Here is a 72,089-nt window from a genome sequence, read left to right on the forward strand (position 1 = left end):
CTTACTCCGAATTCCTTCTGATCGATCTCTTGGTTAGTGATGGGCGAATTTGCGCCGTTTCGCCGAAAAATTCGCGAATTTTGCGCGAAATTCGCGAAACGGCGAAAAATTCGCGAAATGGCGCCGGCGTCTCGTTTTTGACACCGGCGCCGGTTTTTGACGCCGGCGCCCGTTTTTTCGACGCCGGCATCCGTTTTTGACGCCGGCGTCCGTTTTTCGGAAAAAAAATTTGACGCCGGCGAATTTTTACCGCGAATTTTCGCGGGCGTTCCGCGAATTTATTCACTCGGCGCGAATCGCGCAAATTCGCCGCAAATTCGCGCCTGGCGAATAAATTCGCCCATCACTACTCCTGGTTTGACCCTTGCCTGCCTGACTCCGTTTGTACTCTGCCTGCCCCGACCCGGCCTGATCTGACTACTCTTTCTGTCTACACCTTGTACTGCGACCTTCTGCCCAAAGACTTTGCTTTACCGTCGTGCCTCTTTGCTCGTCCAGAACCCTTCGCTTGGCACCTCTCTTATTAAGCCCTGGCGGCATCTGATTAGCCAAGGGCTCCTCCTGAGGTGAAAGGCGGCTGCTAAAGGCTGAAGCAAGAGCCGAGACCAGGGAGCTTCGCATCGGTTCCGTATTAGGGTGCCGACCGTGACACAATTCTCCCATTTCACACTTCTTTCAGTATCAGCTCACACCTACATGTATTGTGATTCAGATGTAATGTATGTATTAGACAATCATCACATACAAGCAGGTAGAGCAGGAGGGCCCATACTTTACTAATACGAGGTCTACTTGTAGTGATGTGGTCCCATTATGATTCACATGCATAAAAGCATTGTTACCATTCTGTTCCATCGGGGAAATATAATTAAATTGATTTGCGGGAAAATATATATTGTTATATTTAACAAACAACTATTTCTTATTATTTATGCATGAAATAATAGGGTGATATAGACAAGCTGTTTGTTGACAGTGTCCTGAGATCTAATGTTCAACAGATAAATAAACTTACTTTTGCTTTTTCATTCCAGACACTCCCAGTGTTCTTATCTAGACTCCGCACCAGTATGAATGTTACTTTACAGCGTTGGCTGTGGGACAGACATGGGAGAGGAGGACAGTGAAATAGAAATTACTCCGCTTGCAGAGAAGATGGATGTAGAAAAAGCAGAGGGATTAGATCTTGTGTTCTCATTGCTCAAAGGTGATTTCTCCAGAGCTGCGGGTAAGAGACGTTGTCTGAGTGTGAGGGGAATATGAAGAGGTGGGAGGTGCAGAGACTGTCCAATAGTTCTGCCCTGAATTGGGGCCTAATTGTGTCAGTTTAACTGTAAAAGGCGCAGTACAGTATCGGGGGTAAAACCCAGCTGTATAACAGTAATTCCCTCGTTCTCCCCTGTGCCGTCCTGGGACCCCCAAACTGCTTTTTGGGGGGGAACTGAACAGCACAGGCTGAGGCCTGAGGATGATAATAAACTGCGTATTGGTGGCGCCCTCTGGTGATCTTTTCTGGTACTGAACTCTTAACCCTGTAATTACTGACAGTCTGTACCTGCCGGAGACTCTTGACTTCCAGTTGGCACCAATGAGTCAGAAACAGCTGCACAGAGGGGAGGATTGAATGAAGGGGAGGGGGGGTAAGTTCCTGGTGGGGGATCTAGTGCTTAAAAAACAACTGAGGGGTTTAGTTTCACTTTAACTGCAACCAGACAATATTCTGGGCTGTAGTTGCCCTTTAACCGTTTCTGTGCCGGCTGATACACTGGTTGGCTGCAGATGCAACTGGCGCTATTGCAGGTGACAGTTGGGCAGACAGGCCATGCTTGTAGGGACAGGTCATACGGGGAAGGATTGGGTACAATTCAATGAGGGTATCAACACAGGATGCCCTACAGGACTACCATTAAGCAATTTTGTGTCTGTGAGCTACAGTTTATCTTATACGTTCACTGTGTTGAGATCTGTGGCTATAGCTACTTACTCCATTGATATGTCCCAGTTGGGGAATGGAGAAAAAGGAATTACTTTGTCTTTTGCATCCAGCAACCAAGAAAGGGAGAGCGCATACTCTAAGAAGGGGAAAATATTACCCTGGATCTTGAGATCCTGGCGAAAAAGGAACCTATAGAGGAGTTATTAATCCTCGAGAAGCGACTCCTGAACCTAAGACTTCACCGTTCAACATTAACAGAGTATGTACACGCTAATAAAATACCACGTGGCTTAAGAGTTAATAACAAGCCCAATGTAAGTACCGCAATTCCACTGATAAGTACTCGCTGGCAAGAAATAAGCAACAAGTGTTCTATTGACTTTATGATTCTAACGATCGAATGCCTAAATACTGACATTAAAGAACAATCTGAAACAGTTGAAACAGTACGGGCGGAAGTAACCAGGGTATTAGGCGCATTGAGGGCTGAAGCGGCACTCGCAGAACACGAGGACATCCTCACTAAACTACAGGCTGAAATCATTGAGCGGAAGAAACGTAAGTTCCTGCGCGACTGCAGAGACTACAAAGCCAGGCAGGTCTATATGTGCAGCGCCAGAGACGGAACTAGGTGGGGGCGGGCCGTGCAGCCGGCTACGCCCCCCCACCCTCCTCCGTGCGGCCCTGCAGCCACTGCAATGGGTGCGTGACTGCCGGGGGGCCCTGGCCAAATTGCACCCCCTGCTCCCCCGGTAGTTACGCCACTGTGCAGCGCAGTTTCTGTGTACATTGCCACCTGAGGTGGCTCCAGTAATGCTGCCCCCCCAGCCCGATTCCATTTCTGGGGGAGGCAGCAACGCTAGTGCGTAGAGCGCATTTGTGCTCTCTCGCCATAGTAAAGCAGAATTTCCGGTTTAAAAATGGGAAATTCGGCTCTTAAAGGCACCAGGAGCGGCTTTTTGCCGCCCCTGGAAACCTAGCTGGTGATGCTGCCTGAGGCGAGCACCTCAGCTCGCCTCATTGGGAGATCGGCACTTTATACGTGGAGGGACGAGCGCAACAGGCAGTGATCCAAACCAAAGATGGACGGACTATACGCTTACCCCAGCACCAGCACGGAATCCGGGAACCACTTAAAGGAGAAGGAAAGGTTAAAACGAAGTAAGCCTTATCAGAAAGGTCCATCTAAATATACCAGTAAACCCCCAAAGTAGTGCTGCTCTGAGTCCCCTGTCAAAAGATACACTGCATTTCTTTCCTTCTATTGTGTACACATGGGCTTCTGTATCAGACTTCCTGTTTTCAGCTTAAACCTCATTGCCCTGGGCAAGAGCATGCTCAGTTTGCTCCTCTTCCCCACCCCCTCCCTTCTCTACTGTAATCTGAGCCCAGAGCAGGGAGAGACTCAGGCAGGAAATGATGTCACAACACATTCATACTGCAGCTCCTATCCTAAACAAACAGAGAGTTTCTAGTGCTTTTTACTCAGGTATGGTAAAACATTCTACAGAATAAATATAGCATTCTAGCTTGCACTATTGCAGCTAATCTATTGGCAATAAAATGCCTCCGTAGCTTTCCTTCTCCTTTAAACCTCAAGATAAGAGAGATTATTACTACAGAGGAGACCGCAGACCCCCGTGCTAAGCTTACAAACATCCCCACAACGTGGATTCCTCCCCTTACACCAGCACAGAGGAAGAGGGAGCAGGATCAGATAGAGAAGCACACCCTTCTTTTATAGGTGTGGGTTCCAGCAACACATCAGCTATAAGTATAACAAGAAAAAAAAATCCCAGGTTTCCCATCGCCAGAGAAGCTTATCCACAGCGACAAAAGAACAGTGGCACCCAGGGGCGTAGCTATAGAGGAAGCAGACCCTGCGCCTGCAGGGGGGCCCAGGAGGTATAGGGGCCCCACGAGGCCCTAATTCATAATACAGTTTCAATAAATATTGGTAAAACAAGTCAACTGCTAAAAATTTTGGGGGCCTGAAAAATAATTTGCTGTGGGGCCCAGTAATATCTACCGTATATACTCGAGTATAAGCCGACCCGAGTATAAGCCGAGGTACCTAATTTTACCTACGAAAACTGGGAAAATGTATTGACTCGAGTATAAGCCGAGGGTGAGTGGGTTAAAGAAAACTGGTACATTTCACAAGTCTAAGCCAAGGCAGTTTGTCAGCAATGGAGAATGGGTTGAAGTCTCTTGTACACACACATAACACATATTTATGGTGCCTCAGTCTAGCTATGTATATCCATCAGTGAAGAGATAGTGTGTGCCATACAGGGGCAGCAGTAATTAGGCATGGTACATGGCTCCTAACAAAAAATGGAGGCTTTCAAGGAGAAAGAAAGGCTGGAAACACTTGGGGGTGCCAAACGTTAGGCATCCCCAAGTGATTGTAGCGACATACAGGAGCAGCAGTCATTACTGTAGGCATGGTACACAGCTCCTAACACAAAATGGAGGCTTTAAATGAGAAGGAACGGCTGGAGACACTTGGGGGTGCCAAACGTTAGGCACCCCCAAGTGATTGTAGCGACTTACCAAAACCCCAGGACCTATAGGAGTGAGCACCACGGAGAAAGCTACGGTACTTCTGTCTTCGCGCAGCTGCGCATTTCCCTGTACTGGCGCATGCGCATTTGAACAAAAAAGCCGACTTTACAGTTAAAGTTCGGCTTTTCGTTCTAATGCGCATGCGCAGCTGCGTGAAGACGGAAGTACCGGTAACTTTCTCCGTGCTGCTCACTCCTATAGTAAATCGCTACAATCACTTGGGGGTGCCTAATGTTTGGCACCCCCAAGTGTCTCCAGCCTTTCCGTCTCATTTAAAGCCTCCATATTGCTCCATTCACACACCATTTGTTCGCCTGAAGCGCAGCCTTTCGGTTTTGCGTACTGACCCGAGTATAAGCCGAGGTACAGTTTTTCAGCACATTTTTGGTGCTGAAAAACTCGGCTTATACTCGAGTATATACTGGTGGCACCAGCAACAAGAGATAAATGATTTGGCAAATTTATTCGCCAGACGAATTTGCGCGTTTCGCCGGCGGCAAATAAATTCGCAATTTTTTTTCCCCCGTTGTCGAAAAACTTTAGACACTGGCAATATGACACTAGCGTCCCATTTTGACACTGGCAAATTCGCCCATCACTGTTTGGTGGTTAATTTATCCTCGTTTGCTTTAACTAAGACTGAACTGCGTGTGTTAAATAAGGGCTTAGGATTTGTACCAAGCTACAGTACTGAATTTTTTGATTGGGAAGTCGAATTCTTTTAGTTTATTCGAACTGCTAAATTAAAAATGTGTTGTTCTGAATCACAGCCATCTGTAAGACCAATAGGTCTCGGGAAAAAAAGGACCTATCTCCCTGATATAACATGTGATGCATTCGAATTTTTTGTGCAGGTGGTAACGGAAGAAGTTAAAAAGTATTGGGAGAAATGGTGATTAACACATATACTGTATGTAACATAGTAGCATAGTAAGTTAGGTTGAAAAAAGACACGCGTCCATCAAGTTCAACCTTTTCACTCTATTTAAACCTGCCAGTTGGGCAATAGACATGGAAGCACAAATGCTCTATATCTGGGGATCACAGAACAACAATTAAAACCGTGAATAGAAAGTGAATGTTGATAAACCCAGTTCTACCAGTGTCAGACTGGCCCGGTGGGACCCCGGGAAAAAACCTGGTGGATCCCGACCCTTATGGGTTTCCCAATGCTGGATTTTTAAAAATAAATAAATAATTTGGAGCCGCGCATGGACGCTGATCAGCGCCGTTCGTCCCCTTCATGCAGCTCACCTAGTGGCGCATCACAGGAGGGGGGCCCTGGACAGCAGTGTCGTGGGCCCCGGGCCCCCCAGTCCGACCCTGCTGAGAACATAAGAGATGGGGCGACTCCATGTTGTTACTGTACAATAATAACATTATACTCACTATCTTGATGGACTTGACCTGCTTTCTAATTGGTCGAAATCAATTATAATCTTCAGAGTTAAAGTCCCTGTTATATTTTAAATGAGGGGTGGGCGTGTCCTAACGGTCCCTGCCAGACGCACAAATCACCCGCCAAAATGAATGAATTTGAATTCAGTGTCGATATCCGCTGTGTGTGTCTGATCCCAACACTTACATGAGTCATTGGCTGCACATTGTCCTACACGTCTCACAACTTACTGATATTTCTATTTATGTTACAGCTTTATGGGAAAACGTAACCTCCCGGCATGTTCCTTTGGCGCCAGTGATCTGTATCGTTACAGTTTTATTCCTTAGTGTGATTGTGCCTTTGATTGTCCTTTTATACATCAGAGGTGAGTCTGTACCTTCTGTTTGTGCAAGTGAGGGGGAGGGGCACAACACTGTCGATCATATGTAGAAGCCAAATACTTTGGTGGGATTTATCATTTCTGTTTGTGGCTGATCATCATAACCTGTGTTACTGCAAGCAGACTGGCAGTTTTACATGCACTACAGCAAATGCTCTCAGACTGGCAGTTTTACATGCACTACAGCAAATGCTCTCAGACTGGCAGTTTTACATGCACTACAGCAAATGCTCTCAGACTGGCAGTTTTACATGCGCTACAGCAAATGCTCTCAGACTGGCAGTTTTACATGCACTACAGCAAATGCTCTAAGACTGGCAGTTTTACATGCACTACAGCAAATGCTCTAAGACTGGCAGTTTTACATGCACTACAGCAAATGCTCTCAGACTGGCAGTTTTACATGCACTACAGCAAATGCTCTCAAACTGGCAGTTTTACATGCACTACAGCAAATGCTCTCAGACTGGCAGTTTTACATGCACTACAGCAAATGCTCTCAGACTGGCAGTTTTACATGCACTACAGCAAATGCTCTCAGACTGGCAGTTTTACATGCACTACAGCAAATGCTCTAAGACTGGCAGTTTTACATGCACTACAGCAAATGCTCTAAGACTGGCAGTTTTACATGCACTACAGCAAATGCTCTCAGACTGGCAGTTTTACATGCACTTCAGCAATTGCTCTCAGACTGGCAGTTTTACATGCACTACAGCAAATGCTCTCAGACTGGCAGTTTTACATGCACTACAGCAAATGCTCTCAGACTGGCAGTTTTACATGCACTACAGCAAATGCTCTCAGACTGGCAGTTTTACATGCACTACAGCAATTGCTCTCAGACTGGCAGTTTTACATGCACTACAGCAAATGCTCTCAGACTGGCAGTTTTACATGCACTACAGCAAATGCTCTCAGACTGGCAGCGCTTTATTCCTGCAACATAATCATAAACCTGTAAAAGTAGCGATTGTGTCAATGGCAGGGTGGTATTTCCCCTAAGGTTGGCAGAGGATTACAAGGAACCCCCATCAGTCAGTTAGTGTCATTTGGGGGAAAATATACCTGATTTTAATTCTGAAGAAGTTCCAGGTAATTCTGCTCCTGCACAGAGAAATGCAATGGGCAGTGCACCTTCAGTTGATTGGGCGCCTGAGTGATTCCAGGAGTAGTTGCTCTGCAGTTAGAGTACAAGTATACAGACGATTCCTGTGCGTTTGTGCCGGTTCCGAAGCTCTGCGCCCAAACGCAGGCGTCAAATTGGACGCGACAGAAAACAAGGTAAGCAACCGGAACGTCGGATGGTGTCGCAGCTGTCGGACGCAGATGTTGCATGTTGCGTCTGCATCTGACAGTCGTGTCGCGTCTGATGAACTTTGCGGCACAATCCGACATTTGGATTTCTTACCTTGTTTTCCGTCGCTTCTGATTTGACACCTGCATTTAGGCGCAGAACGTCGGATCCGGCACAAACGTACCGTGTAGTGAATTTAATGTGCAAAGTTTAAAAGGGGAGCCCCCTTCAGTTAATTTGCTGGTTTCTCAGCCCCAGCTCCTACTATTGAGTGTCACCCAATGCCCGACTGCAGAGGAATGTGCTCAAGTGCTGGGCACTCACACCTGGTATTCTCATGCCAACACTTAACCCCAGGCATCAGGTCCGGACTGAGAATTCAAATAGGCCCTGGCATTTTGGTACACAGAGGCCCAAACAGCCCCCACCAGCCCACTGAATAGTGACTATCTATGGGACCTTATAGCAGCCCCTCTGGCATTTGCCAGAACCCACAGATTGCCAGTCCGGACCTGCCAGGCATAAAGAGCTGCATTGGTGAAATCTGGGAGGTGAGTGAAATGTTGATAAAAAGCTGTAACTGAAGAGCCACTGGGCTGATGGAAGAGACACAACTATGATGGAAATACTTCTTATCCAGAAAACCCCAGGTCCCGAGTATTTAGGATAATAGATCTAAGTTAATCAAACAAGCCCACAGTTATATAAGATTCTAGTTTTCCTTACAAGTTAATATTCTTATAAAAATACAGCCCTTATGGGATTTACTAAACTTTAACCCTTTCTTTTCAGGTGCCACAGAACCCATGCCAGCATGTGAACCGTGTCATTGTCCTGCCCCCTGCGAGGAGGACTGGATCTGGTACCGGGGGAAATGTTACTACAGTCATTTGAAAAAGTTTAGGAACATCTTTTAATTCTTTGTTTATCATTGGCTGAGCTTTTAAAGTAGCCACTTCCTTTTAATATATAACTTGCCTAATGGAAACAGGAGTATTTCAGCAGTGTCATCAAGTTTATTGGATTAACAGAAAATATACATCATAACAAAATTATAGAGGTGCATAAATTTGGGCACCCCAACAGAGATATGACATCAATACTTAGTTACAAATGTAACAGCCTCTAGACGCCTCCTATAGCCTTTGATGAGTGTCTGGATTCTGGATGTGGCTATTTCTGACCATTGGTCCATATAAAATCTCTCCAGTTCAGTTCAATTTGATGTCTGCCGAGCATGGACAGTCTGCTTCAAATCATCCCATGCGGGAGGTTCCTGGCTCTTTAAATCTCCCATGCGCCAATGCCTGAGCCCCAACTTGACAAGGTGAGATTTGCTCATCACACATATGAGGGGGGAGACGGAAAGGGGGTGACAATTGATTCCCGGTTTAGGGGTGCCCTGTGTATAAATCCAGCCCTGACAAAAAAAGCTTATAACGCTGGGATTCATTTTCTTTGCCTGAGGCTTCCCCTGCTACATTAATGGGCCAATTCACCAAGCTCAAGTGAAGGATTCGAAGTAAAAAAACTTCGAATTTCGAAGTGTTTTTTTGGCTACTTCGACCATCGAATGGGCTACTTCGACCTTCGACTACGACTTCGAATCGAAGGATTCAAACTAAAAATCGTTCGACCATTCGATAGTCGAAGTACTGTCTCTTTAAGAAAAAACTTCGACCCCCTAGTTCGCCACCTAAAGCTAACGAACCCAATGTTAGCCTATGGGGAAGGATAATCCTTCGATCGTTGGATTAAAATCCTTCGACTCGTTCGATTCGAAGGATTTAATCGTTCGATTCCTTCGATTGTTCGATCGCAGTTTTTGCGCAAAATCCTTCGACTTCGATATTCGAAGTCGAAGGATTTTCATTCCCCAGTCGAATATCGAGGGTTAATTAACCTCTCGATATTCGACCCTTGATGAATTTGCCCCGAGGTTCCCTCTATTCAACAGCCTCTGTGCTATAGTGACACTGAGTATGTTCCCTTTATACCCCATTAAAAGTGGAGTCAGAAACGTTACCTCTGTCCAGTCCTTAAAGGGGAGGTTCACCTTTAAGTTAACCGTTAGTAACATGGCCAATTCTAAACTACTTTTCAGTTGGTCTGCATTATTTATTTTATATAGTTTTCTAATTATTTGCCTTCTTCTGACTCTTTCCAGCTTTCAATGGAGGCCACTAACCCCATCTAAGAACAAATGCTCTGTAATACTATACATTTATTGTTATTGCTTCTTTTTATTACTCATTCAAATCAGTGCATGGTTGCTAGAGTCATTTGGACCCTAGCAACCGAATTGCCTGAAACTGCAAACCGGAGAGCTGCTGAATAAAAAGCCAAATAACTCAAAACCACAAATAATAATAAATGAAAACCAATTGCAAATTGTCTTAGAAAATCCGTCTCTACGTCATACTAACAGTTAATTTAAAGGTGAACAACCCCTTTAATCCACAGATACAGACAGAGGGATAATTCCGTGAGTTCAGGAACAGTAATACGTTTTAACTAATGAGCTGAATGAGAACCAGAAACATTTAAGGCATTTAGGACAATTACTATAATTTTTAGTTGGACACATTAGGATTTGGTTGGGTATTTGCTCAGTTGTTCTGTAAGAAACTCAATGTATCCCAAAGCTGAAATGAATATTTTACTGTATGAGATGAGACTGATGTTGCAGTTGCCCCATACAGTATAATGTTCATTTATGGGACTGTGTGTAGCATCTCATATTGTTTCCTATGTATATCTTTATATTGGAGATTTTTTTGTTGTTTTTAAAACTTTATTGTTCTGTTGTGTGATTCAGTGTATGACAAAGGCAAACGTGACTTTTATGTTTATATATATGTATTTATAAAGCATTACTTGAATACAGAGAGCTGTACAATGTTACAGTTTGAATTTTATATCTAAGATAACTTTGTATTTTATTATATCAATTTTTGTATTTTGTTACGAGGAAAGAATAAAACACATAGAAATCCTGTTGCCATGTTGTCACTATACAAGAGATGCTGCTGAGGGATAAACTGTCAGCCAGACCTTATGTGGCAGAAACAACAGAAGAAGGACAAAGAGTAAATAAATAAAATTGGGGGGAGCCGAATGAGTTCTGGGGCCACAGTGACTAAGGCTGAGTGTCTGGCACATATAATATTATGTATATTCACTGCACAACAACATATTTATCAGCTGCTTTTATCCTGCCCTGTGATCTTGAGCGGGGGGTACAGAGCCGGGGGGCAACAGCAAATGAGCATCTGGGTTCCAGCGAGTTTGAACAATTAAAAGAACATTGTGTGACACTTGCAAGTTGAAACTCACTGCACTCATATTGTATTTGGCAAGTTACACACATACACAGATATGGTCGGGCAACTTGAAGTCGTGAAACAGTTGTGGCATATTTCCGGCATGCCCTGTAGATAAACCAATAACAGGTAAAAAACATTTATTAAGAAACTGCCTGCAGACACCTTCCCTTCATCACTGCAGCTCCTGCTTCTGTTGAGGTAGGAATTTAAAATCCAGGAGTAAAGAAAATAAATGTACCTTGGTGCCGGCCTTGTCCTGCTGCAAATAACCTGGGACTGGGAGCAGTAACTACTTGCACTTTTTTCCTACAGAGTGTAAAGTCCATGCCCTGCCACTAGGGGGATCTTCAATTGTCTTCCTCCAAGTCCAGCCAATCACCTTGTGGCAGCACCGGGACTTACACGTTCAGGGGGAAAATACAAGCAATAAAGCTTTTTCTTTTTTGGTCAATTAGGTTTGGATTTAGGCTTCTCTGGCCTTAGTGAAAATTCCCCCATGATTTAGGGGTGTAATCATTTACATAGTAACATATTAAGTTTGGTTGAAAAAAGACACACGTCCATCAAGTTCAACCTTAAGTCTATATATAACCTGCCTAACTGCCAGTTGATTCAGAGGAAGGTGAAAATCCCCATCTGAAGCCTCTCCAATTTGCCTCAGAGGGGGAAAAATTCCTTCCTGACTCCAAAATGGGACCAGTCCCTGGATCAACTTGTACTATGAGCTCTCTCCCATATCCCTGTATTCCCTCACTTGCTAAACACCATCCAACCCCTTCTTATACCTATCTAATGTATCAGCCTGTACCCCTGATTCACTTCCCAGTGAATTCACTTCATTGGCTCCCTTCTGTCTGCTGGGAGGAGCTACTGGTGAATAAAGCATCCGACCCTTCCTTATACCTATCTAATGTATCAGCCTGTACCACTGATTCACTTCCCAGCTCTCCCTGTAACACCCCTTTCCCTCCTCCAATCTCATTGGCTCCCTCCTGTCTGCTGGGAGGAGCTACTGGTGAATAAAGCATCCGACCCTTCCTTATACCTATCTAATGTATCAGCCTGTACCACTGATTCACTTCCCAGCTCTCCCTGTAACACCCCTTTCCCTCCTCTAATCTCATTGGCTCCCTCCTGTCTGCTGGGAGGAGCTACTGGTGAATAAAGCATCCGACCCTTCCTTGTACCTAACTAATGTATCAGCCTGTACCACTGATTCACTTCCCAGCTCTCCCTGTAACACCCCTTTCCCTCCTCTAATCTCATTGGCTCCCTCCTGTCTGCTGGGAGGAGCTACTGGTGAATAAAGCATCCGACCCTTCCTTGTACCTATCTAATGTATCAGCCTGTACCACTGATTCAGGGAGACAATTCCACATCTTCACAGCTCTCACTGTAACAAACCCCTTCCCAATATTTAGCTGGAACCTCTTTTCTTCTAATCGGAATGGGTGACCTCGTGTCAGCTGGAAAGACCTACTGGTGAATAAATCATAGAGAGATTATTATATGATCCCCTTATATATTTATACATAGTTATCATATCTCCCCTTAAGCGCCTCTTCTCTAGAGTGAACATCCCCAATTTGGCCAGTCTTTCCTCATAGCTAAGATTTTCCCTTTACCAGTTTAGTTGCCCTTCTCTGTACCCTCTCTAATATATGTGTTCCAGTCTCTTATTCAAATCAATGTATGGTTGCTAGGGGATTTTGCACCCTAGCAACCAGACTGGCTGAAATTGCCAACTGGAGACCTGCTAAATAAAAAGCTAAATAACTCAAAAACCACAAATAATAATAGAATGAAAACTAATTGTAAATTGTCTCAGAATATCCCTCTCTACATCATATTAAAACTTAATTTAACACTTTGCCTGCATGTATTCTCTATATGCTGGCAGGTAAAGGCTGTAAATGCCAAGAATGAGTCAAAGCATTTGTGCTGTCAGCCATGGGTGGATTATAATGAAGGCTTGGGGAGGCTTAGCCTTCCCAAACCAGCAGGGTCAGGTTTCCAACACTAAAAATAGGGGTATCTGCATTGTCGCATGGTGTCGCAGCGTTGATCCGTCAGTCGTGTTGCATCAGATCAACGCTGCGGCACCATCTGACAATGCATTCACTTACCTTATTTCTGTTGCATGCGATTTGACGCCTGCATTTTTGCGCAATGCGTCAGATCGCACAGAAAACGCCCGTGTAGTCCTACCCTTAAACAAAATCCAAACAATAATCATTAGCCTGCAACAGAAACATCTGTACCTTATCGAACCAAGAGTTAGGGCTCTTACAGACAAGCGTTTGAAGCTGCGCTCCCCTGCGTTCTGTTTTTATGCGTTCAGCCGCAGGGGAGCGCAGGAGTAGACGCATTCAGTTTTTTTCAATGGGGCTGTACTCACACAGGCGCATGTAGGCGCCGAATGCAGGTTGAGACACAACATGCTGCTTTGTTCCTGCGTTCAGCGCCTACATGCGCCCGTGTGAGTACAGCCCCATTGGAAAAAACTGAATACGTCTACACCTGCGCTCCCCTGCGGCTGAACGCATAAAAACAGAACGCAGGGGAGCGCAGCTTCAAACACTCGTCTGTAAGAGCCCTTAAGCAGTCCCACAGGGGTGTGTATTCTGGCAGGATGAAGCGGATTGGAGAGTGTTACTGCCAATCTCTAATAGTGGAGGGAGGAGGAAGCAGGAGCAGAGAGAGAAAGGAGGAAGTGGGAATTCCAGGGAGATACAGATAATTGTGCCAGTGATGGGTCCAAGTTCAGATGAAATGAGAAGTGAGTGAATTGCTGCTGCAGCCCATGTGTCTGTATGTATATTACCATACCCAAGTGTATATAAATTGCAGCACTCCAGGTTTTTTCATTAAAACCGCTTTTGTAGGATGTGCACGGATCAGGTGAATGTATACACACGTTCACAGTACTTATCCAGCACACTTCTGTATGTATGTATACCATACCCCCCAACATTTTGGAAATAAAAAGAGGGACAAAAAAGTTGCCGCGCACAGTGCGGCGCATTGTTTTTGACCAAGCCCATTTTTGTGGCCACACCCCCTAATTACCATGTTCATTTTACAAAATTTAGCAGGTTATGAAAGTTTGAACATATTTCTGTGGGGTTTTTTTTCCCAGTTATTTTAGTTTTGCTAATGAAGATGAATTGCCCTTTAAGCTGTGAGTCTAACTTCTCCCAAGGGACCGGTTATCTTACATTGTTACAATTACTTATTTGCTAATCTCAAAATTGTCACACAAGTATCTTATTTACAGCTGTGGCCGTTCTGTGCTCTCTGCCAAAAGCCAATTAAGTTAGAAACGTTGTTTCTTTTTCTGGATGTTCAGTGCAGAGAAAATCCGGACTTTCCCGTACAAGCGAGGGACTGTGGATTGAGCTGTCAAAAGAGGGACTGTCCCTCTTAAAATGAGACAGTTGGGAGGTATGATTTATGTATGATAATTAATGTGAGCTGTTTGCTATACATTCATGAGGTTGAACAGTTATTCATAAGTCAAAACACGTTAGTTGCCTGATAAAAAACTCAGTTATTTTTCAACATAATGTTTGGTATGTTTTAGTAAATATAAATATTTATATTCATTTGTGTGAAATCTAATTATATAAGTGCTTAGTGCTATTATAAACATATGCTTAGTTCTCAATCAATTAAGCACCAACATACAATTAATGGGATTTCAATCGATTGTGTTAATACAAATAATTATGATTAAAGTGCTTAAGTGCTATAAATTAGGCGCTGTGACCCTCTCTGGTAAAGAGAGATCACTTTGCTATAAAACCAACAAATCCTCAGTGCCTTAGAGATAAAAGAGAATAAAAGGAATGAATGCTGCGCTAATAGCGCTACCTTTTGCCTTGATAAAGCGTAAGCGAAACGTACGTCGGCGAGCCTTCAAACCCTTTTTTTAAAAAAAGCTCATCATTGAAATCTTACCTTTTTAAACCTTAAAGGGATCCTGTCATCGGAAAACATGTTTTTTTTAAAACACATCAGTTAATAGTGCTACTCCAGCAGAATTTTGCACTGAAATCCATTTCTCAAAAGAGCAAACAGATTTTTTTATATTCAATTTTGAAATCTGACATGGGGCTAGACATTTTGTCAATTTCCCAGCTGCCCCTGATCATGTGACTTGTGCCTGCACTTGAGGAGAGAAATGCTTTCTGGTAGGCTGCTGTTTTTCCTTCTCAATGTAACTGAATGTGTCTCAGTGGGACCAGGATTTTACTATTGAGTGCTGTTCTTAGATCTACCAGGCAGCTGTTATCTTGTGTTAGGGAGCTGCTATCTGGTTACCTTCCCATTGTTCTTTTGTTTGGCTGCTGAGGGGAAAAAGGGAGGGGGGTGATATCACTCCAACTTGCAGTACAGCAGTAAAGAGTGATTGAAGTTTATCAGAGCACAAGTCACATGACTGGGGGCAGCTGGGAAATTGACAATATGTCTAGCCCCATGTCAGATTTCAAAATTGAATATAAAAAAATCTGTTTGCTCTTTTGAGAAATGGATTTCAGTGCAGAATTCTGCTGGAGCAGCACTATTAACTGATTCATTTTGAAAAAAAGTTTTTTTTCCCATGACAGTATCCCTTTAATTGAATCTCGGATCCAGAGAAATTTAATGGAATTGTAGCGCTATTAGCATTCATTCCTTTTATTCTCTTTTATCTCTAAGGCACTGAGAATTTGTTGGTTTTATAGCAAAGTGATCTCTCTTTACCAGACAGTTAAACGTAGTAACGAGACCCCAGTCCTCAGTGTTCTGCCTTCCTCCCACGTGTGATGTCCCAGGGCTCAGAACAACGCAGCCAGTATCTTCGGGACAACTCCACCTCTAGACTACTTTCTCATTTCTAACTTTTATTCATGAATTGCTGACGCTTTATTTTTAATTGTTTGATACCATGAACTCACTTTAAAATGATAACTACAGCACCAGCACCTTATTTAATTCATATAAGAACCATGAACTTTTAGATTATTCGGCAATTGTGTGTAGAGACATTTTGTTGAGGGTCACAGCGCCTAATTTATAGCACTTAAGCACTTTAATCATAATTATTTGTATTAACACAATCGATTGAAATACCATTAATTGTATGTTGGTGCTAAATTGATTGAGAGCTAAGCATATGTTTATAATAGCACTAAGCACCTATATAATTAGATCTCAATTAATTTTAGTAAGGTAGTGTGGGGTTTTACTGCTTTCTCTTGTTTTTAGTATAACTTCATGTTCTTAGGAAGGAGCAGAGCACTGGGGGGGCAGAAAAGCTGCCCCTGAGGAAACTTGCGGCATCGAGTGTGTTACTAACGGGCGCTGGTGGAAATTCACTAGTAAAGTGGACCTACTCTAGCGCTACTTCGCACCCTTACGCCAGGCCAAGTTGCGCTCTGGCAAAGGGACGTAACTACATTAATTCACTAACTTGCGCATTTTACTGAACGTTACCTCTTGCGCCAGACTTTACTTCGCCACCTCAGACCAGGCGAAGTGCAATAGAGTAGATAGGGGTTGCTTCAAAAAAAGTTGGAATTTCTTCTATGTCCCAAAAACCGCTGGCGTCTTTTTCTTTTTTAAGGGTGATAGGCTGAAAAAGATTGTAAATTTTTTTGGGGTACCCTCCTTCCCCCCTACATTTTCTAACATATGGCACCTAAACTATACAATGGCCACATGTATAGGGCAATATAAGAACTTTATTTTATGTTATAAAGCTTTCCCAGGCTTTTGTAGTGTAATGTATTTGCTGCAACATATACGTCCATTGTACTTGGCGCCGTATGCAAATTAGGCATGACTAGCGTAACTTCGCTTTGCTTGACGAATTAACGATAGCGCAACTTCGCTACCTTTCGCTCCCAGAGCGCAACTTCGGATTTTAGTGAATTAGCGGCACCCTGGCGAAACTTTGCCTGTCCAAGTGCGCCGAAGGCGTATTTTCGGCGCTTAGTGAATTTGCCCCATAGACCTAAATCAGCTGTGTTCTTGTACATAAAATAAATGATGTTTCTGATATATGTGATTGTACTATGTGAAACATTATTTTTTTCATTTTATTAGACACTTAGAAGCCTATATCTTTTTACAGAAGTGGAAATACACCAAAATTCTAGCATATTTGAAAGCTTAGGTTGTCCTGAAAAAAAACCCCTTAGTATAATGTTTTTTTGGGTAAACTAAAAGACCCCCCCACAGGAAAGGCCCTTAAAGTGAAAGTAAAAAATGTTCAAAAATGGTCTGGCAATAAAAGTACCAAATCAGCTGGCAGTGAAAGGGTTAAAGCTGAACCTTTTTACTCACTTGTTTGTTTGGAGGTCAAATCACCTTTGAACATAAAGTTTATGGTTATTGTTCTGTATTGTGCAAAGGGCACAGGATAGGAGGCCAATAAAGACTGAATTATAATATAATATAATATATCTGGTATCACTGTGGTATATGATACATTTAGATAATAGTAATAAAGAGATCAAGTTCCTTATATACACAGTATAAAATGCAGTTCCAGTAACTTCAGCTTCCTGGTAATGAATTTATGTACAATATACAAATGTTACTCCACTGACAAGTCTCTTACACTAAGGGGCATATTCATCAAGGGTCGAATTTCGAATTGAAAAAACTTTGAAATTCGAATTCAAAAAGACCAACCGAAAGTAAGTTGAAGTTTTTTTTTTTTTGGTCGAATAGGTCCGTTTTCGATCGAATAGGTCCATATTCAGCCGAATTCGAATCGTGTGATTCGAAAGGAATAGCGCATTTAATTGAATTCGATTCAAAGTTTTCCCCCCCAAAAAACTTAGATTTTTCAAAGTCCACCGATTGACCTCAAACAGGTTCTAGGAGGTCCCCCATAGGCTAAAACAGTAATTTGGCAGGTTTTAGATGGCGAATGGTCGAAACCAAATTTTTAAAGAGACAGTACATGATAAATTTGGATATTTGGATTTTTTTTACATTTTTCAAATTCAAATAGAATTTGGACTATTTTCTAGTCGAAGTACACAAAAAATAGCTAGAGATTTCAATTTTTTTCATTCGAAAATTCACTTAGACCTTTGATAAATCTGCCCCTAAAAGATCACATTTCAGAATTAGAAATTCCACATAAAGTTACCTTTGCTGCTGGGGAACCAAGACTGTTGCAACATTGTTTAAAAATAACAATTGTGAATTAAGCCAATGCTGCTTTCAATATCAATTGTATTTACAAATAACTTTAAGAGCACTGAAACATTGTAATGGATGCATATTGGAAAGTTGCTTAGAATTATGTTTTCTTTTATTAGGCAGATATATATTTTGGGGTTGACTTGCCCTTTAAACTTCATTGTTACGTATATTTGACATTCTTTCTGTTATACTTCTGTTTCTGTCATTTATAGCCAGCAACACTCCCCATATTACATACATACAGAATATTCAACAGTAGCAGTAAAGACATTGGGGCAAATTCCCTAACCGGCGAAAATTTTACCAGCGACGGCTTTGCAGCCATCGTAACCCTTCGCCAGGCGTAAATTTGCCAGGACAACACTAATTCACTAAAGTGCAAAGTTGTGTCCAGGGCGCCGATTGCTGGCGCATTTTCACTAGCGTTACTTCGGCAATCAAAGCGAAGACGCGCTAGCGTTGCCTAATTGTGGAATGACGTGGGTTATAAAGATACAGTAAGTGGTACATGTTCTGTCTCACTGACCTCTCTCTCTTCTTTTCCCCAGATTCACGATTGAAGGATATTCCGAGTGTCCTGCTGCTTCTCCATCATAAATGAGCCCAAGGAATGGATTGCAAAGACCTTACTGTTATATTACAGAAATCCTTCCCTGTATTGCCCAGCACAGGCCCCACTCTCACTCCCAGTTTATATTGCAGCTCTGGCCCCTTTGTTCCTGGAATTTCCCTCTAAAGGAGAACCACACGTGAGCTGAACAAAAGTCTTACACCCTCACTTATCTCCTGTGTGTTCTGGGTCATTAGAGATCACTAGATCCAGAATAGCATTTTTTCTGGTTGGCTCCTCAACAACCTGTGCCATAAAATTGTCATGTAACAAGTTTAAAAATTTGTTCCCATTAACTGATCTGGCAGTACTGTTGCCCTAGTCAATATCTGGGTAATTAAAACCCCCCATTATCATTACTTTACCCAAATTAGCAGCCTTTTCTATTTGCATCAGGAGCTTCGCCTCCTCCTCGTCACTTACATTAGGGGGTCTATAGCGACGCCTACAATTAATTTGCTGGATTCTTTACAATTGATGAAGAACTCCACCCATACGACTTCTGGCCCCTCATTTTCTAACATAACCTCCTCCTTTATATGAGCTTTTAAATCCTGCCTAACATACAGACATACCACTCCTTTTCCTTTTATATTGTCTCTGTCCCTCCGAAACAAAGTATAGCCACTGATATTTACTGCCCAGTCATGTGACTCATTCAGCCATGTTTCAGCCAATCACATCATATTTTCCCTCCAGCACCAGCAGCTCCCATTCTCCCATTCTCCCATTCTCCCATTCTCCCATTTTACCAGTCAGACTTCTTGCATTTGCAAACATACATTTAATACTGGCACCATATTGAACATATGTCATGTGCTCCTCCCTATCCTTAACAGTATCCCCAGCCAAATCTCCTCCTCCATTTTCCCTTTCTTTCCCACTATCTCATCTAACCTGTCTACCACTGAATCTTTTACTGAAACCCCCCCCCATGCCCAGTTTAAAATCTCCTCCAACCCATCTTCTCCCCCAAAACAGCTGCCCCATCATCATTGAGGTGCCCCCGTCCCTAGCAAAGAGCCTGTAGCCGACTGAGAAATCAGCCCAGTTCTCCAAAAACCCCAAACCCTCCTCCCTACACCAATCTCTCAGCCTCAAATTAATCTCCCTACGCTCCCGCTGTCTCCTTAGTGTTGCTCGTGGCTCAGGTAATATCTCTGAGAAAATTACCTTGGAAGTCCTCGCCCTCAACTTTACACCTAGTTTTTTAAAATCATTCTTGAGGACTTTACCACCTCGACTAACTTGGTCATTGGTACCTATGTGTACCCCAACTCCTGGGTCTTCCCCAGCCCCTCCCAATAATCTGTCCACTCACTCCACCACATGCAGAACCCTAGCACCAGGCAAGCAGCAGACTGTTCGGCATGAAGGGTCCTTACGGCTCCATACAGGCCAGTCCAGAGCTTTCCTCCCCAGCATCTTCAGCCAAAATGGTGAATTTGTTGTTTTAGACAAGCTGTGGACACCAGCCCCCCCCCTACTCTTCTGTCCCCTACTTCCTGACGAGGCAACTTCGGGCGACTTCGGAAAAGAAGCGCCGCGTGTGCATTGCCACAGGCAATTTTCATTTTAGCTGGCGGAGGGCAGTGGGAAGGCAGTTTGGGGAGATTGTCGCCCGAAGATGAGGAGATTTGTTGCTGGGGGCGACTAATCTCCCCAAATCTGCTGATGTGGCCTGACCCTAATAGCGGTTTCAATACTGTAATCTGTTTCTCTGGAACCTGTCAGAACTTATTTAGCTCATTAGTTTATCTTTATTGCTTTTTTCAAAGAGCACAGGGTAAAGTACACTAGGCCATAAAGATTAAATATTATATATTTCTCAGTAATGATGTTGTGCACCTTTTATCTCATGATACTTTATACTCAGTAACTGAACTATAACTTGTGTATGTGTCTAAGTCGTATCGACTTCATAATGGCAAATCATTTCATAAAAAAACAATAGACGGAATAGTTGTACTTCTCCCAGTACTCGCAGTACCAGTAATAACTTCTTGGGGAATTCTCTCACAATCCTGCTGTCCCCTATCTACACATGCTTCACTTACCCTCGTAGCACACTATTCACAGCCCTCAATTTCTATATATCAAGATACTACAGTGTCTCACACAGGACAATCCTTTCACAAGTTCCAGCTAAGGGGACACCTGGACCAAGAGGAAGCTCCATGATTCCCACAGCAGGTTGTGTCTATAGGGGACCAGAATCAAACAAATCAGATGCAGTGTTGAACATGCGCTTCATGACTTTGGAATTGGTAGAGACAGCTTGTAACCTATGGCATCAAAGTGCAAGCACAGCTATGTTTGTTTTCATGGATCTGCTGCTATATTTATGGACACTATCTTGCACATAGCTGGAATTGAAAATATTGCACTGGTGAATTGAGGACTAAATTGAAGGTGACCGTCCACGCTGTTGAAGAGAATCAGCACTACTGATCTGCCTGTGATCTTCAACGAGATGTCACCTGAGAGCCCAACTCTGAACTCCATTGGACTGAACTATAATAGTATCACTCCCCTATAATATTTTTAAAGGATCAGGACTTGTGTTGGCACCTGGTATTCCCACTACAGTCTTTCCACTTCTACTCCAGGTTTTCTTCTCCCCCCAGAAGGTCCCTGTGTAGGTTAAATATTGCAGAAAAAAGAGAGAAAGAGTGTGATTGACAAACCTATGTCCCCTTACACCTTCCCTTCTCAACAGAATGTTTAAGACTGGCGGCACAGTATTGACCGATGCAGTGAAATCTATGAAAACTGATGCACTGACTTTCAGTATGAGCCATAGTATCTGGCCTGGGTTAATTATTCTCATAAAAGTTTAATCACCCCAAAGTGGAATGTTTGAAGCGTGACTGATCACCCTCATATACCGTATATTCCCCTTGTTAAATGCAATTCAGTTCAATATATTGCAATATGGAATTTCCCGAAAAAAAAATAACTTCTGGTTAGCAGCCCTCCTAGACATAGCAACCCTATAAAAAGGGGACTTTGCAACTGGTGTTGTTGTTGTATCTCGATTTGGATAATAACTTTTAGCATCACATCTCCTATTTTTACTGTTACCATGTATCTGGTTGCTAGGGATGTCGGGGACTGTTCGCCGGCGAACTTGTTCGCGCGAACATCGACCGTTCGCGTCCGCCGAATGTTCGCGAACGTAACGCAAAGTTCGCCAATTTGGGTTCGCCTTAGCTGGCGCTTTTTTTTGCCATTTCTCCCCCAGACCAGCAGATACATGGCAGCCAATCAGGAAGCTCTCCCTCCTGGACCACCCCCACACCCCCTGGACCACTCCCCTTCCATATATAAACTGAAGCCCTGCAGCGTTTTTTCATTCTGCCTGTGTGTGCTTGGAAGAGCTAGTGTAGGGAGAGAGCTGTTAGTGATTTGAGGGACAGTTGATAGTAACTTTGCTGGCTAGTAATCTACTTGATACTGCTCTGTATTGTAGGGACAGAAGTCTGCAGGGATTTGAGGGACATTTTAGGTTAGGTAGCTTTGCTGGCTAGTAATCTACCTTCTACTGCAGTGCTCTGTATGTAGCTGCTGTGGGCAGCTGTCTGTCCTGCTGCTGATCTCTCATCTGCATCTGTTCTTCAAACCACTGCCACCTAGCTGTGTGAGCTTTTTCACATTCTGTCTAAATATCAATAATAATACCATCTCCAGAAACACCACCTGAGTGACGTTTTCCAAGCAGCAATAATATATTCCGTATCCACTGCTGTAGTGTATACGTTGACCTTGCAGGCATTATTTGCCCAGTGTGTTCTTCAAACAACTGCTACCTAGCTGTGTGAGCTTGTTCACATTCTGTCTAAATATCAATAATAATACCGTCTCCAGAAACACCACCTGAGTGACGTAGTGTGATTTCTGCCCTTTACAGCACAAAACGCAGCGCTGTGTCAACAATGTATTTTTTAGAAACATTTTTGCCCTTGATCCCCCTCTGGCATGCCACTGTCCAGGTCGTTGCACCCTTTAAACAACTTTAAAATCATTTTTCTGGCCAGAAATGTCTTTTCTAGCTTTTAAAATTCGCCTTCCCATTGAAGTCTATGGGGTTCGCAACGTTCGCGAACCGTTCGCATTTTTGTCCGGACGTTCCGACGTTCGCTACATCCCTACTGGTTGCTAGAGTCAAATGGAGCCTGGGAAAACAGAAACACAAATATGGCTAGAGGATGTGATACATAGAAATTCAAGTGTGAAAAAGTCATAAAATCAGTAAAATATGATCCTCACACACAAATGTTGGTGTTGCAGTCACCCCCATTTAAAAACTACAAATATTGGGAAGAATAAGAATTTCAATGAACATCAAAAATGAGTCTGATTTTCACATCTTAATCCCCCCCCCCCAAAAAACCATGGTCTAGCATTACAAAATGTAAAGTTCAATCAACCATTGAAGTTGTGAGATAGTCTGTCTGTAGGAGTTTGTCTCTCTATAATCTGGGTAACTACATAATCTATCCATGTAATCCAACTATGTAATCTATCCATTTTACCTAAATAATTTCGATATTAAGAGGGGGATGTTTTTGTTTTTTTTAGAGGAAGAGAGGGGGATGTTTTTGGAAGATAAAGTTACACTAAATCAAAATAAATAAACACTATGGGGCCGATTCACTAACTTCGAGTGAAGGATTCGAAGGTAAAAAGCTTTGAATTTCGAAGGTTTTTTTGGGCTACTTAGACCATCGAATGGGCTACTTCGACCTTCGACTACGACTTCGAATCGAAGGATTTGAAGTAAAAATCGTTCGACTATTCGACCATTTGATAGCCAAAGTACTGTCTCTTTAAAAAAAAACTTTGACCCCCTAGTTCGCCATCTAAAAGCTACCGAAGTCAATGTTAGCCTATGGGGAAGGTCCCCATAGGCTTTCCTACGTTTTTTTGATCGAAGGATATTCCTTTGATCGTTGGATTTAAATCCTTCGATTTAATCGTTCGATCGAAGGAATAATCCTTCGATCGTACTATCTGCGCTAAATCCTTCGACTTCGATGTTGAAGGATTTTAGTTCCTACTCGAATATCGAGGGTTAATTAACCCTCGATATTCGACCCTTGATGAATCGGCCCCTATGAAAAGCATCAGGATTTTGTGAACACTCTGCCATTTGTTTATGGATTATTAACACACTGTTGTCTTTTTACAGACCAACAACCAAAAAAAAACCCAGCACCACCAATGGAAAATCTTTTGCTGTAGTGTGGGGTGGGATCTGGGGTGCGGCTTGGGGGCTGCAGTGGGTGTGGTCCAGGGGGCCCCAAAAATGTAGCTGTACTATATGGTAATAACATTTTTATACCAAAATCCCTGCCCTGTGTGCCCAGTGACAGGTGAATTATAACTTTTGTCGAGAAACTGTTCATATTATTTTAGAATCAGAATATATACTAATGGTGGTCCTATGCTTTTAAATATGGGCGTTGGTTTGGGCAATCTCTCTCTCTTAAAAGCCTTAACTGGCGGGGGAGGATCTAGGCTCCAGAGTGAAACCAATGTTCCACAAACACTGAATACAGGTAATGCTATTATGCAGAGAATTGTCTTTTTATATTATGACCTGAGAATAAACAAGTTAGGGACCGCCATATGGGGTTTACCTTGACGTGGTATGGTGGCTTTTCAACTTTATGATCATAACTTTGTAACTAAAAACCCCTGTTTTGTAAACACATGCACTTGCATTTATATTGAATTACTTATGAGACAGGGGCCCAGGGAAGTGCATTGTAAGTAGCACTTCCATTATACTTAAATATATTTTGATTTAGCCTTAGGAGTGCTTCCACAACCCCCCAATTTTGTACATTGTATTAGCCTGAAGCTGTGGCTTAGCTTCATGTGGTTTTTAATAGCACCCCATACCCACCCCTATATACTAATGGTGGTCCTATGCTTTTAAATATGGGCGTTGGTTTGGGCAATCTCTCTCTCTTAAAAGCCTTAACTGGCGGGGGAGGATCTAGGCTCCAGAGTGAAACCAATGTTCCACAAACACTGAATACAGGTAATGCTATTATGCAGAGAATTGTCTTTTTATATTATGACCTGAGACTAAACAAGTTAGGGACCGCCATATGGGGTTTACCTTGACGTGGTATGGTGGCTTTTCAACTTTATGATCATAACTTTGTAACTAAAAACCCCAGTCTTTGTAAACACATGCACTTGCATTTATATTGAATTACTTATGAGACAGGGGCCCAGGGAAGTGCATTGTAAGTAGCACTTCCATTATACTTAAATATACTTTGATTTAGCCTTAGGAGTGCTTCCACAACCCCCCAATTTTGTACATAGAATCAGAATACCCAAACAAAAGAAATACCCTCCTTCTATGACCTTTCGACTCATCATAATAAAGTTTACTATATCATAATAAGATATGCAGTGACAGTGACAGCAGGAGTGGCTTGTGATTTACAGCCTTACTATAAAACCATTTAACACACACATTATTCCGTACTCCCTGCATACGACCAGTCATCCTCCCTGCTAAGCAATTGGTCTCAGACACTTATTTAAATTTATAATTTTACACTTGTTACTGCTGGAGAGTCAGTGAGAGACAGACATGGGGTATAACGAGTGCAATGGAGAAGATTCCCGGCTCAGGGAGAAGACACACACAGGAGCAGATGTGGAAGGGTCACCTGAATGGAACTGTGAGTTTGGGGAAGCCGTGAAGAAGGAAGCTATTAAAATTGATACAATAGTTGCACTTATATTCCCCATAGATCTTACTAAATGTGTCAATTAATTGTAGCAAATGGTAAAAGTTCAGAATCTGCACCTGGTTTAATGAGCTGCCGCACTCACACTCACACTCACACACCAGAAGCACCATCATTCAAATTTAAACTTCAACATTGTTAAACGTTAAAAAACATATAAAGTGGAAAGCAATAGAAAAAAGTCTTTATTTCTGGAGAACATCTGAAAAAAAAAAAACTGAACGGGAAAAAAGTGTTTGGAAGGTGAACTGCCCCTTTACTTACGTTAGTAGAAATCATTAGGAATCTGAGGACAATAATTTATTAATTATTAAGTCTGTTTGCTACAGAATCTCAGTGCAGAAGTATTACATTGAGTTCATGTCGCACGTCTTAATTATATTGTTTTTTTTCTATTTTAACAGGTTCCAGTATTTGCTTCAGCTCCCGTCATGTTCCTTTATTACTGGCAGTCTCTACAATTATCTTTTTAATCATTGTTATTGTGGGTTTGGCTGTTTCATTCCTCACAGGTGAGTCCTGTTCATCCTGTTTGTGCAAGTGAGGGGGAAACATAACACTGTTCATTATTATATTTACTACATACTGTTTATGTAACGTTAGGGTACAACTACACAAATAGCCACAATGGGATTCCGGCAGATCCGACGCGGTGCACCAAAACGCAGGCATCAACACGTATGTGACGGAAATTAAGTTAAGCTATAGCAAAATCGAATGGTGTTGCAGCCTTCATTCGATGCGACGTGACTGTCAGATGCAGATGCTGCATGCTGCATCTGCATCCGACAGTCATGCCACGTCGGATGAACGCTGCAACACCATTCGATTTTGCTATAGCTTAACTTAATTTCCGTCACATACGTCTTGACTCCTGCATTTTGGAACACCGCGTTGGATCCGCCGGAATCCCGCTGAAGACGCTCGTGTAGTTGTACCTTAATAATTTATCTTTGTTTGACTGCTCCTCGGCAGTATTGCTTGGAAAACATTCCCGCAGCTTTGTTCTTGTGAATGAAAGAACCATCTGTTCTCTCACACAGCAACTGTCCTGTCCTGCTTTATGGCAGCTGAGATTCTAGCTATCTGTATAACAGAACATTCTGTCCCAGTGGCTGCACAGATCCTATCTGATCCCCATTGTAAGCAGCAGTCCTGTCCTGCTTTATGGCAGCTGAGATTCTAGCTATCTGTATAACAGAGCATTCTGTCCCAGTGGCTGCACAGATCCTATCTGATCCTCATTGTAAGCAGCAGTCCTGTCCTGCTTTATGGCAGCTGAGATTCTAGCTATCTGTATAACAGAACATTCTGTCCCAGTGGCTGCATAGATCCTATCTGATCCCATTGTAAGCAGCAGTCCTGTCCTGCTTTATGGCAGCTAAGATTCTAGCTTTCTGTATAACAGAACATTCTGTCCCAGTGGCTGCACAGATCCTATCTGATCCCCATTGTAAGCAGCAGTCCTGTCCTGCTTTATGGCAGCTGAGATTCTAGCTATCTGTATAACAGAACATTCTGTCCCAGTCGCTGCACAGATCCTATCTGATCCCCATTGTAAGCAGCAGTCCTGTCCTGCTTTTTGGCAGCTGAGATTCTAGCTATCTGTATAACAGAACATTCTGTCCCAGTGGCTGCACAGATCCTATCTGATCCCCATTGTAAGCAGCAGTCCTGTCCTGCTTTATGGCAGCTGAGATTCTAGCTATCTGTATAACAGAACATTCTGTCCCAGTGGCTGCACAAATCCTATCTGATCCCCACTGTAAGCAGCAGTCCTGTCCTGCTTTATGGCAGCTAAGATTCTAGCATTGTGTCATGCATGGATCCAGTATGAAATTTACTTCAGCTGATTAGTCCTGTACCTGACTGTTCCCAGAAGTAGTCACCCTGCTGACTGATAAGAAGGACAAGCTCATTTTGGCCTTTTAAGGGCTCTTACAGACGAGCGTTTGAAGCTGCGCTCCCCTGCATTTTGATTTTATGCTTTCAGCCGTAGGTGAGCGCAGGAGTAGACGCATTCAGTTTTTTTCAATGGGGCTGTACTCACACAGGCGCATGTAGGCGCCGAACATGCCTACATGCGCCTGTGTGAGTACAGCCCCATTGAAAAAAACTGAATACGTCTACTCCTGCGCTCCCCTGCGGCTGAATGCATAAAAATGGAACGCAGGGAAGCGCAGCTTCAAACGCTCGTCTGTAAGAGACCTAAGTGTATGTCCATATTATATTTACAACTTTGTTCCAACCCCTCCCCCCATGCAATTTTATTTACACTGACTAGACTATACTCTGCCTGTCAGTGTGAATATGGAGTGGATTTCAGCCAAGAAAAGCTTGTGTGCTTTTTTTTTTTTTGGCCGAATTTTGCCCCATTTTCTGTTGGATTATAGTCCTGTCAATGTTCAGACAAATGGAGCATAAGGGGGCTGGGGAGGACATTGCAGTAATGTGTGAATTTAATATTCAAGGTTTAAAAGAGGAACCCTCTTCAGTTAATTTCCTGGTTTCCCAGTTTTGCCCACCTATTCTATGCTTGAGTGTAGCACAAGCTCAGCTGCAGGGCAATGTGGCAAATATAATAAAATATAATATATAATAAAATATAATATATAATAAAATATAATATATGCTCAAGTGCCCGGATCTCAGAGATGGTTTTCCTGCATCAGTTTAGGCCTAAAGGGCTGCACTGGAGAAATCCAGCAACAGTTTGAACCACCAGTGCAGAAAATAGAAAGGGCCCATCACTGCAATACATAAATAAATAACCATAGAAAATTAGTAATGAATGTGTGTTGCTTAAAATTTTGTTTCCTTTTATTAGGCAAAAAGTAATGAATGATTACATTGATTGACAAAAAAAATGGTACCTTGTACTTGTTGGTCACTACGCTGCATAAATCCATATTTGTGGCAAATCAAATCTATTGAATTTATTTAATGTTTAACATTTTTAAGAGACATGATATGGTGATCCAAATGATGGAAAAAACATTTTCCAGGAAACCCCAAGCCACAAATATTCAGGATAATAATAATAATAAATAATAATACCTCTGCTAATCAAACAAGCCCATATTTGTCAATATGAGTTCATTTATATAAGTTATTTTCCTTACAATTTATATATTTTTTAAATCTGAACCCTTATGGGATTGACTTAACTTTAACCCTTTCTTATCAGGTGCCCCAGAACCCTGTTCATCATGCAAACCTTGTGGTTATTCTGCCCCCTGTGAGGAGGACTGGATCTGGTACCGGGGGAAATGTTATTATTTCTCTGAGACATATGATGAGTGGAACAACAGCCAGAACTTCTGTGCCTCCCACAATGCATCTCTCTCTCTCATCGACTCCCAGGAGGAACTGGTGAGTAGCCAGTAAAAATGGCCGTAGACTTTACATTAAGATCTTTCCAGGAAAGATCGTTCATTTCAATACAAACGTGTAGAGCTGAATGGTCAGATATAAATATAGAAACAATACAATTCTACCTGTATCTGATGAATTCAGCACTAACAATGGCTGATGTTTGGTCCCTTCAAAGGAGCCCAATCAAAATTTTCAAGCCAGCCCAATCGACGAGCCGACCAACATCCAAGTCTTCTGTCGATATCTGTCAGCTCATTTCCCACCATACACGCACCCAATATTGTCCAAAAATGTATCAGTACCCGTATGGGATCTGTTATCTAGAAACCCTTTATCCAGAAAGCTCAGAATTATGGAATAGTTGTCTCCCATGGATGGCTTTTTAATCAAATAATCCAGATTTTTAAAATGATTTCCTTTTTCTCTGTAATAATAAAACAGTCGCTTGTACTTGATCCCAACTAAGATATAATTAATCCTTATTGGAGGCAAAACCAGACTATTGGCTTTATTTAATGTTTCTATGATTTACTAGTAGACAAGGTATGAAGATCCAAATTACAGAAAGATCCGTAATACGGAAACCCATTATCCAGAGAGCTCCCATAGACTCCATTATAATCAAATAATAAAGATATTTTAAAATGATTTCCTTTTTCTGTGTAATAATAAAACAGTCGCCTGTACTTGATCCCAACTAAGATATAATTAATCCTTATTGGAAGCAAAACCAGCCTATTGGCTTTATTTAATGTTTATATGATTTTCTAGTAGACTTAAGGTATGAAGATCCAAATTACAGAAAGATCCATTATCTGGAAAACCCCAGGCCCCAAACATTCTGAATAACAGGTCCGATACCTGTACATTATCATCGGTGTGTCTATGGCCACCTTAACGCTTAGCTTGGCACGATGACTTTGTATAACCATGGGAATTTCTGCTAAATTGGAAATGTATAATTCTTTTTTGTCTTGCAACTGATGTGTTATCACTTCTAGGATTTTCTAAGAAGACATAAGGGTCTCTATGACCACTGGATCGGGCTGTACAGAGACATTAATGGGCCGGTGTGGGTCTGGGCCAATGGATCCTTGTTCAGAAATACGTAAGTAGTAGGGGCTGTTCCTGCTTAATTGTGCTTAGTACGGGGTGTAGGGAGTGTGTGGAGTTATTTATAGCATATCTGTATTATGTTATATTTATGATACATGTACTGGATTGGTAAATAACACAAGGAGTACATGACACAACTGAACAAACAAGTATGGTAAATAGCTAACTTTCATTGTTTATTTGTAACATCAAAGCCACCTTTTCTGGAGGAGTGATCTTCCCCGGACCAAATGTGGATAACTAAGACCAGATGTCTGATCTGGACACAGTAGGATTGAGGGAGACAGCAGTTAACATCTCATGCTAATTCCCTGTGCCTGTGTTTGCCCCATTTCATTTCATTGTAATCTATGCTGTACCTTGTTCATTGAACAAAGCATTAACTATTCTTATTTTTCTACAAATACTACGAGCCTGGAGATTGTTCTCATACCCCTAGAGAACAAGTGAGCCGACACTTGTATTAGTAATTACATTATACAGCTGAATCTAAAGGCAGTAATTTGGTCCTATTCTGACACATGGGAATACCTATACTGCCATAGTTTTATGGCATCTCTCTGTACAGACTATGAGCAAACTTAGGGGCTGTTCCTGCTGAATTGTGCTTAGTACAGGGAATACCTATACTGCCATAGTTTTATGGCATCTCTCTGTACAGACTATGAGCAAACTTAGGGACTGTTCCTGCTGAATTGTGCTTAGTACAGGGAATACCTATGCTGCCATAGTTTTATGGGATCTCTCTGTAGAGACTATGAGCAAACTTAGGGGACTGTTCCTGCTGAATTGTGCTTAGTACAGGGGAATACCTATGCTGCCATAGTTTTATGGGATCTCTCTGTACAGACTATGAGCAAACTTAGGGGACTGTTCCTGCTGAATTGTGCTTAGTACAGGGAATACCTATGCTGCCATAGTTTTATGGGATCTCTCTGTACAGACTATGAGCAAACTTAGGGGACTGTTCCTGCTGAATTGTGCTTAGTACAGGGAATACCTATACTGCCATAGTTTTATGGGATCTCTCTGTACAGACTATGAGCAAACTTAGGGGACTGTTCCTGCTGAATTGTGCTTAGTACAGGGAATACCTATGCTGCCATAGTTTTATGGGATCTCTCTGTACAGACTATGAGCAAATTTAGGGGACTGTTCCTGCTGAATTGTGCTTAGTACAGGGAATACCTATACTGCCATAGTTTTATGGGATCTCTCTGTACAGACTATGAGCAAACTTAGGGGACTGTTCCTGCTGAATTGTGCTTAGTACAGGGAATACCTATGCTGCCATAGTTTTATGGGATCTCTCTGTACAGACTATGAGCAAACTTAGGGGACTGTTCCTGCTGAATTGTACTTAGTACAGAGGAATACCTATGCTGCCATAGTTTTATGGGATCTCTCTGTACAGACTATGAGCAAACTTAGGGGACTGTTCCTGCTGAATTGTGCTTAGTACAGGGAATACCTATGCTGCCATAGTTTTATGGGATCTCTCTGTACAGATTATGAGCAAACTAAGGGGCTGTTCCTGCTGAGACCTGTGTTTCTATTCTCATAGTCTCTCTGTGAAGGACATTGTGCTGATTCCTGGATCTCATGTTTATTTCTCTCCCCACAGGTTCGCTGTTACAGGAGATTCCCCGTGTGTTTACCTTAATAACAACCGTATTGGCAGCACAGAGTGTCATGGAGACAAGAAATGGATCTGTAACAAAATAGATGCAAATAGTCACATGACACATTTTTAATAGGAGACACTATGAGATGTTGCCACATGTGTCTGCAGTTGCCCACGTGCCACAGAGGTTTGTGCCCATTACAGGCTGCCCGGGCCCTTCCCCTCGTGGGCTGCGCTGCACTGATGAGTCCCAAACAGGACGAAACACATTGTTACTGTTTGCTTATTGGCTCAAATGTTTCTGGTTCTATTCAATTCAAATGGTTAGAGGAGGACAAAGTGCTCCAGAATTAGTTGTAAAGTTACTCACCAAACAGTGAAAGTGACCGGGTGCACCAGCCCCAGACCCCCAGCTTCGGGGAGCAGTACAGCAGAATATAAAGAAGCAGGTCTGACCGGCACTCAAACGGATCTTAGTCAACTAAGCACCCTGAAGGGTGTGAAACGCGTAGGGTGGATGGAGATGAAGCTATAATTTTTAATTTTTCTACCAATAAATTTATCTTTTAACTGGATATCTCTGGTCTTGTGGATCCGTTTGAGTGCCGGTCAGACCTGCTTCTTTATCTTCTGGTTCTATTCACTGACAGTGGATGGGAAATGTGCTGCTGGCAGAATGACTGCAACCGAATGTATCTGTCTGGGAATTATATATATATCTATATATGTCTGTCTGGATATTCAGATTGAAGATGAAGTAGATGATATTATGTCTTTACTTTCCCTTTATTCAGACTTCCCTGCTCACATCACATCTCAGGGAGGCCTGACAGTCTAAAGTTTAGATTTGATAATATGACCTGTTAGAGATACAGGGAGACTCATTCATCACAGTCAGAGAATATTATAGGAATCTACCCCCTTTAAACCCCACATAATGCACAGTGTATTAGTTCAGCTACATACTGCATGGCTGCACAGAAATCTACACGGGCTGCAGCCTGCCTATAAATTAGGCTAGCAGGGTGTCTGTTACTCATATAGACAGTTTTAAAGGAAATTAAAACAAAAAAAGCAGAGGTACATTTTCTTTGTCCGAGGCTACATGGGGTTCCCTCTATTCAACAGCCTCTGTGCTACAGTGACACTGAGTATGTTTCCTTTGTACCCCTTTAAAAGTGGAATCAAAAACTTTACCTCTGTGTCCTTAAAGGATAAGTAAACCCTTAAAATAAGTAAATGTAAACTTGATGAAGAGGCTATTCTAAGCACTTTTGTCATTTACATTCATTATTTTTTATTTTTTTATATTCTAAGTTATTAAGGGATACATGTACTGTTAATATGAATGCATTTTGTTTCCCACCAGTCTGACCAGCAAGTAGTCAAGGAAGTTGTCAGGAGAAAGAAAGAGGCTGATATTCTTCTGCTTAGGAATAAAATTAGAAACCTTTCTCACATCTTTCCTAAGCAGAAGAACATCAGCCTCTTTCTTTCTCCTGACAACTTCCTTGACTACTTGCTGGTCAGACTGGTGGGAAACTGACCAGCAGGTGGCGCTGTTGTAACAAAATTCATTCATATTAACAGTACATGTATCCCTTAATATCTTGGAATAGAAGGAAAATAAATAATCAATGCAAATTACAAAAGTACTTAGAATAGTCCCCCTCATCAATATTACATTCATGTATTTTAAAGGTTTACTTATCCTTTAATCCACAGACACTTACAGGCAGAAGGATAATTCCGTGATCTCAAAGAGAACCAGATACCCTTTAGGGCATTTAGGCCAATTACTATTATTTTTAGTTGGACACATAAGTATTTGGTTGGGTATTTCGCCAGTTGTTCAAACTCAATGTATCCCAAAGCTGAATATTTTACTGTATGAGATGAGACTGATGTAGTTTCCCCATACAGTATAATGTTCATTTATGGGACTGTGTGTAGCATCTCATATTGTCTCCTATGTACTGTATATAATATACACAAAGACATGAATATCTTGTAAATGATATCCTTATAAACGGTGAGTGGTGATGTCATTTCTGTCACATGACTCACTGAAATTTGTGTATTATGATAAAGCACTGCGTATCTAGACAGCGCTATATAAATAAATGATGATGATGATAAATAAAGTCCCCCAAATTGCAAAATATGAGGATATTAGAAGTTACCTCGGAGTTCCATGACCTGTATAAAAACACTCAGCCTTTGGCCTCATACTTTTATATGGTCATGAAACTCCTCTGTGACTTATGATATCCTTATAATTTACAAAAAGGGGTACTTAATTCACTATGTATTGATATACTCTAACAAAGGGAACATGATTTTATGAATGTATTTGCCATTTTTATTATAAAGCACTATTTGGAGACAGAGTTCTGTAAAACCGAACAGTTTGATATGAATTTTATACATTAGTGTCTGTATGTGTATATATATATATATATATACACATATATACACATTATTATAATGAAAGTTTGAATAAACACTCAGAAATCCTGTTGCCATTTTATCATTATACAAAAGATTCTGCTGAGGGAAAAACTGTCAGCCAGACCTTAAGTGGCAGAAATGGTGGAAAAAGGGTGATTTAAAATTATTGGGGGAGCAAAATGGGTTCTGGAGTCACAATGACTTAGGCTTTGTCTGGCACATATAATATTATATATCTCACTGCACAGCAACATGTTTATTAGCTGATTTTATTTTGCCCTTTGGAACTAAACCCAGGGTCTATTTTGTCTCAGTGGGTGGGGGGAGGGCAACAGAGACAGGGGGCAAAAGCAATGGAGGTTTCAGTTCCAGTGAGTTGGAACAATTAAAAGAACATTGTGCGACACTTGCACAACTCACTGCACATATTGTATTTGTATATGTGTGTATAAGTTACACACTTACACACACATATGGTTGGGCAGCTTGAAACCATAAAGCAGGTTTGGCATATTTATGGTCAGTGTGGATGCCACACACATACCTCCCAACTGTCCCTTTTTCAGAGGGACAGTCCCTCTTTTTTACAGCTCAACCCGCAGTCCCTCATTTGTACTGGAAAGTCCCTCTTTTCTCTGCACTGAACAGCCAGAAAAAGAAACAAAGTTTCTCACTTAATTGGCTTTTAGCAGAGAGCCCAGAACAGCTAACAGGTGCAAATAAGATACTTTGTAACAATTCTGAGACACAAAAACAGTTTAGATAAGAAGAAATATTTTCAAACTTTCATAACCTGCCAAATTTTGTAAAACAAACATGGTAATTAGGGGGTGTGGCCACAGAAAGGGGTGTGGTCAAAAAGTTGCTGCGCTACGTGCGGAAAGAAAATTTTTGTCCCTCTTTTTACTTCCAAAATGTTGGGCGGTATGGCCACACACACACACATATATATATATATATAGTATATACTGTATATAAAGGTATGAGTGTCCGCAGAAGATTTTCCAAGGTGGGGGGAAAAGTCATCAACCAAACACAACCTGTTTTTCTAGGTAGAGATGATAAGGTAATGGCAGGTTTGTAGGACACAAATTTATTGGCAAAGCCCAGAAAATTGTTCGCAGCTTCTATAGTGGTGTAATGAGGGTTCGCTGTTTAAGTAGAGCGTATGGATTATATGTTGTACTCTACTAAAAACCTATTTAAAAAGAGGCCAAAGAGCCCACTGCATGGGTTAGATGAAAAAGAGAGAGTTCACTTAGATGGCTGGGCAGACACTACTGTGTGTATATATATATATAACAAACAAGGGAAAGTTGTGCTCACCACTAGTTTTTAAAACCATTAGGCGGGGGTGCAATGAGGCTGTGACCACAAAATACATATAGACAACTACAAGAGTCCTCTGCACTCAACCCATTATCAATATATTTAAGACAGAGACATTTTGTGCTACTGCTACTGAAAAATGCCTTACCCTTTAAACAACACAGGGATTGTTTGTCTATATATATGTATTTTGTGGTCACAGCCTTGTTGCACCCCCCCGCCTAATGGTTTTAAAAACTAGTGGTGAGCACAACTTTCCCTTGTTTGTTATAGTTTATACAGGAGCAGTGACCAGCTCCATGTTGTAGCTCCCACCCCCTCCAACTATAGTCAGGTGATCCCACTGGTGTCTAATAAAAGGGCAGCCAAGTTTGGGAGTTTTACTTTGAAAGCAGCTAGTAAGTTGCAGGTAAAACTTAATCCCTTTGTAAAATGTATAATGAAGCAATAGAATTCTTAATGAATCAGATAAAATTGAGTGTAGGACTGGCCAGATATGGGATGAGTGTGACATAGTTGTTCAGCTTAAATATATTGCAATATATGGACAAACAATCCCTGTTTTGTTTAAAGGGTAAGGCATTTTTCAGTAGCAGTAGCACAAAATGTCTCTGTCTTAAATATATTGATAATGGGTTTGAGGAATAGTTTGAGAAATAGTCCATAACTGCTAGATAGTGTTGTCCCCAAAAAGTAAAAAAAATCCATATTAATTTTCTCCCAAGTAGAGACTGGATTGTCTATATCAAGGTAAGGTTCCTTTGGTTGTTTATTGTGATACTTTGGGCAAGCCTGACACCGACTGATAGATTGCTGAATATCATCATTCATGGTTGGCCAGTAAAGGCATCTGCAAGCTCCCTTATTAACTTTCTCTATTCCTCCATGGCCTTTCTGAAGTCTTGATACAATACATTTGATCATTAAGGAGGCAATAACAATTCTAGAGCCTCAGAGCAGGACACCATAGACTTTAGAAAATTCATGAAGATATTGTAGACAGGGCCGCCATTAGAAATCACGGGGCCCCATCCAACAGTATTTTTGGGGCCCCCTGGGCCCCCGTCCAACAATATTTTTGTGGGCCCCACCCACCCTGGTAACCAAGCCCCGCCCCAGACCCCGCCCACTCCACATCACAGTTAAAAGACCACACAGACATCAGCACTAAAATAGTAACCCCCCCACACACAAGTTATAAAAAGCTATTGATGGTCAGGACCCTCTTATAAGTTTTTAAAAAAAAAACATTGGTGCCAGGGCCCCCCTTACAAGTAAAAAAAATTGGGGCCCCAAAATAAAAATTTTAAAAAGACATTGTTGCCAGGGCCCCCCTTACGAGTAAAAAAAACTGGGGCCCCAAAAAAATATTTAAAAAAAAACATTGGCACCAAGGCCCCCCATACAAATAAAAAAAATTGGGGCCCCAAAAAAATATTTTTTAAAAAAACATTGGCTCCAGGGCCCCCCTTACAAGTTAAAAAATTTTGGTGGCAGGGGCCTAAAAAAAAAAAAACACATTGGTGTTCAGTAGAATTGACCTCATGGCTTCAGGACTTCAACCTCGCCTCCTTCCGTGACTTAGGGTCTTTTTGCCGCTTCAGGACTTTCATTTTGGCTGTTTTCGTGACTTCAGGTCTTTTCGCCGCTTCAGGACTTCGGCTGTTCGGCTTTTCTGCTAACGCATTTTTGGCTGTTCAGGCTGGCCGCAGATCTTTGGCGCTCGCATGGGGGGGCCTGGCTATTTCAAAACTGCAGCACTGCCAGGCCCCCCTTGATGCCCGGGCCTGGGACACTTGTCCCCCCTGATGGCGGCACTGATTGTAGATATGGAACAGGAACACCTGATACTGCATTATTGCTCTCAATGACATGTTTGACTTTCATTAGTATTTCATCTTATTGTTTAGCCTTGGCTATTTGAGACCATAGTGTGTGACTACGCAATATGTTGGCGCTATATATATACATGTTAATAATAATGACTAACTCTGGAAGTTTTCTTAACTAAGTTCACATGTGCAGAAATGTTATCAATGAAGGTATTTTGTGAAGTGTTCCCAGTTAAATATGCATGTGATAACGTGTCTGCTACAACCACAAGCTTACCTGGCTTATAGTACAAAACAAAGTTGTATCTCTGAAGCTGCAGTAATAAACTCTGAATTGTAGGTGGGGATTCGCCCTTTTGTACTATAGTAATAAGTGGCTTTTAATCTGTTTCTGCTTGACCACACAAATATTCATGATATTTTTTTTTGTAGCCAAATACGAATGCAAGGGTTTCTTTTCTATTTGTGCATACAAACTCAGTGCTCTGGCTGCATAAGCCACTTGTAAGGGGGGTACACCGAATAATTGGTATGAAGGTTACTGTTACTGTACTGGAATGTGTGAGGGTGATGTGAATTAAATTATGTTATATATCTGTGGTTAGAACAAAACTAATGGGAATAATTGTAATATGTTGCAATGGCCACTAGGTGGCAATAGTGTTAAAGTAATGTAAGAGGGAGAGGGAGATAGAGTGCTCAGGGAGGACATACCCAGGACATGGTTCTTATTTTCCTGGACATCGGCTGGACAGGATCAGGTAGAGTGAGGGTCTCTAGTAAGAAGTTCTATGAACTTCAGCTAGATAGGCTGATAACTAGCATGGGTAGCTCAGACCAGGAGGTAGTGGCCTAGGGGCCATGGCAAAGCCAAGATAGGGCAAAAGTGATAGTTTAGGGCCAGTGGGAACATCCTGAAGAAGGGACCAGAAATCCAAAGTAGGGCAGGGGGGGCATAGAGTGTACGCCGGGCTGCTAGGATCAGAAGGTGGTGTAAGGTCCAGTAAAGGGATGTGTCTATGGCAACTGGGGTTGTATTTTTCGCTAGTGCAATGCTTTACTACTCCCTTCCCTTTAGACTGTATGCCTATGCATAGGGCCTTCCTCACCTCTTTGTACCTGTATTGATTGTGATGTTTGTTACTCCATATGTTCTATGTATGTAATTCATGCGATGTAGTTGTATATTCACATTTACTTTACAGTGCTACGCAATATGTTGGCGCTATATAAATACATGTTAATAATAATAATAATAATAATACATGGCTGTGATGAGTCAGCCTGAAAAATTAATGTGTATAAAATCTGTGTTGGCCGACAATGTGAAAGCCTTTCTGAATGTGAGTACAAACTGCCCTGCTAATAAATCGCATTTTCTTCTACGAATTGGTTTTGAACTCCTGCACTTTATGGGGCTGATTCACTAAGGGTCGAATATCGAGGGTTAATTAACCCTCGACTGGGAATTGAAATCCTTCGACTTCGAATATCGAAGTCGAAGGATTTAGCGCAAATAGTGCGATCGTACGATTCGAAGGATTTAAATCCAACGATCGAAGGAATATCCTTCAATCACAAAAAGTTAGCCAAGCCTATGGAGACCTTCCCCATAGGCTAACATTGACTTCGGTAGCTTTTAGATGGCAAACTACGGGGTTGAAGTTTTTTTTAAAGAGACAGTACTTCGACTATCGAATGGTCGAACGATTTTTACTTCGAATCCTTCGATTCAAAGTTGAGTCGAAGGTCGAAGTAGCCCATTCGATGGTCGAAGTAGCCCAAAAAAAACCTTTGAAATTCGAAGTTTTTTTTACTTCGAATCCTTCACTCGAAGTTAGTGAATCGGCCCCCAAGTGTAAGCTCTTGGGATTGGTGTTACACACTGGCAGTCAAGTGTCATTTGCTTTTTTGAAGAAGTGTTCCAACGGCCTTTCTGTGACGCATCAGTAGACAATTTACTTGGCACGGAAGGATCAAAATACTGTAGTTCCATATCACTTCATTGTAAATTCTACATTCTGTTTAATATGTCATTGTATTAATCTTATTCTGTATACTATTTGTTATCATATTGATTTTTATGGTTTATTGTGAAAACCAAATAAAATATTTCAAACCATAAAATACTGTAGTACTGGGTTTGTTGTTAAGGATTTTTAAATGTCTTCTAACTCAGCATTGTGATATTCATTCCATTCCCAGCCAGTTGCTTTCAGTAAATATCTTATGCATTGTGTTCTATGTGCCAATTTGGGTATAAATTTGCCCACAAAGCGCTGTGGGTCTGTCTTACATTGTGGAGCAAGCATATCTTTGGTTGGGCTATTTTATCTTCATCTGGACAAAGACCCATATCAGTAGAATATTCCCATAGGTATTTTATAGAGAAAAATTGCATTTGTCTATTAAGCTTTAAATTGTTCTGACTGCCTCTTTCAAGGATAAGTAAACCTTAAAAAAAATTGAATGTAAAATTGATGAGGGGGCTATTCTAAGGACTTTTGTCATTTACATTCATAATTTATTTTGTTTTAATTCCAAGATATTAAGGGATACATGTGCTGTTAATATGAAGGAATTTTGTTCCAACAGCGCCACCTGCTGGTCAGTTTCCCACCAGTCTGACCAGCAAGTAGTCAAGGAAGTTGTCAGGAGAAAGAAAGAGGCTGATGTTCTTCTGCTTAGGAAAGATGTGAGAAAGGTTTCTAATTTTATTCCTAAGCAGAACAACATCAGCCTCTTTCTTTCTCCTGACAACTTCCTTGACTACTTGCTGGTCAGACTGGTGGGAAACTGACCAGCAGGTGGCGCTGTTGTAACAAAATTCATTCATATTAACAGTACATGTATCCCTTAATATCTTGGAATTAAAACAAAATAAATTATGAATGTAAATGACAAAAGTGCTTAGAATAGCCCCCTCATCAATTTTACATTCACTTATCTTTAAGGTTGACTTATCCTTTCAAGTACTTGCTCCAGTCTAGCACAGTGCTCCTGTATATCTTTATTCCACACAAGGATATCATCCATATAAACTGCAGTTCCAGGTATACCTTCCATCATTTGGCGAATAGCACAACGAAACACCTCTGGTGCTTAACTTAGCCCAAAAGGCAACACTGAAAACAGTATCAGCCAAAAGATGTATTGAATGTACATACCTTCTGGCTCTCTTCATCCAAGTGTACCTTCCACAATCCATTAGATGGAGCCAATGTGGAGAACATTTCAGCTCCAGACATTTCTCCAAACATGTTTTTTCTAGTGGGCGAGGAAAAACGCTCTCTTTTAATGCACTTATTCAGGTCTTTAGTATCTAAACAGATACCAAGTCTCCCATCTTTCTTTTGAACAATTACCATAGAATTGACCCATTCTACAGAATCTTCTATTATATATATATATAATACCTTTTGATTCCATGCTTTGCACCTCTGTTCTAAGTTCTTGTATTAGAGCCACTGGTACTTTGCACCTTGCATTCACTACAGCAGGGATCCCCAAACTTTTATTTACTTGTGAACAACATTCAGATGTAAAAGGAATTGTGGAGCAACACAAGCATGAAAAGTGTTCCTGGAGGTACCAAATAAGGTCTGTGATTGACCATTTAGTAGCCTCTATGAATATTGGCAGCCTACAGGGATCTCTGTTTGGCAGTATACCTAGTTTTTATACAACCAAAACTTACCTCTAAGTGTGGAATTAAAAATGAGCACCTGCATTGATGCCATAGGGAGCAACATCCATGAGGTTGGAGAGCACCATGTTACTCATGAGCCACTGGTTGGGGATCACTGGACTACAGGCTGTGCACCCTGCACCAGTTCTATAGTGTGGGTTATCGACAGCTTTCCAAGTTCTTCAAAAACATTTTTAGATTTTGTAAACGTTATTTGTAAGTGATTATTCCCACTTCCAGAACTTATAACTGCATTTATTTCTTCCACTCTTTAATTAAATATAATTTCACAAATGTTATTAAGCCTGTTAGGGAAATGGAGGGGATCTGGAACAACCACCATGGTTACGGAATACAGGTGACCCTTAAACTGAATACACACATTGCACTGTCCCAAATTTGGGATGAGTTTACCCCCATAAGCTCCTAAACACAGATTGGAGAGCACATTATATGAAGATTCAGACAGAATGTCCACTTCAGCACCTATAGCTACTTTGTAGGGAATATTCATCCTATTAGTGGACACTGTAATGTACCATTCGGTTCTGCGTGGATTAGTTGTATGTACTGTATGATGCCTATTTGAAAGTCTTCATCACCGTCTGTGCCAGACAGTCCCTGGATCAACTTGACAATTGGAGGTGGTAAATGCATCTGCTTTCTTGGTTTTAAAGCCAGACATGTTAGAGGTTTTCTGCACCCTGCTCTTATAGTGGTCTTTTAGTGGGGGCTGTTTCGATTACACCTCCATAACAGAGCAGCCAGGGCCGCCACAGGGGGGGGACAGGGGGGACAAGAGTACCGGGCCCGGGCATGAAGGGGGGCCCGGCAGAGCTGTATTTTTTGAAGATCTGGGCCCCCCTTACGAGCGCCCGAGCCGTACGTCCTCCCTCTGCGTTGCTGAATGCGGAAGTGCCGAAAAGCCGAAGACGATGCGCCGAAAAGACCCGAAGTCATGGAAAGACCCGAAGTCACGAAGCGATGAAAAGACCCGAAGTCACGAAAACAGCCGAAGCCAAAGTCCTGAAGCGGCACAAAGACCCGAAGTCACGAAAGGAGCCGAAGTTGAAGTACTGAAGCCTTGAGTTCAATTCTACTGAACACCAGTTTGTGTATTTTTTTTTTTTTTAATCCCCTGGCCACCAATGTATTATTTTAATATTCTATAGGCCCCTCCCACCAATCTTTTTGTAAAACATTTTTTTTAAAAAACAAGGTTTTTGAAAAAAAAAAAAGTGTCAGGGGCCCCCTTACAAATTAAAAAAAAATTGGGGCCCCAAAAAAAATTATTTTTTTTAATTTGTAAGGGGGCCCCTGACACTTTTTTTTTTTCAAAAACCTTGTTTTTTTAAAAAAAAATTTTTTGGGGCCCTAATTTTTTTTTAACTTGTAAGGGGGCCCCTGCCACTTTTTTTAAAAAAAACTTTTTTTTTTTTTAACTTTTTTTTGGGGCCCCAATTTGTTTTTAACTTATAAGGGGGCCCCTGCCACCAATGTTTTTTTAAAAAAACGTTTTTTTTTTTACGGCCCCAATTTTTTTATAAGGGGGCCCTGACCATCAATAGCTTTTTATAACTTGTGTGTGTGTGGGGTTACTTTTTTAGCACTGATGTCTGTGTGGTCTTTTAACTGCGATGGGGTGGAGCTTGGTCATCAGTGTGGGCGGGGCCCAGGGGGCCCCAAAAATTTTGTTGTACGGGCCCCCGTGATTTCTAATGGCGGCCCTGAGAGAAGCTTTCTCTAGACTGTTCCATTTGCCTGAGCTGCACGTTCAGGTTATGTATCTGCCTATAAGTAGTCGATCTTTAATGAGAGATTGTCAGTGCACCAAAATCACAGGACTGACTCTTTGGGGAAAATTCACTAAAAGAGCAAGTTTTCGCCTCAGAAGGCTCTGCCACACTTTGCGCCACTTCATCAGTTAATTCGCAGCGCATACACTTATTCATCAAAATGCAAAGTTCCGTCTTGGCAGACAAATGCCGGCAAAGTTTCTCCAGTTAACTTTAACACACTGTAATACATAGTAACACACACACTTGCATTCAGTCTCCCTCTCACACACACAAACATCAGTACGAGGACCAGGGGCACTTGTTCTTATCCTGTTCAGTTCAGGCCTGGATTTGTGGTGAATAAATAGTGCCAATACACTCACAATACTTGTATAACTTGTATGCTGCAGGCTCTGCGTGTCTCCTGATCACGTGACTCAACAGGATGCATTCAATAGTAGAACAAAAATAATGAAGACGCAATGCCAATACTTAAAGGATAAGTAAACCCTTAGAATAAGTAAATGTAAACTTGTTGAAGAGGCTATTCTAAGGACTTTTGTCATTAAGATTCATTATTTATTTTTTATTCCAAGATATTAAGGGATACATGTACTGTTAATATGAATGAATTGTGTTAGAACAGCGCCACCTGCTGGTCAGTTTCCCACCAGTCTGACCAGCAAGTAGTCAAGGAAGTTGTCAGAAGAAAGAGACTGATGTTCTTCTGCTTAGGAAAGATGTGAGAAAGGTTTCTAATTTTATTCCTAAGCAGAAGAACATCAGCCTCTTTCTTTCTCCTGACAACTTCCTTGACTACTTGCTGGTCAGACTGGTGGGAAACTGACCAGCAGGTGGTGCTGTTGTAACAAAATTCATTCATATTAACAGCACATGTATCCCTTAATATCTTGGAATAAAAAGAAAATAAATAATCAATGCAAATTATAAAAGTACTTAGAATAGTCCCCCTCATCAATATTACATTCATGTATTTTAAAGCTTTACTTATCCTTTAAAGTACCTCCAAGGCTGTAATGTGCGGAATATAACCAAACGTTTCAGGAGCCTCGCGCTCCCTTCCTCAGTGGATAAGTGCGTATTTATATTCCGCACATTAAAGCCTTGGAGGTACTTTAAGTACACCACCCGCATTGGCATCGCGTCTTCATTATTTTTGTTCTACTATTGGATTTGTGGTGAGGCCACAAACGCCCGTGCCTAGGGTGGCAAAATTTGAGGGGCAGCATGATGCCCAGCCACATCTAAAGGAGTATTGGGAGCCGCGTGCGTTTGCCCACTCATGTGCTTGTGGGGGAAGATGTGATCGCATTTTGCCGGCAGGCATGCAATCGGGGCCCCCCCGAGGTTTGTAATCCCAATGTCCAGTCTGACCCTGCATGTATTACTAAGTTACATGGCTGTTTTCCCTAAATCTATTTAATAGTAGAATTTGATTCCAGCTAGGATATTATCTGCAAGAAGTATATTTTTCTCCCCATGGGTTTACTCCCACATGCCAAGTACATACATGCAGGGTAACTGTGTGCAGATGCAATAGGGAATTCAGACTGTAAGCTCCTCTGGGGGCAGTGACTGATGTTTTGGAAGTGTTGTGGAAATGTGACAGTGCTTCATAAATACCAGGCATTAATAATTGCTATTATGCTGAATATACATTCTCATTATTGTTTAAAGGGGTAGTTCACCTATAAAATTATATTTTAGTATGACGCATACAAGTGTATTCTGAGACAATTTGCAATTGGTCTTTATTTTCAAATCTATTGTATGTGTGTGCTTTTGTTTATGTATTCTGGAACAAAACTGTCTAGTTAGTTGCTAGGAAGAGCCGCCATTCACTTGGAATAACAGAAAGGACTGGCCCCACTAAAGTAGCAGGAAAACTTATGGTGGGCACAAGTGTCACTGGACCCTCTTGCTGACCCAAACATTAAATATTATGTGCCTGTAATGTGACCATTCTGTATTTCTGAACAGAGGAGAAATAAGGGAAGTACAGATCGATGTTTGAGAAAGGGATGATACTTGGTGCATAAAAAAGGTTGGTGAAGAGACTTGCTAATGTGGTGCCACAATTAAAATTGGGATCCAGTAAAAACTGTAGGCCTGTAAGTCTGACATTGGCAGTAGCATTTGAGAGGCAGGAGTAACAGTTTGCCGACAGCTGGAAGTGCTGCAAAATGGAAGCAAGTAGTCATATGGAGGGGCAGCAGGGAGTTTGCAGTTGCCATTTCTGCAGCTAGGGTGGTACCCCTAGATACCCCAGTATGAGTGGTAGGAAACATTATAGAGTAATAAGTAATAAGATACTGGAATACATTTCAATTCATGTTGCCAGCATGGTTTTTATGTGTAATAGATCTTTCCAGACAAATGCGGTTTGGTAAGAAGATGAGCAGAAGCCTAGGCTCTGGGATGGCAGTGGATGTGATTTACTTAGACTTTGTTAATGCATTTGATACAGTGCCACAAAGAAGAATATTGGCCTGGAACATAATATTTGTATTTGGATAGAGAATTGGCTAAAGGATAGATGACACAGAATGGGGGTAATTCAAACATTTTCTAATTTGTATTGTTGTGGATTGCCACAGGGCTCTGTACTTGGCTTCTGTGGGCATTAAAAATATTGCTTCTATTTTTTTGCATCTGGTACTAAACTGAGCAAAAGTTTATGCAGGATGCTGCCACTTTGCAGAGAGGTTTGACTCAACTGGAGACTGGGAAAAACAAATGGCAAATGGGGAAATTGAAACTACTCCATGTTTGGTACTTGTGATGTAAGTCATTAGATTCCCAGAAGTCCATTATGCAGGGGAGTATGTGTGCACTGAGAATCTAAGGATCTATATCTAGGGTTTCCACCTGTCCAGATTTCACCTGGATAGCCCAATTTTTGGAAGGGCTGCTCCGGTGAAAACTAGGAAATCTGGACAGGACATTGAAGGGAATGACATGGCGATCAGCCAATCGCTGATAGCCACATCATCAGTCCCTCCCCTGGTGTCACCTGCCCGATATCACCGGCTCACCCCCCTGCCCGTTTTCTCGAAAAAAAAAAAAATGGTGGCAACCCTATCTAAACATGGAGTAGTTTCAGTTTCCCTGCCTACCCTGTTTAGCTATAAGATATAACAATAACCACCGATTGTTTTGTGATTTAAACTATAGGCAAAAATTATGGTGATCTGAAAACAATTTGTTGCAATGTTTCAAAAACAAAAGAGATGATTGATTTTAGGAAGTCTCGTCCAGATCATAAAGCTCTTTATATAAACGGTTCTATTGTTCAGAATGTCAGGAACATCAATTTTGTTTGGGTTCAGATCTCAGACAATATTATCTACTTAATAAAATTAAAAAATGATAACTTAACAAATGTATAGGAATTTCTTTATTTGCACAGTAATTTACAAAGCATGCACTATTATACTTTATAATTATTATTTAAAAATCATACATACATTGGCTATGGTGAGAATTTGATCACATAGGGTTTTTACTGTATACTGTATAATGTACAAACAGACTGATTAATATGTTTATTATGTACTGTGAGGATACACTGAAAACAGGAACTTTCTCTGAAATGCAACAATTTTGCCCTGCCTCATAGTACAGGTCTTATATTGCACTCAAATACCTATTAGGGGGCATATCCAGGGCCGCCATCAGGGGGGGACGGGGGGTACAAGCGTACCGGGCCCGGGCATGAAGGGGGGCCCGGCAGCACTGCATTTTTTGAAGATCCGGGCCCCCCTTACGAGCCCTCCGAGCCGTACCTCCTCCCTCTGCGTTGCGGAATGCGGAAGTGCCGAAAAGCCGATGCGCCGAAAAGACCCGAAGTCACGGAAAAAGCTGAAGTCCCGAAGCGCTACTACATATAATTAAACAAACTGACAGTTACCAAACCCGAGGCTAGTTCTCAACACGCCCACTTACTTTGGCCCCTAAATGGACCTAGCCCCAAAATGCCTCTCTCTCCCACTTAAACCTCCCCTTCCATTTTCTTTTCCCTTTTCGGCTGCCCATAATACAGCCCACCACTATCCGTTGTGCTGCGACAACACAACCACATTATATCCTTTCTACCCTTCATACTGCCAGGGAGGGAGGGTGGGAATCTGTCTCCACTTTCAGGTAAAAAAATTGCTGCCCCTTCTCCAAGCCCAGCCTACTTATACCCTCTGTTCCTCCTCTCCTCACTCTGACAACTATAATTCCCATAATTCCACACCCCTCGTGAAGGCCCTAATGGGTCCCTCAGTCATGTACCTGTCCCTTTAACCCTTCAGCTACATTCCTAGGGGCCCTGCAGAGTTACAGACCTTCCACACTGGTGTCTGTGTGTACACAGGCGCATAGAATCCTTAGTGTCAAGATCCCAGACTCTCTCTCAAGTGTCTCTCCCAGCTAGTACTTCTGAGAGACTGACCAGCCTGGGTTTTAAGGAGTACTGATTAGACACCTGAGGCTAATCAGACCCAGCTGGTCACTCTCTACAGGTACCAATACTCACTGCCTGTCACTTCATGTCATTTACTAGGAGTGCCAGTACCACTTATAGTAAGATATACTTGTAGTGACAGTGATCACTGATCCCAGTGCATAGTAGTGTACAATAGTGTACTTAGATTGTCAGCACTGACCTCTCACTATATAATGTGCTTGGGGGTCTTGGGGATCTGCTTCAGTTGCAAGTAGACACTGCTGCTCACTGTATTGTTCTTGATGTGGACGACCCATTATCCTTATTAAATCATATGATGGTGATGTCATCAGCCATTTCTGTCTTGGTATATTGTGATAGAAATTACATTGATAGTGTACATCATGTCTTCCTGGCAGTGAGTGATACTAAATCACACTCCATGTCCAGTACACGGTTACTTTACCTTATACTTTTCAGCAGTCAGTTTGCAAATGTAGTAACTTATGCCTGGTGAGAAGGAGAAAATGGAAGATAGTAGAGAGGGAAACGAGTAAGAAGGCAGCAGAGGAGGAGACAAAGCCAAGGAAGGGGAGACAACTGAGAGGAGAGAGAGAAGAAATAAATACCTGTTTTATTTACTGGCTTTACTTTCAGGTCTAGATTGTAAGCTCTATGGGGCAGGACAAAGGAAGATTATTTCATACTTACCGAGATCTTCCTTTCCTAGACGTACTCCATGTCATCACGTTACGGGATAGCCCCTCCTCCCTGCTCCCATTAGAAGGAACCTCCCCAAGCCTTTAAAAGGCCAACCACACCCACCTACCGGCGTCTTTGTAACAAGCTCTTAAATTACCGGAAAAGAAAGGGCGGGTGTGATGACATGGAGTACGTCTAGGAAAGGAAGATCTCGGTAAGTATGAAATAATCTTCCTTTTTCCCTAGACGTACTCCATGTCATCACGTTATGGGACATAGCAAGTTGACTTTATCCCATGGGAGGGAATATGCTTTAAGAAGAAACTGTAATAAGGAAAGGAGTACCTCTGACTAGATAGTCCACCATCATGCAAACTCCTTACTTTAATATAGAGAGTCCAGGTGAAAACCCCAGAATAAATTCACCAGACTAAGAATAGAGCTATAATATAGCCTATACTATAGAGAAAAAGAGAGAGCGCGAGAGAGAGATGTTAGCCCACTGAGAGTGAGGAACAAGTTAGCTCACTAACCACCACTTCACCCTCCAGAAGAGAGAGAGAGAGAGGCAGACAGTCCTGTAAAAGGTGAATTCAGCAAGCTGAAATACTTACTCTCCTACTCACCAAAAGCATTCATCACATGTATGCCTAATTTCAGTGCAAATTGTAAGGTACCTGTAAGAAAACACTTGGTAGGAGTAAGAACCCAAAACAGACACAAAATAGGAATGATCTGCTTAGGATATATCCCTAAATGTAGGATATCCAATGTAGCCTGAGGTACCCAAGTCCAGTACCATAAATATCTTCATATCAGAATGCATGTTAGTCAGGACTGTTCTAACAGAAAACAGATCCTAAAGATCGGACAAGGGGACCTGAGAAAATAATTGGGATTAGAATTCCTTAGACTTTGTAAGGTCCTGTGATGAGGCAGACTCAATTAACTGTAAAGAGTTGAGCAACTACAGTACCTAAGAAAGAGCCTCTGTTGGATGACCCAACCTAGTCCTCTGAGAGGTATAACTGAATACCCCTAAGGTTACAGATCCCAATAACCACCGTGCAACTAAAGGACTAATTCCAAGATTTATGGAGGCAGATTATATGCCCTGGATAAATGTTTACAGTCACCCACAAACCTGTGTTCTTTCTAGCCATAAGGGACCCATTTATATGTGGAATCAACTATACTACATATTTAATCGTTGAGGCCGACCTTGGAACTGGAGGAACCCTATGGATGTTCCAGTAAGTGTCAGAAGGGCCTCTGATCTACTAGAGTCATGCTGGATCATATGTATCAGGAGTGGCACAGGAATGTGAATCCGAGAACAAACTAGGATAATAGGAGTGTTGTATCTGGAAGGGACATTGAGCTCTGTGCAAATGTTTCAGACACAACTTTCAGCAAGTACTCCATGTCATCACGTTATGTGTAAATGTAATACCCCTAGTATAGGGAACAATGTGACAGACAGACAAAAAATACATCCAAACCTCCCCTTTGACGCTAGACAAACCTGTAGGACAGATACATAAAATATCCTTAATTCATTCTCAATGAAATTAATGACTGGAAGTGGTAAGAGATTACACTCTACTGTAATGACTGCACCCGTCCCACTTAAGGGAAGACTCTGATCCTGCTCAGAAGAGCCAAGTACATTCTCGTCCGAAGCAATAGGACAGGTAGCAACTGTAGTATGTAACTGTGAGGAGGAAAGATCCAAAACTGCTGGTGTTCCAAGAGGGCACAGACAGAGACGAAAAATAAATTAACGCTCCTAGGATGCCTCCATCTGCTGTCCAATCAGATACCTATCTGGTGTGGAAGAACAGCTGGCCCTGTATTCTAAAAAAGAATAAATAAATAAATAAATAAAATAAATGGGCCCAAAATAAGTGCCTTCTGGACACAGAGCCCTAAGTCACAAAGCCGTCTTGTTTTGTTGATAGAAAAAGGTAGTATAAGCAGAATATCCCTATCCTGGGCCAGACTTGAACAGAGGTCATCTCTATGGACTAACAAGACACTTTGAGGACTCTTATAGCCTGAAAACCCTTGGTTTGAAATATATGCCTTATGCAAATTCCCAGTGGCCTGATATGTATGTGTACCCTGTCTCTATAGACACCCTGTATTGGCAGATAAAATGTCCCATCTATCCTGACATTAAGAATATTAGTAGAAATAGTATAGGAATAACACTGGGTAGTGGGTCCCCTCTCTAATTTGTAGGAGGGACCAAGGAGTGACCCTAGAAAACGGTAGAGATACATCTGGGGATCCTTCAGCCAAGCATAAAGAACTGTATACCATGTTCTTCCTTAAACCTATGAATATGGAATTTCCACAGGTTGCACCCCTAGAAACTAGCCAGATGTCCTGGCTGCTATAGTAAAATTTATGGATGAAGAGTTCAAGTACTGATTGTTCCAGGAATCTGTTGCATAAAAATATAGGTTTATTGAGCCAACGTTTCTGGTTCCAAAAAAGAACCCATCCCAAGGACACAAATCATATATAGATATCTGTGCAAACATATATACACACTCATATACATGCCTTAGTATTAAAATATATGCACCTGCCTATGGCCCTCTTATAGATGCAAACATATATGTTGCTTGGTAGACCAGTTGTATTATGGAGCTTATCCATTAATTGAGCATTTGTTCTGAAGGCAGTAGAATCCCCCTGCAGGATGTGGGCCATGGTGCAAGCATATATTAAAATATGTGATAATAATATGTACCTCGGTTAGTGTCCTAAGCTCCTGGTAGAGCACAGTATCCGACCCCAGAACTCGAGCTGCGTGGGTAGTAATAAACCGCACAATTGACTGGGCAAAGCAATTATCTGGTCCTCCATTCGTTCAGGCAGTGATCGGTGATACAAGGCTGCTGAATCTGGAAAAATTTACATTAAATGGTCCCAAAAGTAGTACATACCTGTGGTTATTGTTAACCCAGCAATCCTTATGACAGACAGGCTTCAGAACTCCTGTAGTGTTTATCAAGACAAAGTTAAGCTTACCTGCCATCGGGAAAAAATATTGCCTAGTGCTTAATTTATAAAGCCCTATTTTATCCCAGGAGCAATGCCATGGAATGAAAAGACCTTCATATGTAGGTACTCATCTGGATTAAACCTGAATGTATCCCAGAAACAATTACAACCCCATGTAATGCATAGTTTAGATTAGCTGCAGTCAGAGCAAACCTATATCAGACCTTCATAGCTACCCAGTCCAGTGATCTACATCTATTAGAGCTACTGGTTCAAGGTGAGCAATAATTAGAGCATATCATACTGCAGAGAATAGGAGCATACAGATATGATCACAGCAACATGTAATACATAAAATATTAGCTACTGCTTAGGGAAGCGTAAATCTGGTCCTAGCCGTTCCCAGGCCTGTGCTTTACATACCTTAGGGCTACCTATTCTAGGTGAGCCATAGCCAGGGTATATACTGCGGAAGAAAATATAAGCACAGACCAATCATAGTAACATGAATACATAGTTTGTATTAGCTGCTGCTTAGGGCAAGCATATCTCAGGGCCTAGGAACTCAAAAGGCCTGTGCTCTACATCCATTAGGGCTACTAGTTCCATGAGAGAAATAGCCAAATCGTAAACTGCAGAAAACATGTAATACATAGTTAGGTTAGCTGCTGCTTATAGCAAACATGTGTCAGGGCCTAGCAGCAAGACAGATCTGTGCTCTACATCTCGCAGGGCTACATGTTCTTTGTGAGCAATAGCCAGAGCATAAGCTGTAAAACAAAATAGTAGCACAGGTACAATCACAGCAATATGAAATACATAGTTAGGTTAGCTGCTGCTTCGAGCAAGCATGTCTCAGGGCCTAGCAGCCAGCCAGACCTGTGCTCTACATCTTGTAGGGCCATGTTTTACCTGTGAGCAATAGCCAGAGCTTAAGCTGTAAAACAAAATAGGAGCAAAGGCACAATCACAGAAACATGAGGTCCAGTTTAGATTAGCTGCTGCATAGAGCAAGCTTATATCGGCCCTAGCATTCAGCCAGACCTTTGCTAGACCTCCATTATGGCTACCTGTTCTATGTGAGTAATAGCCAAAACCTAGAATGCCAAACAAAAATAGCGCAATACATATTATGGATTATCTGATGTTTATAGCAAGTGTATATCAGAGCCTAGCAGCCCCCCCAGCCCAGGATCCATATTCAATAGGGCTACTGGTGTCCTATTTGTAAATGGCCTGAATTCAGCACCCAGCCTGACAGTATACAATACTTGTCAGTACTCCATGTCATCACGCCCAATTATCTATTTGTATAAGGACTACTGCTTTCAGGCAGGAAACAATCATAACCAGGCACAGTGCAGATAAGCATATGAATATATAGCATGCAAGCAGTTAGTTAGACTTTAGTACACTGCAGAACAGCATATGGAGACACTTCTTACCTGCTGCTCATTATGCAAGGCTGGAAGCTGACCGCTTAATGTCACAAATTCCAGGACACTATTGTTAGCAGGAAAACAGGCCTCAAAAGTTTACCGACAACAGCAGGACTTACCTGAGGCTGCAGCTTCCTCGCTTGCTGAGTTAGAGAGTGGGCGGGGCCATCTCCACTTGCTTTAGCTGGACCTGATTATACTCAGCTGGTGTCTGCACTCAGTGGGGGGTTGATTATGCTCAGCTGGTGTCTGTATAGGCAGGGAACCCAAAGCAACTGCGTAGGTTATACTGAAGCAAATTGGATAATTAGTGTTGGTGCTTCCTGCACAGGCCAAAGTTTGCTATAATATGAAGCCTATAGCGAAACTTTTTTTATATTTTTTTATTTTTTATTATTATTATTTTAACTACCTCCACCTGTTGAGGGAGGCAGTTGGCCATGACCTGCCCCCATTAAAACAAAAATAAAACAAAGGTAACAGGGGGCAGTAAGGTTCAGGCCCCTAACTAATTTGCCTAAACTAACTGCCACCTCCCTCGCCCATCCATAAAAATGGGGTGTAGGGGCCACATACACCACTGCCGCCGGACGCCCTCTGGGCAGGTCGGGAGGGCACACGAATGGGGGGACAAGCACCTGCCACCCAATGCTCTTGATAGCAATACGGGATGGCAACTGAAATACAGGAAGACAAGGAGTAGCCAACATTGCACCTCAGTGCCTTACCTGATTCAAGAGCTGAAGTTCAGAAGACTCCAGGTCTGAGGTAGTGTGCTGGGGGGGAAAAAAGGTCCCATGGACCAAAACCCCTGTCCCTAGGACGCCCTTGGGGCAGGCCTAATGCTTTCCTAGGCATAAAAAGAGAAAAACAAAAATTTGCTTCTAATGATTGAGGCATTTGTTCAGAGAACAAAGCCAAGAGCATAAGAGAAGGAAAAAAAAGACGCCGGTAGGTGGGTGTGGTTGGCCTTTTAAAGGCTTGGGGAGGTTCCTTCTAATGGGAGCAGGGAGGAGGGGCTATCCCATAACGTGATGACATGGAGTACGTCTAGGGAAAGAGATTTTACTGTAAGAACTGAGAAATTTTGAGACTCTTTGCCAAACACTCCGGCAGGTAATGGGGCCCCCAGATCACTTTCTTTAGAGGGGACACATTGGGGGGCCTGGCTGCACATCCTGCACCTGGGTCTGTCAAGCGCTAGTTATGCCACTGGATCTCACACAATGTGGTTGGGGGTGATGCACAGATGGTACAATAGTCACTTCACAGACAATTTCATCCAATTGATGATGTTACACAGACAGAGAGTTGGCAGAGTTTGTACTCACTTGTGGAGTTCATTTCAGGATATTCTTACTGTAAATCACAATGCAGCATGTGCCCACCCACCTGTCAGATCATTTGTATCCCCCCCTCAGGCGGCTCCTTAGTCAGAATCGCCGCTGGGGGTAGGCAGAGTAGGCACGTGCCTAGGGCGCAAAGCTTGGGGGGCGCCAGGCACGCGCCTTCTCTGCTTCTTCTACCCCCTAGTCCGGTCCCTGCTCGCAGATGTACCGGCGTGTGTGTATGCGCTGTTCCTTTGCATCTCTTCTGCTCATGCGTACTTTCGTCTTTTTCGCGCATGCGCGCATTTGGTTCTTTTGCACATGTGCACATTAGGTATTTTGCGCATGTGCACATTTGATTTTTTCACGTATGCGTGCCTGTGGGCGTTATGCTCGGCCAGGCTGCCTAGGGTGCCGACCGGGTTGGCCCGGCACTGCTCCCCCCTCCAAGCTCTCCACCAATATCACCATCCTCCCAACATTACAAAGTTTCTAACACTAAATCAAAGCTTTTGGCAGAGAGCCCAGAATACTCAGCAGTAGCACTTAGATACACAACAATTTAAAATAAGTAAAGAAACAATTGTAACTATATAAGATAAGCAGGTCTCTTGGGAGGACTTACAGCTTAAAGGAAAGTGTAAAATAGAATAAGGCTAGAAATGCTGTATTTTGTATACTAAACATAAACATGAACTTACTGCACCACAAGCCTAATCAAACAAATGATTTATGCTTTCAACGTTGGCCACAGGGGGTCACCATCTTGTAACTTTGTTATACATCTTTGCAAGACCAAGACTGTGCACATGCTCAGTGAGGTCTGGGCTGCTTAGGGATTGTCATAAATGATCAATACAGCACAAGCTTTAGTTCTGCATGGCTGGGAAGTAAGGCGGGGGCTCCCCCTGCTGTATGATTGTTTCCCTGCAGAGCAGTTAGGGACCGTCTGACAATTCCTTTCCACAGCAGTAAATGAAGGGAGAATTTCACTACATACAGTCAGGTTTCTTATAAAAATGGTACACATTTTTTATTTAAAGTATATTGGAGATATATTAATTTTTCATTAAAGAAAGTAAAAATGGGATTTTATTTTTTTGCCTTTACATGCCCTTTAAAGGGCAATTCACCTTCATTAGCAAATCTATAATAACATATAAAACCTGACCCTAAAATCCCCAGAAATGTGTTCAAACATTCCATAATCTGCCACATTTTGTAAAATGGATGTAGTATTTGGGGTTGTGGCCATAAAATGGGTGTGGCCAAAAAATTGCCTGTTGAGCAGAGCAAATCTTTTTGTCCCTCTTTCTATTTTGCAAATGTTGGGAGGCATGTGATCCTGACACAGGACTTTACATGGAGAAGGACTAGGGGGATTGAGGAGGGATGAAACTTGACTTTGAAGGAAAAAGTGTGGATTTTGGGAATGGAGTTGGGTGGAGGGTTAAATTAATGATAGGAGGATGCTAATATAATTGACGGCAGGGAGGTGGGAGTTGTGACTGGAGGGAAAGCACATGTTCCATAATTTGGCCTGACAGAGGAGAGTTTAGAGCAGGGAGCACTATAAAATTTCATGAAGACGTCCTAAAATGGACCCTGTAGTCAGCAGATGCTCCCCCTGGTACATTACTCCAAGAATCTCCTATTCCTGAGCCTGACTGCTTGAGGGGCTCACCCTGATCCTGCCTCTCACTGCTAGACTGACCCATTATAGAACATTCCTGACACTTTCTGCTCCTACTGAGGCCTACATCCATCTCAGGCTCTTCAGCACCTACTTCTGCCTCTAGCAAGTGGGCTCCAAAGTGACAGACATGGTCACTCCCCTTTAAAGACTAGGGACACCCGTCACCCCTGACCAATTACTGTCAGGAAACACTTGAACTTGGAAAGGGAAACAGCCAAAGCTGTGGCAACCACAAACTATGAGAGAAAGATATAGATGAAAAACCTTTTTCTCTCATAAATCAGGAGAAACACTTATCCAGCAGCTGGAAAAGGTATTTTTGGGTGTCTATAACATCATTGGGTGCTCTTTTGATGGTGCTGAAAATATTAGTGGGTGCAACAATGGAGTTCAGACTCATTGTGGATATAACCCAGTGTAGGATTCCCTGCAAGTTTTTGTATGGCCTTTGTTTTTTTCTCTGAATTGTACAATCAACTAACTGTGTGTACAGAGCAAGTCTATTCCCTGTGTCAAGGGCAGGAAAATATTTCAAGACTGGTGGAGTGTACCAAACCGTGACGTAAGCAGGGCCATACATGATCAGAAATCATGGGGCCCCATACAACAGGACCTACCCCTCACACCAAAAAGCCACACAAACATGTATGCTAAAAACCCATTGGTGGCCAGGGTCACCCTATAAGTTAAAAAAACCAATTGGTAGTCAGGGTCCCCCCACAAGGTAAAAAAAAAACATTGGTGGCCAGTCTTCGCTTACAAATTAAAAATAAAATATAAGTGGTCAGGGGCCTATAGAATATTTAAAAAAAACACATTGATGTTCAGTAGAACTTACCTTTGGCTCTTCTTTCTTGTCCTCAGCTTCCTTCAGCTCCTTTCTTGACTTCAGGTATTTTTGCTGCTTCGAGACTTCAGCTCTTTGGGAATTTGGCAATTTCAAGGAGGGTCTGGCTAATTCCGAAAGTGTATTACAGCTGGGCCCCCTTTAGGCCCAGGCTCAGTATGATTATATCCTCTGTACCCCCTGATGATGGCCCTGGATGTAAGTATTGGGGGTGTGATTACACCAGGTTCCAGTGGGACCTGAGTCCTGGGAAGGAATGTTGCTGATATTAAAACAAAAGGTTAAAATTTTAATGTGGGCAAGATTACCAGTAGATGCCGACACTCTGAGTGTGACATCATCGGCAATGCGCCATCCACTGGTAATCTTGCCTGTAAGCTTGGTTACGCTTTTTCATTCCCATGTTGCATCTGAGACCCTGTGATCCCAATTGCGGGTCCAGGTTCTGTGTGTGTGTGTGGGGGGGGATGCATGTAAATCCATGCATATCCAGAAAGCTCCAAATTATGGGAAGGCCGTAAACTCCATAAACTTCATTTTAATTAAATAATTGAGATTTTCAAAATTGATCTCCTTTTCTGTGTAATAATAAAACAGTAACTTGTACTTGATCCCAACTAAGATATAATTAATCCTTATTGGAGGCAAAACCAGCCTATTGGGTTTATTTTTTAATAGACTTGAGATTCCAAATTATGGAAAGATCCTTTATCCCCATCACCTGAGTCAGACTAATCAATTCAAAAGGTGGGGAGGGGGGTGTGAGAGCTGTGCAAAGGGTGATGGGAAATATGTGCCATGGAACATGTCAAAGGTTGTTCTTATTTCCTTGTTGCATTTTTTTATTGCTGCAATCTGCACCCGAGTTATATTCTCACTGAGTTATAAAACTGGACTTGATACACAATATATGTGGAATAACTGTGCACCTGTTTATTGGCTTGTTTTACCATAACAGAGCCCATAAACATTACTGATGTTATTTTGTTCAAAGATGACTCTAATTATGTTTGCTTTGAAGAATCCAACATATTGATCTACTAGTTATAACAGCTTTTCATTTTTTCAGGATCATTATTGCTGTGATGTCAGAGTCTCAATTTCATACAGCACATGTACATCTATATCTGTCCCTAATAGACGAGAATTATTTATAATATATATATATTTCTAGTACAGTTGGAACTAGTACATACACTTCATACATATTATAGGCTAAAATATAGGCAGTTTGCCATCCGCATGTGCCACTAATAAATACAGGTATAGGATCTGTTATCTGGAAACCCATTATACAGAAAGCTCCAAATTACAGGAAGGCCATCTCCCATAAACTTTATTATAAATAATTCAGATTTTTAAGAATGATTTCCTTTTTCTGTGTAATAATAAAAAAGTAGCTATTACTTGATCCCAACTAAGATATAATTAATCCTTATTGGAGTTAGGACAATTCTGTTGGGGGTTATTTCATATTTAAATGATTTAGTTAAAGTATGGAGACCCAAATTATGGAAAGATCCCATACCGGGTCAAATCTATGTCCCGTGAATTCTGCATTACAGACTCCTTAACTGTCTTCATTGTCCACAGCTGCATAAAAGACAACATTCAATTCATGAGGGTAACGCAGTAAACAGATATGCAAGTTATTACTGTAGGCATGAATGCTGCTGCTGTATTATGGACATACATGAACTGATTGTGCGTATATATATATATATATACATAAAAGCAAGAAAGGAGGAGAGATGACACAAGTAGAGCAATATGTGATTAGGCAGTTAAACTGAAACTAGGCACCGGTGAATATATGTATGTAGTGTGGTGGTTGAGATATTCATAGGCGGAGGGTGATTTTTTTTTGGCGTAGGCTAAGATTAATGTTACATCAACAATTTTTGATTTTCCAACAGTGGTGATGTCGGATTTATGCTCCTATAGTCCTCCACGGATATAAGATTCTCAGCCACGATGAGTAAGTCCCTCTTGGATTTAAATAAATACTTACTCAAATCGAGCCTGGCCCCGAAGTTCCCCCTGGGCCTGACTTGAACCAAACAGATTCTCTCAGGATATTAACCAGACAGCTTTATTTGAGGTATACATTAATACAGAGTATTACAATACAGAGTATTAAATAATAGCTCACATGTCCTGAAAGCTCGTGAGGACGTTGGGGGACAATAAGCAATACAACAGATGACTATTTAACATTTCTTCTTCCATGGGGCTGATCCAGAGACATCCAATCATCATTCTTGTTTTAGTATAACTGTCACTATTTCCATCTTAGGGGCAGACTCACACTCAGTACAAAAGCCAAATAAGGTGCAACTACTCTGTCAGCAGAGTGTCCAGAATGGTATCTATGCTGTCGTTTCTGAGACGATGTGTCTTGCTTGGCCTTGCACTAACTTGTGACATGAGACAACAGATGTATTCCTTGTTCTGTGCAAACATTCTATATTCTAATAACAGAATGGCCTTTAACCTTGAGCTTCTTCTACAACACAGCAATTCTGTATTCAGTGTCATATTCTATAATCTTTGTTCTTTGATAATAACCACTTATGGCTTAAATCTAAAACCCTGATATCTACAGGTGAAACAGCTGATTCAGTCCCATATTATAAACACTGTCAAAAAAGTTGTAATTCATCTGTCTGAACACACACGGAGGATTTTTGGCTAAAAATGCACTAAAATCTGAAATCTGCCACATACATGGGCTGACTTAGGTGCTACTAACTGATGGGCCCACAGGCTGCATAGTTAAGTACTAAGAAATTTTCTACTTGACATGGATTAGGCCCCACTATATTGAAAATAATATGCATAGCACTCTCTTATTATTAAAAATTATAGAAAAAGTTCAGTTTATCCAAATTACTGGAAATCAGGTCTAATAATTGGGGTTTTAACGTTAAACCATGTTTATTTATTTACTTTCACATAAAACCCAAGGTATATGCTGTGTGTCACATACGGCTACCTAAATTCAGAACAAGTGTTAAGCTCCAGGTCACGGCTCAATCTTCTACCTGTAGCAACCACCTTTGGGAGGAGCCTCAACAGAGATATTACATGAATACTTAGTTGAGCCTTTTGCAAATCTAACAGCCTCTTAACGCCTCCTATAGCCTTTCATGAGTGTCTGGATGTGGGTATTTTTGACCATTCGCCTTACTAAATCTCTCCAGTTCAGTTAAATTTGATGGCTGCCGAGCATGGACAGTCTGCTTCAAATCATCCCATAGATTTTCCATGATATTCAAGTCGGGGGACTCCAGAATATTGTACTTGTCCCTCTGCATAAATGTCTTTGTAGATTTCCAAGTGAGTTTAGGGTCATTGTCTTGTTGGAATATCCGACCCCTGCAGCTTAACTTCAACTTTGTGACTGATGCTTGAACATTATCCTGAAGAATTTGTTGATATTGGGTTGAATTCATCCGACCCTGGACTTTAACAAGGGCCCCAGTAGTCCCTGAACTAGCCACACAGTCCCTGAACTAGCCACACAGTCCCTGAACTAGCCACACAGCCCCACAGCATGATGGGACCTCCACCAAATGTGACAGTCGGTAGCAGGTGTTTTTCTTGGAATATCGTGATCTTCTTCCGCCATGCAAAGTGCTTTTTGTTATGAGCAAATAACTAAATTTTGTCTCATCAGTCCAAAGCACTTTGTTCCAAAATGACTGTGTCTTGTGTAAATGAGCTTTTCCATAGAACAAGCGAGTGTGTTTGTGTGAGTACAGAAAGGGCTTCTCACCCCCCTGCCATACACATGTTCTTTGTGCAAATTGTGCTGAATTGTAGAACGATGTACAGATACACCTGCATCTGCAGCAAGATCTTCTTGCAGGTCTTTGGAGATGACCTTTGGGTTGTCTGTAACATTCTCACAATCCTCCGCATATGCCGCTCCTGTATTTTTCTTGGCCTGTCAGACCTGGGATTTACAGCAACTGTGCCTGAGGCCTTTCATTTCCTCATTACATTCCTTACAGCTGAAACTGACAGTTTAAGCCTCTGAGATAGCATTTTGTAGCCTTCCCCTAAACCCTGATACTGAACAATCTTTGTTTTCAGATCTTTTGAGAGTTGCTTTGAGGATCCCATGCTGTCACTCTTCAGAGGAGAGTCAAACAGAAGCACAACTTGAATTGGTCACCTTAAATACCTTTCCTCATGATTGGACACACCTGCCTATGAAGTTTAAGGCATAACGAGCTAATCCAACCAATTAGGTGTTGCCAATAATCAGTATTGAGCAGTTACATGCATTCAAAATAGCAAAATTAAGGTGGCCATAAACGGGCAGATTTTTTACTTCCAAATGACCGATTACAGAATGTTCTGATAATATCGATAATATTGGATGGTTGATGGTGTACAAACGATCGTCGGACGAACGATAATCTCGACATTATCATTCCCAAAATTGATCGGAGTTTAAAATGTTTATTCGTTCAGGGATGAAATCCCTCTTTGCGCATGTTAGGATTGTAGCACAAGCCAACGAACATATACGGAACAATGAACATATACGGAAGGACCCAAATGTTCTTTGCTGAAAGCTTCATATGTAACTATATGAATTGTGTAAAGAAAATATTGGTGCTGACTGCAGAAATTTCACCCTATCACCTCATATGTGAAAGAAGTTTATTATGCTATAGCAAGTCATAAATCCATGTTTGCATGGAGCAGGGAAGGAGAAACTGATGATATACTACAGACAGTGACACAATGTTGGCACCACTCCTCATTTGTTGAACAACGTTTATGAAGCAAACAATATGATTATATCTGTTCATATAATTGTTCTCCGTGGATGGCATATCATATGGTAAAATAATTGTCAGACGATCATTTAATGATACAATCGTTAATCGCAGAATGATAAAAGTATGCCCGTGTATGGCCACCTTTACAAGGATACCAACATTTTTGCACAGCCAGTTTTTCACATTTAATTTAATTACATATAACTAAATACTGCTTTACTAAAAATCTTTGTTCAGAAAACACCCCATTACTCGGATGTTCCTGGGAAATGAAAGACATACAACTGTGATCTTTTTTGTTGAAATTGGAATAAATTATTATGCAGGCGGAGAGGGGTTCCCAAACTTTTTCATATGACTGTAGCTAACTTGCATTGCCAGGGGGTACATGCTATTGTTTATGCGTAAACAACTGTTGGGGCTGTAAAACATCAAAGCCACCTTCTCTGGAGGAGTAATTTTTCCGGACCAAAGGTGGATATGAAAACAGTAGTATTGAAGGGACAGCAGGTAACATCTCATGCTAATTCCCTGTGCCTGTGTTTTGCTCAAATTTCATTCCATTGAATCTATGCTGTACCTTGTTCATTGAACAAAGCATTAAATATTCTTATTTTCAACAAACTAATCTAGCACTATTCTGACATATTGGGGGCTCATCCACGTGACTAGGGTTGCCACCTTTTCTGGAAAAAAATATCGGCCTTCCTATATATTTAACTTTTTTCCCTATTAATAACATTGGGATCAGCCATAATTTTTACCGGCCAGGTGGCAACCCTACACGTGACTGATCCTGGTGGATATAATAGAAGAAGGAAACCACGCCACTGGAGTGCCCAAAACAAAGTTGTGGACTGTACTGTGACTAATCTGAGGCCATTGGGATCTTCAGTGACCTGAACCTGCAGTGCAAGCATTGGATGCACGCAGAGTGAGATATTCAAGCAGTAGAGGATCCTTTGTGAATTTCCTGATTACAATCAGTACATCTTGCTGGGTATGAAAATTTTCAAATCATTCTCTAAGGAAATTCTGTCATTTACACAGAGAGATAGAGCAGAGGCATGGTCTCCTAGTAATTATACAGTTTTAGTAGAAAAATTAGTTGAAGGTTATGAGGGACCATTTTCCTGGGAAGGATCTGACATATGCTCTTTGCAGTCAGCTATGTCCATGATCCCTCTAATAAACAATAAAAAAATACAAAAAGGCAGGGTATTATAAGTACTGGGTCATTGAGCCAGTGTTTTGCATGAAATGATAGGGGAATTGGAAGAGGAAAATGTAGCACTCAGAAAGGAACTGTCTGAGGCAGAGAAGTGCTCAGATGAGGCAAAATCATTGTGTAGCACTTCGGTACAGACAGCTTCTTTTTTTACAAGATAAGTTAAAGGAAAGCAAAGAAGAGAAGGAAAAACTGGAAGAAGCAGTAGAAAGACTGCAAATTTCACTAAAAAAACATACAGCCTCAAAATAGTCTAGCAAAGGGTATACTTTCAAATGTATGGTTAAATAATGAAAAATGGCATCCAATAACTCTGCCTGTTTGTCCTGTTCGAACTTCCCCTCCTGAAAGAAATATGGGAACTAACAGGCCCAGACTGATAATCTGTGGGTTCTGGCAAATGCCAGAGGGGCTGCTGTAAATTGCCACAGACAATTACTATTTATTGGGCTGGTGAAGGGCTGTTTGGGCCTTAGTTTGGGCTGATTGGGCCTCTGTGTACCTAAAATGATTCTCCGTCCAGGCCTGGGAACTAATGATTGTACTATAAGGCAGACCATAATGCAAAATTGCTATTATCTGAAATTGGTCCTGCACCCACCACAGATATCAACAAATTTATGGTCTGGATTAATAATGTTTTACTTTGGGGCAAAACTGTCAGTATTACTGATCAAGAGCTCATTTATGTTGTCCTGATGGCTCTTGAAGATAAGAAGACTGAACTGGAAAGCTATACAAAGAACTTTCCCAAGTTTCTGTTAGGGTGTAAAGAAAAACATTTCCAACATTAATACTTAAATACAGATAATTAATCCTTTAAAATGAATGGTGTCTCCCGAGTCCAGCAGTCAAAGAGGGCTCTCCTCCACCCTTAAAAGACACTTTTCAAGATAGGATTACTCTATATGTCAAAGGTAAAAACCATTGAGGGGGAAAAAACAGACAAATAATATAGTGTAGTACTTATGAGTAAAATGTCCACATATAATCTAAAAGTTATTATAAGTGCTAAATTCACACCCAAATTTGTTGCGTGCCACCTTAATACATATGCATTCTGTGGAATACAATCCCCTATAAACAAAGGGTATTGAAAGGTAGAAGTTGCACCCATGGGGCAAATTCACTAAGATGCGAAGTTGTGCAAGGCGCAACTTCGCTGCACTTCGCCGCACTTCGCCAGGGCTCCGCAAATTCACTAAAATCCGAAGTTGCGCACAGGGGTAGCGTAAGGTTGCGGAGTTGCGCAAGCGTTGATTCGCTATATAAAGCGAAGTTACGCTAGCGAAGGCTAATTTGCATACGGCGCGAAATTCAAATTTCAATGGAGGAACACGTGTCTGCACTACAAATGCCTAGAAAACCTTCAAATCTGCAAATAAAAATTTAATTTTGCCCTACACATGTGCCCACTGTCTAGGTAAGTTGCCATGAGTCAGGAAATGTAGGGGGGGAGGAAGGGGAGCCCCAAGATTTTTTCGATCTTTTTCAGCCTATCAACCATCATGTAGAAAACACGCCAGCGTTTTTTGGGACTTAGAAAAAAAATTGACTTTTTTTCAAACAATCCCTATCTACTCTATTGCGCTTCGCCAGGTCTGAGGTGGCGAAGGAAGTCTAGCGTAAAAGGTAGCGTTCAGTACACTGCGCAAGTTAGTGAATTTGCGTAGTTTCGTCGCTAGCGAAACTTCGCCTGGCGTAAGGTTGCGAAGTAACACTAGCGAAACTACGCCAGCGTTCGTTAGTGAATTTGCGCAGTAGCGAAAATGCCAAACACTAGTGAATTAACGCTAGCGTTCGGCGCTTCGTGGCTTAGTGAATTTGCCCCATGGTGTCTAGTTGTAGTTCCACAAGAGACCACAATCCGATTTCCTAGTGAGTTTAGCAGGTGATCATACTTATAAGAAGTAAGTTAAAGAAAGGCTTTAAGATTGGTAGGTGTCCCAGTTCGCTTATAATCTTCTTGTATCCTTAGTAGGTAAAATGAAGCAACATGTGCGGAAGCGTTTAAACAGTTTTAATAAGTAGTAAAAATTACACTCACAAACATTTCTTCTTTAAAATCGCTTTAAGAACAATCCGAGTCCTTTAGAATCTCTCTTGTTCCAACACGCGTCTCGGGTCTCCGGCAGCTACTTCCACACTCCTATTTCACCGCTAACACGTTTCGTCATCTGGCTTCTTCCATAGAGCGATGTATCTTGTTTCCGGATAGTTGCTCCTTTTACCCACAAACATTCCAAATCTAAAAACTTTATTGTCCCCCAAACATTAGGTTTATCTCTTAAAAACATCCCATTTATATTAATTGCAACATAGTAACAATACAAAGTGTCCTATATAAAATACATTGTAACCTGGAAATCCTTATGTTAAAAAAGCTCTAAGATTAAAATCAACATTAAGACCATGGGGGATAAGGATTTTAACCTGTGAATCTACCAAATTTCCTTTCGCAGTGTGTCAATCACCATGTCTACTCCCCTCCAGTTCATTTTAACTCTTTCAAGAATCCTTTACATATATTATTTATATGCTCTCCTATTCTTTCTTTTAGTTTTCTGTTCATTTTACCTATATATTGGAGGCCACAGGGGCACTCCAACATATAAATCAAATTTTTGGTATTACATTTGATAACTTCCTGGATTTGGAATTGTTCCCCAGTTACGTTACTTTTAAAAGTTTAGGGCTCCACACCAAACCTGCACACTTTGCACAGACAACATGGAAAAAATCCTTGACATATCTCCTTTACTTTTTTATGCTCTTGGTTGTTGCAAGTGTGTACCAATTTTGTTTTAAATTAGGGGCTTTCTGGAAAAAATTTTTAGGTTTCTTCGGAAGGACTGCTTCTAATTCTTTATCCAAACTCAGAACATTCCAATGTTTCTCCACTATTCTCCTTATTTTCACTCCTTTAGGATAATACTGTGTACTGTGTATTCTCATTTTCTTGTTTTATGGTATTCTGTATTTGTTTTTCTTTTCTATACTCTAGTAATCTCATCTCTGTTTTCTTTTCTCACTCTGTGATTTTTCTTTATATCCCCTTTCTATAAATCTTTCTGTAAGGGTCTGAGATTGTTCATCATAGTCCCTCAAATTACTGCAGTTCTTTCTTATTCTCCTGAACTGCCCCTGTGGAATGTTCTTAATCCACTGTAGGTTATGGTTGCTGCTTGCCAGGACATAATTATTTGTATCTACAGTTTTAAAAAATGTTCGCCTGTGTATTAGGCCTTCCTCTATATATATCTGTAGACCTAAAAAATCTATTCTCTCCAAACTATAGTTTAAGGAATATTCTAGATTGAAATCAGTTTGGTTCAATAGTTTCACAAATTTTTTAAGTTCTACTTCCCCTTTATTCCAGATGATTAATACATCATCTATATATAATTTCCATAGTGACCCCCACCTGATGTCATTGGTTCTAATATGTGCTACTCCCAGTACCCCATGAATAAGTTTGCGTAACTGGGTGCGAAACACATTCCATCACAGTCCCACAGACTGGAGATAATATTCCCCATCATACCAGAAGAAGTTATGGTTTAAGATGAATTCTATTCCATTCACAATAAACTCTGGACTTGTGTTCTTATCTAGAATTAAATAATGTTGTATAGCTTTTAGCCCTTGTTCATGTTTTATGCAGGTATAAAGGGATTTAACATCTAAGGTGGAAAAAATCCATTCTGGGTTCCAGTTCAAATCCTTCAGGGTGTTTAAAACTTGTGTAGAGTCTTTTAAGTATAAGGGCAAGGTATTCACATAAGGTTGTAACTTGGTATCTATATAATGGGAAAGATTACTGGTTGGTGAATTTATTCCCTGGGGGTATCTGTGGATTTTTATGTACTTTGGGCAAAATATAAACAGAGGGTTTTTTAGATGTTTTTTTATTATATAATTTTTTTCATTTGTGTCTATTACATTTTTGAGTTCCGCTTTTAGTGCCATTTTTTCTAATTTCTTTTGAAATGTTTCCATTGGGTTGCTTAGTAATTTTTTATAAGTGTTCTCATCCTATATTAATTTCTCACATTCAACTTTATACTTATCCATGTCCATTATTACCGTACCCCCGCTCTTGTCTGCTGGCTTTATTATTATATTTTCATTTCCCATTACCGTATATACTCGAGTATAAGCCGACCCGAGTATAAGCCGAGGTACCTAATTTTACCTACGAAAACTGGGAAAACTTATTGACTCGAGTATAAGCCTAGACACAACTACAGCCCTGTCTCCCAGCAGCGCACATTCCGCCAAAGCGACCCCCCAGCGATCAACCGGATTTCTTTGCAAGTTGATGGTGACAGAGAATTGCCAAACAGATTACTGAGTGCATTGTCCCACTACCATGTGCAGAGGGTGCTGTGTGATATTGCCATCACTGTTAATCCTTCATATAACCAACAGAGGGTGCTGTGTGATATTGCAGTCACTGTTATTCTTTCATATAACCAAGAGATGGCGCTGTGTGATATTACAGTCACTGTTATTCTTCCATATAACCAACAGAGGGCGCACTGTTATTCGTTCATATAACCAGCAGAGGGTGCTGTGTGATATTGCAGTCACTGTTATTCGTTCATATAACCAACAGAGGGCGCTGTGTGATATTGCAGTCACTGTTATTCGTTCATATAACCAACAGAGGGTGCTGTGTGATATTGCAGTCACTGTTATTCTTTCATATAACCAACAGAGGGCGCACTGTTATTCGTTCATATAACCAACAGAGGGTGCTGTGTGATATTGCAGTCACTGTTATTCTTTCATATAACCAACAGAGGGCGCACTGTTATTCTTTCATATAACCAACAGAGGGTGCTGTGTGATATTGCCATCACTGTTAATCTTTCGTATAACCAACAGAGGGTGCTGTGTGATATTGCAGTCACTGTTATTCTTTCATATAACCAACAGAGGGCGCACTGTTATTCTTTCATATAACCAACAGAGGGCGCTGTGTGATATTGCCATCACTGTTAATCTTTCGTATAACCAACAGAGGGCGCTGTGTGATATTGCAGTCACTGTTATTCTTTCATATAACCAACAGAGGGCGCTGTGTGATATTGCAGTCACTGTTATTCTTTCATATAACCAACAGAGGGCGCTGTGTGATATTGCAGTCACTGTTAATCTTTCATATAACCAACAGAGGGCGCTGTGTGATATTGCAGTCAGTGTTATTCTTTCATATAACCAACAGAGGGCGCTGTATGATATTGCAGTCACTGTTATTCTTTCATATAACCAACAGAGGGCGCTGTGTGATATTGCAGTCTCTCCCCAAGTGAACTGTTGGTATAGGAATGATTAAAAGTAGGGATGCACCGAATCCAGGCTTCGGCCAGGATTCGGCCTTTTTCAGCAGGATTCGGATTCGGCCGAATCCTTCTGCCTGGCCGAACCGAATCTGAATCCTAATTTGCATATGCAAATTAGGGGCGGGGAGGGAAATTGCGTGACTTTTTGTCACAAAACAAGGAACTAAAAAATGTTTCCCCCTTCCCACCCCTAATTTACATATGCAAATTAGGGTTCGGATTCGGTTCGGTATTCGGCCGAATCTTTAGTGAAGGATTCGGGGGTTCGGCCGAATCCAAAATAGTGGATTCGGTGCATCCCTAATTAAAAGTGACTGCAATCTCAGCTACTGCCTGCTGACTCGAGTATAAGCCGAGGTAGACTTTTTCAGCACATTTTGGATGCTGAAAAACTCGGCTTATACTCGAGTGTATATGGTAATTCTTTGAGGGCTTGTCTTTCCCCCTTTGTTAGATTATTTTTATTTCTATTGATCTTATTATGTTTCCCCAATTCCTCTAAATCTTTTAACACCAATTTTTTTGTATGTCTCAATCGCTTTCCCTTTTTCTTGTGAGGGTATGAAATATTTTTTTGTCTCTCCTTCAACACACTTTTAAAATGTGTTGAATAGTTGTTATAATGGCAACTTATAAAAAAAATTAAATATGTCAAATATATTAATCTGATAAATCTGATGCTGCCTTGTTCATTTCCATTATAGGTTGGGTTGTACCTAAAGTGCAAATTTGCATTTGTTTGGATTTAAGGACATCAAAGCAAGTTGTTATGTGTGCAGCAGTTGGAATCCTATTGTTTGAGTGATCCAAAGGATAAATTGTCAGGAGGAATTAACAGTGGAAATGGGAGTGTTGAGATGAATAACACCAACTTGCAAAGGAAGTCCAAAGAACAACACCACACTGTTATAATAAAAAAATTAAAGGTGGACAGTGAGTTATGGGAAATGTATTTTCGAACATTCTATTGTGTGGTTTTTGGGTTTGTGTTTGTATAGTCTGTTGATATGTGGTTCACACACATCAAACCTGTTGGGGAAGAACCTAATGGGATTAGTTACCCATTCTTATAAACGTTTAATAATCTACTGTAACTTTTCTGCAAATATTTGTGATTTTTATTTAGAGTTTGTTTAGTCTTTTTATTTTAGATGTTACTGTTACTATATTGTGTTTAATAGCACACTTCCTTTAAAAAAAATTAGGGCCATCAGTGTTGTTATGTATGAATGGTACTTAAAGGACAAGGAAAGTCTAAAATAGAATAAGGCTAGAAATGCTGTATGTTGTATACTAAACATAAACATGAACTTACTGCACCACAAGCCTAATCTAACAAATGATTTATGCTTTCAAAGTTGGCCACAGGGGGTCACCATCTTGTAACTTTGTTATACATCTTTGCAAGACCAAGACTGTGCACATGCTCAGTGTGGTCTGGGCTGCTTAGGGATCGTCATAAATGATCAAAACAGGACAAGCTTGAGTTCTGCATGGCTGGGAAGTAAGGCGGGGGCTCCCCCTGCTGTACATAAGTATGATTGTTTCCCTGCAGAGCAGTTAGGGACCGTCTGACAATTCCTATCCACAGCAGTAAATGAAGGGAGAATTTCACTGCATACAGTCAGGTTTCTTAAAAAAACAGCACAGATTTTTTTAATTAAAGTATATTGGTGATAGATTTATTTTTGATTAAAGAAAGTAAAAATGGGATTTTATTTTGTTGCCTTTACATGCACTTTAATATTTTAATTCATATTGTTCACTGAAGATGGGTGTGAGGTAGCTGAAGACATTGTTTCAGCACTGGAAGGACTATGGACTATGAACAGTATGGGAAATGTTTCTGTTTCTTTATGCACCAAGTGGTAATTGAAATGCTCTAGCAGTTATGGATCCAGTCTACTGAGAAGGCCTTGTGGATTACAAAAGCTAAACTGGCAGGACAGAATTTGGGGGAGTGGTGGAACTAGAGCCATCTTTGTCAAATCCTCTTCTGGAAAGGAATCATTCTGAGTGTAAAGCAAGTGTTACTTCACATACAGGAAAGGACTGAACTGGAACTGAAATGGGTGATTCTTGTGAATTAAAATTTAAGTTCATGTGAGAGGTGAATAGTGAAAAAAAATAAAACCCAAAAGAAAATAAAATAAAATGCCAATATGAAGGGAGTGTGTTGAGTTTATATCTTTATATTATACCTGTTGTTATGTTAGACACAACTTGTCTTTATATTATTGTTCTTGTTGTGTGCTGCATCTTTCTCTATTTGTCTTCTCCTCCCCCTGTAGTCCAGGAAGATACTGTGACCCTTAACCCTCTTCCCTCTTCAACTGTTCCAAGTTTACAGTTAGTAGCCATATTAGGTGCTCTTTAACTGTCTAACCAACCCTGGTGAAAGAAATATTCTCTGACCTACTTGTCTGATCTATTTATGGGAGACTTTCTTCAGTTTTGGAATAAACTACAGTAATATCTGTATACTCGTGTTGGTCCAGTTGATTTCAACTGTCTGTGGAGATCTGCCAATAACAGTGAGTTGTGTCCTGTAAAGGTCCTGGCCCAGATCTAAGTGAACTATCACTAAGGACAGTGGGTTGAAACAGAACAGTCAGAGAATATAATCGCCAGCCAAGATCAAATTGGGGCAGCTTTCTGTTAGTTTTGAGCTTGCAAGGAGCAGCCAGCCATCAGCAGCAGCCACACAGTGTATGTGCATGACACAGAATCAGCAGTATATCTGCACCCCCCAGTGTTTTCTCATCAGGATTTATCAGCATCCAGTGTGAATAATTACTGTACATGTACAGATCTGCTTCAGTCAGGAAGAGCTTCTCTACATCCCACTGTTCACACAATACTGCTATCCATATTCTGCATAGAGACACAAGTGAGATATATTCTATATTTAACTTTCTGTAATCTGCCTGTCTGCTCAACACCTGCCTCTCCCCTGCTCACACAGTCTTTATACAAAAATCCTACAACCAGTGCAGCCATTGCTATGTCTCAGCCAGGCTCTATGGCTTCTGTTAAGGATACTTTAGAAAATGTGTATCAAGAATCACAGCTCACTGATGTACAACCCAGCACCACCTTGCCAGAGCAAAGTGTCAGATCCAAAAGGAAGGTCATACCTACTATTAAATTAAAGGGAAATTTTGAAGCTTCTAAAGAGCAACTCTCGGATAATCTCAATGAGCTATGGAACAAAACAGTACACTGCATCTCTGTGGTTAGTGAACCTGGCCAGAAAGTACTGGACCTAGAGGGCGCTCTCAAAAGTCTTATTACTGCCTTTGAATATTATCAGAGACTGAGTATTAAATATCTGTCTTTCTTAAAGAGCACCAACACAGAGGATTCTCTAGAAGAGTTAAGTAGATTCAATTACCTCAATGAGCAAAGAAACTGCCTAGTTCAAGAGACCAAGGTGAAGGCTCAAGCAAGAATCCCACATCAGGGTCATACTACATCTCAGGGCCACCATTAGAAATCACGGGCCCCATACAACATACTTTTAGGGCCCCCCCCCCACACTCATGCCGAAGCCCCACCCCATATCCCGCCCACTCCACATCACAGTTAAAACACCACACAGACATCAGACAGACATCAGCGCTAAAAAAGTAACCCCCCAACACGCAAGTTATAAAAAGCTATTGATGGTCAGGGCCCCCTTATAAGTTAAAAAAAAATTGGGGCCCCAAAAAACATACATTTTTTTAAAAAACATTGGTGGCAAGGGCCCCTTACAAGTTAAAAAAAATTGGGGCCCCAAAATTTTTTTTCAAAAATGTAAAAAAAAAAACAACAAAACATTGGTGGCAGGGGCCCTCTTACAAGTTAAAAAAAATTGAAACCCCCAAAATTTATTTTTATTTAAAAAAAAAATATGGTGCCAGGCCCACCCCTTACAAGTAATCTTTTGGAGAAAACATAACAACTTTTTCAGTAAGGAGTTTTATTATATTTACTGCGCACTGGTGCAAACTATAAAATTCGCAAACGGTCTTCCACTGTCTGAAGTGGTCGCTAAACAGTTTCCAGGTTCGCAAAAGCTATATTAAATTCAAACAAAGCAACATTTGATCGCGCAACGGCATAACTTTTTGCATTGCGAATAGTTTTTCTGTTACCGACTTTTATTACATTCCCCCTCAAGTTCCGTATATACACAGTCCCTTTGGGAAAAAACTCCTTACAGATCAATAACAGATATTTTGTAAGTTTGATATTTTTCATCCCCAACTCTCTTGGGCCCCAAAATGCAGTTCCAGTAAGTTCAGTTTCCTGGTAATGATTTTATGTACAATATACAAATGTTATTCAACTGACAAGTCTCTTACACTAAAATATCACATTTAAGAACTACAAATTCTACATAAAGTTACCTGGGTGTTTTTTTTACTGCTTCTGGTAAAGTTCCTCCTGATTCAAGGTTCTCATTTAAGTGTCATTGTCACATTTATATGACATCCTTTCTTTTATATTTCTGTTTCTGTAAGTCATTTATAGCCAGAAACACATATTACACACATACAAAA

The 72,089-nt window shown here is 41.3% G+C and overlaps 1 protein-coding gene across 1 annotated transcript; it reads left to right on the plus strand.

Annotated features, from left to right (window-relative positions):
* The first annotated feature begins 932 nt into the window (after positions 1–932).
* Positions 933–31,767, plus strand: LOC108696024 (early activation antigen CD69). The gene is made up of 5 exons (XM_041570158.1): positions 933–1,228; positions 6,157–6,270; positions 28,694–28,869; positions 29,874–29,980; positions 31,613–31,767. Exons 1-5 carry the CDS (start codon positions 1,075–1,077, stop codon positions 31,740–31,742), a joined length of 681 nt encoding a protein of 226 aa, XP_041426092.1. The 5' UTR covers positions 933–1,074; the 3' UTR covers positions 31,743–31,767.
* The last annotated feature ends 40,322 nt before the right edge of the window (positions 31,768–72,089 follow it).

Source organism: Xenopus laevis, chromosome 7L (genome assembly GCF_017654675.1).
Source record: "Xenopus laevis strain J_2021 chromosome 7L, Xenopus_laevis_v10.1, whole genome shotgun sequence".
Lineage (NCBI taxonomy): Eukaryota > Metazoa > Chordata > Amphibia > Anura > Pipidae > Xenopus > Xenopus laevis.

Bases quoted from the DNA above. Each gene is read 5' to 3' on its own strand.
- LOC108696024 (XM_041570158.1), top strand. From the start codon at position 1,075: ATGTTACTTTACAGCGTTGGCTGTGGGACAGACATGGGAGAGGAGGAC. The intron at 1,229-6,156 runs GTAAGAGACGTT...TTTATGTTACAG, and splicing joins TGATTTCTCCAGAGCTGCGG to CTTTATGGGAAAACGTAACC. The intron at 28,870-29,873 runs GTGAGTAGCCAG...TATCACTTCTAG, and splicing joins TCGACTCCCAGGAGGAACTG to GATTTTCTAAGAAGACATAA.